This window comes from Gossypium hirsutum, chromosome D10 (assembly GCF_007990345.1).
Source record: "Gossypium hirsutum isolate 1008001.06 chromosome D10, Gossypium_hirsutum_v2.1, whole genome shotgun sequence".
Classification (NCBI taxonomy): domain Eukaryota; kingdom Viridiplantae; phylum Streptophyta; class Magnoliopsida; order Malvales; family Malvaceae; genus Gossypium; species Gossypium hirsutum.
The window spans coordinates 33,960,070-34,032,158 of record NC_053446.1 but is presented as its reverse complement, the minus strand read 5'-3'; the positions used below and the strand labels follow the sequence as shown (position 1 = coordinate 34,032,158).

At 33.7% G+C, this 72,089-nt stretch overlaps 3 protein-coding genes and 1 non-coding gene across 9 annotated transcripts; 2 read left to right on the top strand and 2 right to left on the bottom strand.

Annotated features, from left to right (window-relative positions):
- Positions 1-33,095: 33,095 nt before the first annotated feature.
- On the top strand, positions 33,096-33,202 carry LOC121222907 (small nucleolar RNA R71). The gene has a single exon (XR_005920277.1). It is a non-coding gene; the product is annotated as a small nucleolar RNA R71 (small nucleolar RNA).
- A 9,291-nt stretch (positions 33,203-42,493) lies between these two features.
- Positions 42,494-45,262, top strand: LOC107914888 (RAN GTPase-activating protein 2). 2 transcript variants are annotated; one of them, XM_016843939.2, is made up of 2 exons: positions 42,494-42,648; positions 43,408-45,262. In XM_016843939.2, exon 2 carries the CDS (start codon positions 43,414-43,416, stop codon positions 45,046-45,048), a length of 1,635 nt encoding a protein of 544 aa, XP_016699428.2. In that variant the 5' UTR covers positions 42,494-42,648; positions 43,408-43,413; the 3' UTR covers positions 45,049-45,262. The 2 variants fall into 2 exon arrangements, with proteins under 2 accessions (XP_016699428.2, XP_016699429.2); XM_016843940.2 differs by having other exon boundaries at positions 42,516-42,648; positions 43,390-45,262.
- A 372-nt stretch (positions 45,263-45,634) lies between these two features.
- On the bottom strand, positions 45,635-56,888 carry LOC107914887 (probable ATP-dependent DNA helicase CHR12). Its single transcript, XM_016843937.2, has 12 exons — positions 56,352-56,888; positions 55,110-55,266; positions 54,816-54,880; positions 54,221-54,409; positions 53,507-53,656; positions 52,152-52,547; positions 50,285-50,544; positions 49,938-50,156; positions 48,555-48,762; positions 48,330-48,483; positions 47,200-47,802; positions 45,635-46,468 (listed from the first exon to the last, which is right to left on the bottom strand). Exons 1-12 carry the CDS (start codon positions 56,592-56,594, stop codon positions 45,768-45,770), a joined length of 3,345 nt encoding a protein of 1,114 aa, XP_016699426.2. The 5' UTR covers positions 56,595-56,888; the 3' UTR covers positions 45,635-45,767.
- Positions 56,889-59,276: 2,388 nt separating this feature from the next.
- LOC107914886 (histone acetyltransferase of the MYST family 1) lies at positions 59,277-62,184 on the bottom strand. 5 transcript variants are annotated; one of them, XR_005919378.1, is made up of 4 exons: positions 61,746-62,184; positions 61,409-61,437; positions 60,969-61,063; positions 59,277-59,763 (listed from the first exon to the last, which is right to left on the bottom strand). XR_005919378.1 is itself a non-coding variant. In XM_016843936.2 (2 exons), the coding sequence occupies exons 1-2, from the start codon at positions 60,532-60,534 to the stop codon at positions 59,560-59,562; spliced, it is 357 nt and encodes a 118-aa protein (XP_016699425.1). In that variant the 5' UTR covers positions 60,535-60,949; the 3' UTR covers positions 59,277-59,559. The 5 variants fall into 5 exon arrangements, 1 of the variants encoding a protein (XP_016699425.1); XR_005919379.1 differs by lacking the exon at positions 61,409-61,437 and having other exon boundaries at positions 61,746-61,808; positions 61,903-62,179; XR_001689040.2 differs by lacking the exon at positions 61,409-61,437 and having other exon boundaries at positions 61,746-62,178.
- Positions 62,185-72,089: the final 9,905 nt, after the last annotated feature.

Here is a 72,089-nt window from a genome sequence, read left to right as displayed (position 1 = left end):
ATAAATCTCGAAAAAACCACGTAGTTACCAGTACTGAAACAGTAGGTATCAATATTTTTATCATGAGTACCGATCCTCGTATATGGGTATCGATACCAAATTTGGATTCTGTCAGATTTTTGAAAACATCCCAACTTTGAGGTATCGATGTTCGTATCCCGAGTATCGATAAATTTACCCAAAATACCAAAAATTCACAAGTTAAAATGTTATTCATGCTCAAAATAGTGTTCTACTCAACACACAATTATAGTCTAATTTAACCAAACTTATTAACATCCTTTAAACATTTATCATGCCACATCCATACATTTAAATAAGAATATCTAATATGCATTACCAACCTTAATCTCAAATGTCAATTTAGTCACAAACGAAGTCCCAAACAACATCCATTTTCCATCAATCCAATACCAAGTTAGAATTAATAAAATAATGTAATAATCAAAACTAAAAATCCAACCTACATTGCCTTTATTCAGTGAGTTCAAAAGAATCCCAAAAACCACCTACTAAAAAATATTGCCTTGCTTGGATCACTTCTTTCGCCGCTTCACTCACACACACACAAAAAGAAAACTACTTATATGCAGTATGTTAATGTGGAGTGTGAGCTTAAATAAGCTGAGTGAATGTTCGGAACTACCGCTAACCATACACGTCACATGTTAAGGAAGAGCATACTACGACTCACTCATAACCATATTTTTATCAAGTCAAAATAACATATTCACGCTTCATTAAATCATAAAACTAGCATATACTCTCACATGCAATTACACTCAACTCATATATATAATTCATTTAACGATAATTCATCAAGATAAAACAACGTATTCATGCTTTAATGACTCATAATTGGCAACTTAGAAACATGAAACATAAAAGTAGACTCTATCACCACATATTGGATACACTGATCTCTGTCGCACCAATTACTCAAAAAGTCTAACATATCCCATAAGTGTAGCATAAAGCTAAAAACTCTCCAACACAGCAACATATCCTGGTGAATGGAGCTTAGCTTGACATTTCCTTATCCCTCCAATCTGTCTCGGGGCCTCAATGCCCAAATCACAAAACACAAGGGTGAGTACTCAAAATCCCATGGCATGCTAACTATATTCAACTGTTTCAAGAGATCAAAAGGCCAAAATATTTGTCAATACACATACTTAATTACTTTTTTAACGCACATAATCTCTATTCATAATCATAAATTCACATCACAAATTTGTACGCAATGCATGCTTATCAGATTTACATTTATTTGCACTTTTAGTTCCAAAACTATGCTCATTGAGCCATCACATATTCGGCCACATATGTGTGCATTAAAATCAATTTATCACATACAAGTATTCACACACATTACCTATTATAACAACATCTCAATCCATAATTTTACATTCATTAAATTGTAATTTCATAACAAATCAACAATATAAGAAAGGCTTACACTCGGAACTTAAGATAGGATTTTAGGATATTCCTAAGCTCCCGATTAATGCTTTGAATTGCGCATACTAGCAACGACTTTGGAAACTCACTGTTCACACTTCTGCTTACTAGCCGAAAGCTCAAACTCATCAAAAATAGCCTTGAACACAACCAAACAACAAAGAAAACACAATTCAAGCCTCTCCTTTCTCACTACCAAAAACTAGTTAGTTTTGCCGAAATTGAAGTTTTGACACCCTACCCTCATTTCTAAACCTTCATTTCAATTTTAGACATCTTAAATAACATTTAATTTCACATATAAACCATTAATTTCACCTAAATTTGTGATCCTAAAATTTCTGAAAAATTAGAGCTTCCAAGAATATGAAAAGGGGGAAAACTCTTGATTCTTAAAATTTTGGTTATGAACAATCAAATTGAAGTGAAACACAAGTTTACTCAATATTTTGAGAGCTACCATTTTTTAATCCAAACATACTTTAAAAACATCAAATCCAAAGATACTCGCTTAAAACTCGATTTGAGTTAATAACACTAGTTATTTAACCATAACAAGTCATATTATTACCTTGATTTGATGAAAACGATGATCTAAACATCTAATTCGGGATTTCAACTCAAGAAGAACAATGGTGAATTTGGGGAAGAAAACATGTTTTTCGTTTGAAATTGGTTTTTTTGTATTTAGGGACTTAATAAATTTGAAGAAATGAATAGATTTTGTTAAAACTCCCTAATTTTAGGTTTTGGAAAACTTTGAATGTTTTGGGGTTTGAAAGACGAAGAAGAAGACGTGAATGGCTCTATGTAGAAGACCATTTTTCAAAAATTAGGCAATTTTCCCTTTTGGTCACTCCTAATCCTTCCCTTTTTCCAATTAGGTCCTAAATAAATTAAATCCATTTTTTTTTCAAATTAGACCTCAAAAATAAATTTCGTTTTAAGCTAGTTAATAAAATAAAAGCTCAAATATGCCACTTTAATTTTTTAATTACTCAACTTACGAACCTAATTTTCGATACTTGATTCAACCTTCGATTTAATGACCCGATTCTACTAACCAAAAACTATTAGGTCGAGTTTTGGGATGTGACAAAGAATGATAATACAATAGTCTTAGTGGCATTCTTACCTAATATGTATGACATGCTTCTAATATATGTATGACAAGCTATGACAAGTTTACAGTATTCACATTCATTTATTCATAAGAATCAATCAATCATAAAACAAACAATTTTGATTCACCACATTTTTTCTTCTAGGGGAAAAACTGGATAAGTGAATGTTAACTGTGCACTAGGTAGAGTCCTAAGAAAGAGAGGTGAGTCAAATTTGACCACTTAAAAACCAAGTCTTTCCTAGCCAGAGCCAATCCTAGACATGCACCTTCTCATTACCAAACTTCTCAGAGTAATCGAATAATTTAAAGAAATGAACAGAACAATACAACACATTTATTTTCTCATTATCACACTTCTTGTTTTTTAATTAATAAATTATAGATCATCTCATATATATATCACAATTATAACATGACATAATATAAATATTATAAAAAATTATAAAACATATATATAAGGAGATAGGTAATCAAAATAAAATTGTCAGCCAATGTTTTCATGGTTCTATTTCTTGAAAATAAATGAAAAAAAATTACATAGTTTTTCACCACAAGTCATTCCTTGCGCCTTTAACCACCATCTCTCCATATTCTCCTCTTCATGGACTCCTTTTGGAAAAATTACATTTAAGTTCTATGTCCGCTTCCAGCTCACAAGAATTCAATGAATTAAAAAAAACAGTCCTATGTGGAGATGATAGTACATTGTCTATTTCCTAAGAACCTCAACCTAGACAAAAAAAAACAATTATATAACAAAAATATAATATTGCATACATTCTCATATATAACTCAAAACATGCATAAGATCTAAAGAATGACACTTTCTATGTAATCAAATCAGTTAAGAAGAAGAGAAATTTATTTTGATTATTTGTTTATACTTATAGATAGAGCACAACTAGGCTCTAATATCAATTGTTGGAAAATTGGGTTTCGAAAATGCAACAGAAAAAAATTTTAGGGAAAACCCAGAGTTTTAAATTTGTTTTCCAAAAAAAGAACTTGGTTGTGAAATCTAAAGTAATAAACACTTAATCAAAATTGTACCTTTTTGATTCGGCTAGGATGAACACTTCGATCGAATAGTCTTCTCCACTATCCTCAAGCTTAAGTCTACAGAGTGTGAGCTCGCTTCGAATCAGAAAATTTTTCACAAAAATTACTAGTGGGGTAATTTCGCAATTTCTCTAAACTTTTGCGCCAAGTTGTAAATAAGAAAAATATCCCTAGAAATTTTTTGAAATAATTTCTTCAGTGGATTTTCTCTTTACAACTTTCTTTTAAATTCAAGTGTATGCAAATAATGAATTAAATTTAATATTAAGATAATTAATTTAATATTAAATTAATAAAATACTATTAACATAATTATTAAATTTAATTTAATATTAAATATATTAAAAATATTATTTTTGGAATAGCTAATTTGAAATCAAATTCTCTGGTAGAGTCCCAAGAGAAGTGTAAATTTTCCATTGCTCAACCACTGAAGAATTGCCACCGCTAACCATTTTTCAGCCACTGGAATGCCGTCGTCACAGCTGCTGTCACCCCAAGCTAGTTCGATTTCTACCAGTTTGATTCAGGATAGTAACATCCCGACCGTTCTGGTCCAGCCACGGTTGGACCATCCGCTCGGATTCACATACTGGCTCAGTTCAACCAACTTTTGGGACTTGGTCTCGATTTTTGGCCCCTGGACCCAATTTAGAATCTTAGGTCCAATTTTCAAGTTCAATTACCTATTGGGCCAATTACCTGACTTGAAAGTTAATTTCCAAAAATATCATATTAATTTAATTAATTTGATTAATTTAATTTTACTTGATTAAAATTAATTTTCCCAAAAATCTCTTAGATTTTCAAAATTAATTTTTAAGAAAATTCTTTAATCAAATTCTCTAGTTGAACAATTCTTATGACTGCCCAGTTTAATTTCGCATCGAATAAAATCAACTTAATTAATTTTTTTCTAAAGCCGTAGAATTTTCTTCTAATTCAAAAGTAGCCAGATCGAGCTTTTGCTGAGCTAACAGAGGGACCAATTGAACATATACAATTAGACTCTAGTAATTGCAATTATGTCTAGAAGCATCGTTCAGATAATTCGCAATTACTTAATCATGGAGTTAGTCCACAAGAAATACCATGATTGAAACCTCATTATTGTATACTCTTTACGGAAGTAATTCATCCAACTACTTTTTCCAATGACCTCGTCATGTGTGTTTTACCCTCATTTGATATCCTTGATTCATTTGAGTTAAATCTGTTCACTTAATACAATCCTATTTTATCTCATTGTCACCATTGTGTCTTCTTAATAATTAATATGATCACTGTGAACAAATGACTATGGTAAATTGCTCGTTCGAGAGCAAGCAACCCATGGCCACGTTCCATACAATGCCAATGAGAGCATATCGTTAACTCTTTAATTGAGTTATGAGTTCCACTGTAGCTAGTAAAATTATGTCATACACAGGTCATGTACCCAACATACCAATTATTGGCTCGATTATATTTAGAGCATAAGCCTCCACTTATATCAAAGCACATCATTACATACGCATGGTTAGTGACTAACTTAGGATTTAGGTAAATCACACCATGAATGTCACAAGTGAATTAATTCGCAAACAAATTCAAAATTAATTCATCTTGGGTCCAGCCCAATGTATCATTCTGCCAATGAATACATCTTTGTCTTTACCTGTGAAGTTAACTACTTTGATAGCCAAGACTAGTCGTCTCCGCAATTGGAATTGTAGATGACATAATAATCTTTCTCAGTATTTGAATCAAATGCTCACTTTGATTCTTTTGCAAGATTACAGACTCATTTATATTATCTACTGAAATAAGTTGCCTTTCTCGCAATGTAAACGTTCTTATAATGTCACTTATCACCAGTTTGAACTGAAACAATCGATGAGCTAATATTTGCTTGTCCAATTTCACTATGTATGCAAAATATGAAAGACAGAAATACAAGACATAACATGAAATGTGAAATTTATTTATTCATTGTTCAAATACATAGAAAACAATTACATGTTTACTACAATATAGGCACATTTCCCAGCAGGGCACCCGTAGAGGCTTTGGCTTAGGGTTTTTGTTTTCATTTTATGTTTTTTTAGTCTTTGTCCAAAAGAATTTTGTAATTGACTAATGGAAATGAAATTTTAAAGTTTTATTACTAGTCAATTCAAGTTGGTTAAATATGTAATTTAAACCAGAAAAGAAATTTTGTTAAGTCATTCGGGTTAGTGTGGTATCCCATACCTGAACTTGGCGAACGAGTCGGGTAGAGTGTGTTATAGACTTGATAGATAACATATTAGTCTCTCAATCAGTTTGCTCATTTTCGATTAGACTAAGGACATGTTTAGGTTCATCTACTAATATAAGTTGTCTTTCCGTATTACGAACTGACCACATAATACCGCTTAGTATTGGTTTAAACATTAGACAACTAATGAGCAATATTTGCTTCATTTTTTCTTTGGATGCAAAAATCATATGATGACAATTATACAAAGTATATTAATGTAATTAATGATTTTTTATTAATAAATCTGTTTGAAAAAATCACAAGTTTACAAATGAATATACTACACTCAGGGCAACAGATCCAATAGTCTCCTACTTGCCCTTGTGAAGTAGATGAGACATATTACGTATTCCCATGCTCTCCACGTGTTTCTCATGTAACACTTGGTTTCCCATAAACCTAAAAATAATGAATAATTTTGGGGTTTAATTGAAAGAGATCGAAAGTTGATGGCCCTTACGGGAAAATCAGAAGAAAATAGTAATCAATTTAAGACTTGGTTGAAATCTGATGCTGGTTCGTTGGTTTCAGACCAGCTGGTTCTTTAGTGGGAGACACAATGATTGTCAATAGGTGGATTTTACACGGTTGGAGACCATGCGAGAAGGCTATAAATAACTAAGTGGTGACTTCCATGAGAGGATTCATCTTAATTCTGTTCAATTTTCTTCCTTTCATTCATCTTCTCTATCACTCCAAAGATAGGATGATTACGAGAAGCTCTGCATGGAATAGAAATTAGGAGGTTTGAGCTATAAAAGTAGAAAACCCATTAAGTTGGTAAAGTTCTTAATCCTTCTATATACATAAGGTTAAGAAAATGAAGATAATGACTTCCCAAAATCATTTTAAGGGTTCTGCATGATTCTGGAAAATTAAGTTTAAAAAAATGGGAATGTTGAGTTTAACTCATGATTTTGGGTTGTCATGCTTAGTTTCCAAGAGGATTAGGGCTCTGGCGTTTGGAAAAGGCTAAGTTGAGAAGGGAAAGAAACATCAGGTGAGTTTTTACACGTCATCCCTGGAATGCTAAGTATGTTAAGATCGTATAAATATATGAGTATCTGCCATTTTAGTTTAGTAAGAATGAATTAACTATGATTCCATGGTATTTCATCTATGAAATGCTTGCATTGCATGACTATAATAGTAGAACATTAAAAAGGAATCATTGATGGGTTAGATGAAGATAGGATTGGGAAAAGAGTGATTCTGTTAGATACCGCCATACGGGATTGCTGAAAGCAAACCGTGATGTACAAAGCTTCAGGCCTTACAAAGGGACACTATTGTGTTCGAGCGTCAATCTTAGGAAAGGAATAATGGAAGAATGGGTGGAGGAATAAGAGAGATTTGAATTTCATTAAGATTATGCCACCCGAGATTGCTTGGAGTAAACCGTGATGTATAAAGATACGGACCTTGCATGGGGGACACTTAGATGTTCGAGCATCAAAGTGGATATAAGATAAGACAATATTGACACCTATTAGGTTCCATAGAGCAACACCGTGATGATAGCCCACAGGCTTTATGGGTTGACACTATGATAGTAGTAAGGCCCTTCGTGACGACACCTCAAAGAGGTATAGGGTGTAAGACCATGACTCAACTATGGTAACTAGTATAGTCTACCAGTAAAGTAAAGATGGGGTGGTCTGTCAGGACAATAAACACGGGGATTAAGGGGTGTAAAACCATAACTTGATTATGAAAACCAATGAAGTCCGCTAGGATGTTAAACATGAAACTTGACAAGTAAGACCATAGATTAGCTCTGGCAGTTTGTGGAGTCCGTCGGTACAATAAACATGAGTGGTTAACCAGAATGGAAATTATAGGAAAATCTTATGAATAAGGAAAAAATAGATTAAAAAGAAAGTGGAAGTATGAGGTGAAATAGTTAGTAAGCGGGTTGAAGGAATTCGTTAATGAATGGGGAACAAAATAAAAGTGGTGGAAAGACCGCTATAGTAGTAGTTGTGAAAGCCAATAGGTCATATGGGTGGTAACCCAACAAGAAGTAGTCACAAGATTTGACACATTAGTGGTGCTCGGTGTACAGGAAAACGAAAGATAATTTAACCAAGAATCATAAATAATGATCTGTCATTAATAACCTCTAGAGGGTGCTCAGAGAAACCCTGTAAGCTAGAGAGGTAACACAAAGTACGCGGGTTGGTCAACAAGAAAAAGATGGGTTAGTTATAACCCATTGACAAAGAAAGATGCACCGGGTGACAGGTATGTATGTCAAAACTATACCTCTTCAAGGGTGAAACTATTTAGAAAGTACTAGCCAAATGGCTCGTTTCGTAGGGAACCAACATAAGGGAGAAATCGTGAACACAAATAATCACTTCGACGATAGCCTGCTAGGCACTGAAGGTCAAAGAGGCCCACAATAGACGAATATGTCACACTTTCGACATGGTATCTCGAATAAGGTGGACTACAATGAAGTAGTCTAATTGCTATTTGTCCCAAGTGGGACTTAATCTGCAAGGGTGATGGGAAATCTCACTAGTTATCCCAAAGGATGGGATGCTAGTAAGTCCTTCGGGACTAGGGTAAGAGAAGGAATCTGTTACAGACTAAACATATTTGGAATGACTTCCAAGGGGAAGAGACCTAGGGGAAATTAGAAGGGTAGACCGCATGACTACCTTATAAGGACATGGTGGAAAGACGATTTTTACACTAGGAATAAATAGAAAAAAGAATTCAAGTAAAGGAGGGATAGAGTCTGCGAAAATGGTGAAACGTTCGAAGAATCTGACAAGACTGATCGTGGGTTTATAAGATTGCCCAAGGGTAATTCATTTAATGATCTATCCACAAATGAATATGATTAGGAATAAATCGAAGCTATTACGATGGGTTTAAGAGAATTTACTCACACAAGTAAGGAGTCATTTGTATTTAGTTCATTCTATTTAAACTTCTATAAGATGGGGTCTATTTTCATGTAAAGAAGAAACTCATTAAGTTCATCCAAACATACAGAGGTTTGATTTATAGTTTTAGGAATTGTGAATTAAGGAACTCGAAGAGGAACCAAGCCAGACCGTATTGGATCAAGGAGTGCCATAGTATGGTGTCATGCACATCAGAATGGGAATACCTTTAGAAACTCGCCATGGTGGCAACTATATTGTATCTATGTAGTTCCCTTAGAGTTCAAAGTTGGGGCTATGAATTTTATTTAGAAATTTTTTCTCTGATGTAAGTTTATTTTATAAATAGGCAATACAATTTGATTTTAAAATAATGTGTTCTAATCTTGTACATGAGCATGATTCAGTTTTGATGTCCTATACCTGGATTTGGCGAACGGGTCAAGTAAGGGTGTTGCATCTCAAAATTTCTAGCTGGTAGTGTCTTGGTAAACGAGTCCGCAAGGCTGTCCTCTGATGCAAATTTGACCACATCCACGATTCTGTCTGCAACTATCTCTCTTATGATATGATACTTCTGATCAATATGTTTTATCCTCTTGTGGCTTCTCGTCTCATTGGTATTATCTATACAGTGCATAGTTTTTCCCATAGTAGGAACGAGTAGCTTTTCCCATATTCAGAACGAGTTCAAGATCCAAAAGGAACTTTTGAAGTCATTACTTCTTCGGTAGAATCAGAAGCAACCACATATTCCAGCTTCATAGTGGAGTCAGCACTACAATTATGCTTTACACTTTTCTATACAGTGGACCCGTCACTTAGGAAAAAAACATAGCCTGATGTCAATTTCCTCGAATCCTAACATATCTGAAAGTCAGAATCAGTATGTTCGATAGGAGTAAGATCTCCTCTGGAATACACAAGCATATAATCTCTCATTTTCTGTAAATACTTGAGTATATGCTTAATTGCTTGTCAGTGTATTGGTCCTGGATTCGTCTGATATTGACATAGTATACATGAGACTTCCAACTACTGAAGCATAAGGAACCTTTCTCATATTCTCTCTTTCTTCCATTTTTTTAAAAAAATTCTCCAAAGAGGGATGAAATCCCAAAATGAAGGGTTTATTTCCCTTCTTCGAATCGATCATTGCATAACACTCCAATATATTGTCTATGTATGAAGCCTGAGATAGTGCTATAATTTTTTTCTTTCGATTCCTTAGGATTCGAATGCCTAGAAGAAAATTAGCTTCTCCCAAGTTCTTCATGCTAACCTGTTGTGTTAATCATAGTTTAACCGATGACGAAGTCCCTACACCATTCCTAATGACTAAAATTTCATTGACATATAGAACAAGAAAGACCATCTTTCCATCCCCTAAAGGTTTATAAACACAATTTTCATCTATGTTTTTCTCAAATCTAGAAGTATTGTTCAATCAAATATTTGATTCTATGAGTGGGATGGTTGCTTAAGTCCATATATGGATCTCAATAGTTTGCAAACTTTATTCTCATTTCCTTTAGCTATATATCTGGTTGGTTGCATCATGTAGACTTCATGATAGCCGTCGATATATTGATCTGCCATTATTGATAGCAATATGCGGATTGAATTGAGCATGACAACCGGAGAGAAGGTTTTTTCGTAATCGATTCCTTTTTTTTAGTATAACCTTTTGCTACAAGTCTGGCCTTATAAGTTTCCACTGTTCCATCCACATTTCTTTTCCTCTAGTAAATCCACTTACACCCTATGGATTTTATCCCTTTTAGTAAATATACAAGTTCCCACACTGAGTTGGAATCTATAGAATCCATCTCAGCCTTTATAGCCACTTCCTAGAGCTTGGAATCAGACTCTACATTGCTTCGTCATATGTGAGTGCATCATTATCTTCCTGTTCTGTAGACTCAGTCTTAAAAACACTTCCGTCAGATTAGAAGAACTCAAACCTATAAGAGACCCTCCTAATGTGACGAAGCACCCTATGCTACTAATCGTTTGCAAGTCTAGTATTAGGAGTTTGTTTTGGAACCATTTCTATAGGCTTTTGTATATTTCCCAAAATTTCCTCGAGTAGCTCTTTACACCAAGGTTTGAAGTTGTTCATGTAACTTTTATCAAGGAAAGTAGAATGAGTTGAAACTATTATAGTTTGCTCTTTCGAATTATAAAATAAACCACATTTTGTTCCCTTTGGATATCCTACAAACATGTACAATTCTGTCATTGAGTCCAACTTCATTGTACCTTTATTGAATACATGGTCAGGCGTCCCTAAATCCTTAAATGATTAAGATTCAACTTTTTTTCATGCTACAATTCATATGGAGTTTTTGACGCTGCCTTAGTTGGCACATTATTCAGAAGATAACAAGTTGTTTGAATCGCATATCCTCAAAAAGATATTGGCAGCTTTGAATAACTTAACGTTGAACGTACCATGTCTTAAAACGTTCAATTCCTTGTTTATAAGGTACCATAAGAACTCACCAGATAAATATTCCCCACCTCGATTGAACTGAAGTGTCTTTATTGGTAAACCTAGTTGTTTCTTCACTTTCACACGAAATTGTTTGAATTTATCAAAGGTTTCACTCTTGCGGTGCATAAGGTATCGATACCCATATCTGGAATAATCATCAATATAGGTTAGATAATACTCGTAACCACATCTTGTGCTGATGCTTATGGGGCCACATACATCAGTCTACACAAGTTCTAGAGGTTTTAGGGCCTTCGTTCCTTTTGCATGAATAGATTGCTTAGTTATTTTACCTTCCAAGTAAGATTCACATTATGGAAGATTGATTTCTTTAAGCAAACTTAAGATGTCATCTTTCACAAGTATAGTGATCCTTTCTTGGTTAATATGTCCAAGTCTCAAATGTCTAAAGTAGGCCTCATTAGAGTGAGAAGTTTTAAGTCTTTTATTCGTTATTTCAGTCTCAAGCAATGTATACATCTTTGGTTTGATAAAATAGAGATTAGCCAACACCCATCCATTACAGATAAGATTATTATTTCTAAATGTTGAATTCTATTATTAAAAGTCATGGTCAAGCTGTTTTTATATAAACATGCAACTGAAATTAAGTTTACATAGAAAACATATTTTAAACTAATCTTCCTAAAATTATCAAAATAAAGATGTACATTTCACACTGCTTCGGCTGCCACAGTTGCCTCGTTTTTGACCTGCAGCTATAAACTCTTATCTCTAAGGTCTTTCGACTCTTCAAACCCCTATAGAGAAACACATATATGATTAGTGGTTCTCGAATCAATGACCTAATGGTCTATTGAGTCCTCCACTAAACAAGCTTCTATCATAAATAGTTTCATACCTTTTCATTTGGTGGCTAAATATTCCTTGCACTCTTTATAGTTCACACTGAAATGCCCTTTCTTATTGTAGAAGAAGTATTTAGACTTAGATAAGTCTTTTGGCTTTTTGGTTCTCTTCCTTTCTAGTTTTGGTGGCTCAAAGACCTTAGCCTTTCCTCTCTTAGCATGCTTTCCCTTCTTTTTTGAGGAAGAAGTGAAAGCTATATTTGCTTCTACTCTTTGGATCATCTAACCACCATTCAACATCACTTCATAGAATTATAACTCCTTCCTTAGTTATGTAAGCATCAGGTTTTTTTTCCAATGTTATATGAGGCCCGAAAGCTAGCAAAGTCCTTGGACAAGCTCTTGAACGTCATCTCAAGTTAAGTGTTCTGGTCCAAATTGGCCTTATTCTCTGTGGCCTTAAAAAATTATCCCATAAAAGTTATCATATGGTCTTTGGCTAAAGTACCAGGCTTTTGCTGGAATTCATCAAGCTAGTTATAACAGACAGTTGAGGCAATGTAGCTTGGCCTCCGAACATTTCTTCTACCTTATCCTAGCACAACCTAAATTTTGAAATCCATACATTTGTATGACGACTTTGTGGGATCGATAGGTCATTTGGTGAGCTTGTTTATTTTGAGAGATTTTGGACTTGTTATAATCTCAGCACCTCGTTATGAACCACTTCGTAGTTGTTTGGTCGCCATGTGAGCTCCCACCTTACTTTTGGCGAGCTCATCGCTCCTGCTTAAAGAGCTCGATAATGTGCGATCTCGTTAGTTGCAAACTCGTCAGTTCACCTTAACATCTCACAGTGTGTGACACGTTTTTAAATAAGTCACTGTGCTTGGCATGCACTGACCCTCGATCATAGCATTTGGTTAATGGATTTGTGTGTGCATGTATTGTGATTGGGTTCCAGCCAAGGATATTAGTTACTTAGATTAATTTAATCCAAATTATTTTTAGGGAAGAGGGAATTAAGGAGGGGACAGTGAGTAAGGAAGTGAATTCAATTTTCTTTTCTTTGTTTCCTATTGTTCAATTCGTTTGGAAGAGGAAACATTAACTTCGTTTTGCATGTGAGGGAAACTGTGGTTTTGGGCTTGTGTGAGATTGTTCTTTTGTAGTGGTAACCTTCTTAAGCTCTCCCTTAGTCATAGTTGTTAGTAATTTTTGGTAGGAATTGTTATGTAGAAATTAACTGAAAGTCCTGGAGAAGGGAGAAATTTCCTTCTCAAATGTGTTTAATGCTTGTAGTAGCAACTGTTAATTTAACATCGTTCCTAGGAGTTGTTTGATGATTGTGGCTATTTCCAATTTTTAACTGTGGAACTGATTATGTTTAGCTAAAGAAGCAGGTAAAGGTCATAGTGGAAAAAGGGAAGGAACGTGCTGAGTAACTAAAAGTGTCTTGGAAGAATTTTGGTGAGTTCCTTTAACTGTTGAGCTTAAATATTGACAATATAACTTAAAGATGTCGCCTGAATAGGTAAGGTTTGGTTATGTCACTTGTTACTCCTTGTTTGTTGTTTAAGTCTATGGGAAACTTATTTTCTAACAATTTATTAGTATTGACTAATAAAAATGTGACCAACCTACGTGAGTTGATTCTCAGATGAGCATTCTAGTGTTAGGAAATTGCAATGATTGTATTAAATGTATGTGTGAAAGATCAAAATGGTTACTCCTTTCTTGGTGCACAAGCTCAATATCTGGAATGGAGGAAAGAAGGGAAATAGAGGTGACTGAGGAAGTGTGATTGTAATGGGAGAAACAAATAAAGAATAATGATATGAAATGATATGTGTTTTGCCTTCGATAAGGCATGTAAATGCAAACCGAGATTGGCGGAAGACCTCGGCCTTGCGGGGGAACACAAATGTGTACAAATTAACAATGAGCAATTGTAGAGGTAGGTTGGTATAAATGATATATGGGTTTTTTAAAGCAATGAAAGCTTCAGAAGCTAGCACAAGAAAGGGTCCATGAATTGTCTATACAAAGTATGTGCGTGCTGCTTATTTAAGTTCTATGTATGAATTGTCTATACAAAGTATGTGCGCGTTGATTATATAATTTCTCTGTGTGAACTGTCTATACAAAGTATTTGTGTGTTAATTATATAAGTTATATGTGTGAATTAGTATTGTAGCGTATGTACAGACTGAATTTGTGAAACAATTATGCGTATTGGTCTTACAATATAGTTGTATGGAAATTGTATCTGCAATTTATGCGCAAGCCATGTCAACATGTAAGCTAAAATAATATGCGGACTGTGATAATGTGCGAGCAATGCTAATACGCGAGAAACGCCAATGCGTGAGCTTTTGTCATGTGCAACTTGTGCCAATCCACGAGCTTCAGCAATATGCGAGTTGTAATGATATGTGAGCTATATAATACGTGAGATGTGCCAATGTACGAGTTGCCCCAATGTGTAGTTGCATATGCCAAATGAATTATTATGCACACCTTAGAAGTGGCAAGTTGTGCCGAGGATGTATGCCATATTGGTCTGACTACTTTAGTTCACCCCTTAGGATTTACTTCCTAATTTATTAACTCTTATTATACTTGAGTATTAATGTGTTTATGTATTAACCTATGATGCAAAGGTATTAAATTCTAGAACTCACTAAGTTCAACATGAACTTACCTAGTTTCATTTTTTCTATTTTCAGGTATTTTAGGTTTTTGCAAACTCTTAGAAGGGACTCAGCCAAATCGCTGATTCATTTGTGAGTTTTCCTTTGTTTATCTTGTAACATGTTCATATTGGGGCAGCTAACAGATTGGGCGAGCTTGTCTTTTTGCTTGTATGATCTAGTTGAAACTTGTTATTATATTCGAACTAAGTTTTGTATAACCGAATCTATTGTAGCACTTCGCGTAACATCAAATTTAGATTCTTCAAATGATATTGCATACTCTTAATATTGCTTTGGGGTTTTGATACAAATCCATAGTTCATTATATGTACTTATATGCCTTTTTGTTGTTACTATTCATTGGTAATAATGGTTTGGTGAATCTTATTATTCCTCATGAATGTCAATCTCAGTCCTTCTGGTAACACCACAATTCGCCAGTCAACCTGTTGGACTTAGGGGTGTTACATATCCAGAATCACTATGGCAATTTGACAGCTCTCCAGTTGCTTATACGGGGTGCTAGTCATGCTTGCCAGTATATAGCAATGAGCTATCTCATCAGATTTGTAACAAACCATTTCTAGTGGTATCGAACATGGTGAATTTAAAACCTCGTTCTCTGATTATCAACTCTGTAGATATTAATATTTACTAATAATTGGTTCAATATAGTGTTATAAGAAATTTTAGTTTAGAAAATTTGATTGATTAGAGAATTGATCATAGTACATGGATGAAATCGTAAATGTGGTAAAAGTTGACTATTACGGATTTCTTTTTAATGATAATACATTAATCTATTAAAGCTTGAAATGAAAATTTGGCCATTCTTCTCTATAGATAGTGGCCGATCAAGCGTTGGCATTATTGAAAATAATGTTAATGTTATATAATACTAAGATTATATATACCATAACATAGGGAAGAAAATTCATTTTCTTTCTTTCATCCTCTCCATCATCGTCTTTCTTCTTTTTTGAGCTAAAAAAGTTTGGCCAAGTTTGTGCTCTTGTATGGTAAGCTAATTCGAGCCCATTTTGCATGGATTTTGTGTTTTTGAGATTTTTGTACTTCAATCTAGCTAATGGTGATGTTCGTTTCTAAAACTGTTAAAGATTTCATGAGATTGCCATTGTTGAATTCTTGAAATTGTCTTCAATCTAGCTAATGGTGGTGCTCTTTCATAGTAAGATAAGATTTTTATGTAAGAAAGCTTAAATAGCATGAAACCAAAAGCATTTAACAGGAAAATCTAAAGTAAGAAATATAAATGGAACAAGCTTTAACAGATTGAAAGTAAAATAAACTAAAATACATTAAGCTAAAGCTTAAAAGATCTTGAAAGCAAGGTACAGGGGATAGAAATGCAAATAAACCATAGCTACAATAATAACTACCTTAACTAACACTAAAAACAACAAGAATAAGAAGTAAATGTAGAAAAATAAACTCTAATCTAAGGTAGAAGAAGAGAAAAATAAAACCCTAGAAAAGTGTAGAGAAAAACTAAAGAAAACCTAGAGAAAATTAAACCTAAAACTAAAATAATGTCTCTCTCTCCTCCTTAACAGTTTTTGGCTATTTTGACGTGTATTCTGATGACTTTTTGTTACCAAAAATGACCCTACATGGGCCTTGTGTGATTGGTGGACCGAGTAGACAAAGACTATCCTTTTGTCCGAGTTTGTCCCCCTAACAAAGGTGGTATCGCAATACCTTAAAAAGGATATTGCGATACCTCGGACAGTGTTAAACCTTGGGGTCTTTTTTGGGAGGTGGATACCACGATACCCTTTCTTTTGGTGTCGTTCTTGCTTGTTTTTGACCTTTAACACGTCCCTACACCACTCAAACGCACGTTAGGCCTCCCAATGGCGCTATCAGCCAATTTGGGTCACAAAATAGACAATTGAAACATTTTCACTTATTAATTGAAAATATGAAAACAAAAAAAACTATGCTAAGGACACTATTTTGCTCGAGAAAAAGTTCTTTAAGTGTGTCAGAAAAGCCTCATTTGCCACATCGATTTATGGCAAATCAACTCCCGCACACTTAAGTCTTTGCTTGTCCTCAAGTAAAGACACAGAACATGCAAAGAGATGACTTTTGGTTTGAAGTAAGCAATTAAGTTACATAGTAGTACAATACCAAACTTGTACAAGAATTGCTTCACGTGCAACTTAAGAATGATATCTAGCTAATTTACTTATTCCTAATGTAAATATTATTAATTTGAGTAATTAAAGTGTCAATGGATGTGGAGGTAATGTAAATAAACATATGTACAAATGTTATCGGTTAAAATAAACTATACTGTTTGCTCATAGATATTTAAAAATAATTGTTCATGTTCTTCTAACAAATGCAAGCTATATACAAACTAATGCGTCAGTGACTTATTCGAGTCCCAAAGGTCTTTTAGGCTTGTAACGTTCTGAGGCTGAGGTTGGTACAGATTCAAAGAAAGGTCATCTCAAAACGGTTCAAGCACTATAAATAGTATAGCGCACGACATTGTTCCAAATTCCCCCTAAATGTGCTCGTTTCGTCCCACCGCCTTATTTCTCCTTCCTTCACCTTCCTTATTTCTCCAACAATGTGGAAGAGGGTGGTTGATATTAGCTCTTTTTTTTTGCACTATGATTTAGAGACTATTTTATGCTCTTTTATTTTTCTTGTTTTAAGCATCTTTTTCATTTTTTCTTTTCTCTCATAATGCTTTTTATCCTCACTTTTCTTTATTTCATATTTTTTTCTTTTCTTTTCTGCACAATTTCTAGCAAGAATCAATTACTAGCTAATTCAATCCCTCTTCACTAATCACTCGAGTACACTCTTGTAAGAAGCCTCCTTAATGTTCCCACCTAACCCTCGATATTCATGGCCTAATTTTCATTTGATAGTGAATTACAAGTTCAGGGACTGTGAAGGGTTGAGTTTTGAACTCAATTTCGGCTCAAGGTTTCAAACAAAGAAGCTCATTAAGAAGGGCAATGTAAGGTTGAAATTCAAAAAGTAGGGATAATGCAGCATTTCAAGGTTGGTCCTTTAAGCTCAAGGCTATACAAAAAATGCCTAAAGACCTTCTCGGATTAATCACTTGGCAACAGTCCTATTAAGCATACATCTACTTAAACGAACAATTTGCAATTCAACTTATTTATCTACAAGGATCTGTATATTTTATTCGTCATATGGTACATTTTATACATTTTCGTTTTGAATATTGCCTCTAGTATTATACCTATTAACTAAGTGAACTAATTAATCTACAATTATGAGTAAGAAATTATCGAGTAGCATTCAAAATTTACAAGTTTGGCAATTCTATATACTCATTTGATATGTACAACTACTAATTATTACCTGCCTATAGTCCAGGCACCATGCAAGAACAAAAAATAAAAACGAAAATACAAAATATTTTTGGACTTTTAGATTTTTGGAAGATTTGAAAACAAAAACGAATTTTTTTTATTTTTGATTTTTTTTGAAAAATGCATAAAAACTGAAATAAACACACAACTAAACATAAATGCAAGATAAATAAACACACATAAAGCTTATGTGAACCCCCCCACACTTAGACTACACATTGTCCCCAATGTGTTTAAAAGAAAGGTTATAAGGTTATCAGACTTCCCTAGAACAGAGCATCAAACTAGCTCAGGTGTTCACCTCCTCTTTGAAGCTCTATATGTCGTGTAACCTTTCAAGGTACTTGCTGTACATAAGACAAACTAACAAAAAAAATGAAAACAAATATGCCACACACAAAATAAAAATATAAAAAAACAAAAAACAAAATCAAAAGTGTGTAATAGTTTACATGCTGCAAAAAAGTAAATAAAATACAAAGACATGTAACTAATTGGAATCATCCTCGGAACATTCACTCTGTCCTATGATTACTTTCCCTTTTCCGCTTAAAGTGGGCCTTGAAGATGGCATCTAAGTCAGTTTCTAGGCTTTCGAAAGACAAGTCCCCCTCTTTGTTGCTTTGTGGATGCAAAGGCACTCTTGAAGTTTCCCTGATAAGATCTACAGTCGTCATCCTCCATGGCCTCATCATCTACTTTTTCCTCATCCTCCTCTTGTTGTTCTATCATGCCTTCATTTCCTTCAGACGAATCACTCGACCGCTTGAGCCATTCTATACATTGTACCCCTTGACTCCTCACAAAAATTACCATGAACAGCTTCATGGGCTCTAAGAGTCATATGTTGGTTCATTATCGGTTTTCTTTTTGGCACTCCTTTTCATCATAGATGGAGGCACCTCCGTTTTCTATTTCCGTCACTGTTTCCATTCCTGTATTTTTTTTCTATGAAGCTCTTGGAATTGATGCATCATGGTGTCTCCAATAATGCTAGTGGATGGACGATGAAATTGTTTCGTAGTCTCCCTCACCACTCTAGCTCGAAAGCTGGAATGACGGAAATGTGCAAGTGTACACAATCGCAACAAGTAATAAAGTGACAAGTAAATGTCGAGTTATCATACCCACAGAGACTGTGAAAAGAATTATTTATGAATGCAATTTTAAAAACACTTTGGTGAAAAAAAACATTTTGATTTGAAGAGGTGACTAAAAACTAAGATTTTAACTAAGTAAAATAAATAAAATAAAATAAAGTTCCAATGCACGATTTCAAAAGATGATTTTAATCAAGATGACATAATTGTGTTAGATTAATTACATTTCTTAACTTAGAATTATTAAAGTCATGTTCATATTGTTACGAATAAATTCACGAAAACTCGGTAATTTGCTAACTCATGAACATACTTACCTACCAAAATCCATTTATCTCTTGATTATATCTCTATTTCAATTCAACCGATTAAACAAATTTTAATAAGCAAATGTGTTAATGCACATACATACTTATGAAATTAAAATAATCTCTTGTACATATCTCTATGCCAATTCAAACAATTAATTCAATCACATAAGCACAGAAAAGATTACGTGAGGTAACAATGTATTTCTACCTTGAAACAATTTAATCACAATAATCTTGCAAGTTATGCAAGGCTAATGTATCGTTAGATAATTTAACCCTCAGATACCTTAGATGATTAAACATGCACTGATTAAGTATCGTGTCAATTAATTACAATTTCAATCCATTTAAATAATTAAGTCATTAGTTACCTTACAATTGTAATGCAAGAATAACTTAGTCATGATTTTACTTAATTAAACATCTTACCAAGGCCTATAACAACACAAACACAATTTTAATAAATTAAGTAGACAAAATGCAATCAACCTCACATGAATTAAATTTAAGCTATATTAATTAAATTAAACATATCAACATCAAAATTATCCATGGACATGTTCATAATAACAACAATAAAATTAAAAAGGATAAGGAACAAGAATCAAATTCGGAGTTTCTCCGAGGCTTGACTAGTTTGCTCCGCTCCTCCTTCTCTGCTTGTTCTTGTTGAACCGAGGCTTCCATGAACACTTGAATGCTGCTCCAAATGGTGGTTGAATGACTCTTTTTCAAGAGGTGAAATCGGAAAAGGAATAGGGGAAGAAAATGAAGAACAATGGAAGGGAATGAAAAGAGAAAGGTGAGAGAGAAGTGAAGAAATGAATGGGTTTGAGACGTGTTTGAAGTGATTAGAATAGGGGTATTTATAGGTTGAGATGGCTGCTAAAATTAGCAAAAATCAGCAGTCATAGAGTTCCCCCATGGCCGGCCACACATGTGGCAACTTTGAAGGTTTCAAACTTGCTATTTTAATGTAGGGGCAAATCTAGAAAGACATAAATAATGGAGGGGTTTGAATGCAATTTGAAGGAGTCTTCAAGGGCTAGTTTGCAAGCCAAATAATCAGCCAAACAAGCTGATTGGGTCAATATGCGGGACGGTTTTGGGCTGCCTAGTGCTCAGTTGGATTGATTTTCTTGGTTCAGCTCAATTGGGCCACTTTTCATAATTAATTAATAATTTACTTAACCAAAATTAAATTGGATTAAAATTAAAATTAATTATATTATGAATTAATACACATAATTTGGACCATCTTAGGCTGAAAAATTAATTCGCCTTGATGCTTCAAAATTGCTTCTCGATTTTGCGCTTTTAGTAATGTCTGCCGAGCTGTTTTTTGACCTTTATGCAAATCAGTCGAAAATAATCAAAATGAATCAAAATTTGATATAAAATTAATTAAAATTCAACATGTTCATAATTTGAGTGAAATTTAATTATTTTATAATTATTATTTATTTTTCGACAAGAATTTTACGGAAACTGCATGAAATTGAGTTAAAAGGGGCATGAAAAAGTGTATATATTTTTGTGTTTTTAGTGGCACAAATCAGTAATCAAGTGAAGAAAATATATTCCAACCTTAATGCCTAATACACATTTTTGGATATCTTTTTTGACCCACTTCCCAAAGCTAACTCGTTTACGCTGCAAATTACAATATAACAAGGCAGCTAGAAAAACATTAATTGTACTAGTGTTGAGTATTTTGAGATGGGATGTAACGACCTGAAAGTCAGTTGTATCAGGAAATGAATTTCTAGAGCTCAATTTCTATAAACAAAGCTCATAAATATTTTTATTAAATATTTACGGAGTTAAGTTAGAAGTAAATTAAATTTTGGTTAGATAATTTAATTGAACTAGAACTTATTTTAAGTACAAGGATTTAATTTAATGAGTGTTAAAAGTTGAATTTTAATTAAAGCATAAGTGAATATCAAACAAGGGGATTATTACCCAAATAAGCCATTGATCAAGTTAGTGGACGGCAATATGATAGGTTGGATTAAAAATGTTATAAATTTTATTATAATAAAACATAAGTTAAGTTATTAATGTTTTATAATAAAGAAATATAGGAGAAAATTAAAAATTAAAAATTAAAAAAACATTTCTCTTTTATTTTCTTGCATGTCGAAATTGACAAGGGAAGAAGAGAGACTTTCATCCATTTAGTTCCATTTTGGAAGCTCAATTTGATTGGTAATTTTTCGTCATTTTTACTTAAATTATATGTTTTTGGAGCCTTAAGATCATGAATTAGCTCACCTCTGTTGGGATTTTTAGAATTTGTTAATATTGTGGAAGATGTCATCTTATAGAAATTTAAGTTTTGGAGTTGTTTTGATAGATTTTAGGATTGGAAGTTAAGTGAGACTACCTTGTAATAGGAAGTTAAGTGAGACTACCTTGTAAAGTGAATTTATGAAATTTTGCATTAAGAGCTAATTTATAAAAAAAATTAGCTAATTAAGGGACGAAATGGATAAATTATGATAAGTAAAGGGACTATTTTGAGACTATTTATTTTGCTGGAAATGTTGGTTGGGTTATTAAATTGTATGGTATGAGAAATTATTACTTAAAGTGATTTAGTTAGTATTAGCTTTAAAGGAGTTAAGTGTTATAAATTAAAATTTCATGGCGTTAAATTATAAATTTCAAGAATTTAGGGAGTGCCATTGAATCATATGCATATTCGATTAGCTATGGAAATTAGATGAGGATGAGACTAAGTTAATTTTGATGTTAATGACTAAGTTGTGTAATTGCCAATTGTTGAGGGTTAATTGTATACATATAATTTTATGATAGAATGTTTAAATTGAATTATTGTAATTTTGAGGTAGTTAATTGAATTAGATTATCGTATTTAGATCAAGAAACGAGTAAAGCGGTCGTTAACTGAGGGAAGGATATATTTATCGACTAAGCAACCTCGATCACCAGAAACTATCGTAAATTATTTAAGTTTGTATCGCTTTGACTCGAACTATTTAGTTTTCATTACTTACAAACTTTGTAATATATATATGATAATTCTATATGAAATAGACTATGGAAGTATGATGGGAGACTGAATTAGAATAATTGAATGATTGAGTAAATAGTTTTAGATGGTTGGTTATGGATAAATGATTTATGTGTACAATTATGGGTTGTATATTGAATTGAATAAGTTAATGATGAGCAATATTGGTAAACTTGAGAAGTTTAGTTATGATATGATGGAATAAAAATTATCTGATCTTGTGTTGGAAGTGTAGGACTTTTATACGTGAACCATTGTCGATTCATTCGACTAGCGTTGGGCGCAAACCTTTGTCGATTTATTTGACTAGTGCTGGGCACACCATTATATTTGTTGGTGTATCCGACTAGCATTGGGCGTGACTTTCGCCAGTTTATTTGACTAGTGTTGGGCACACCATTATATTTTTCGGTTTATCTGACTAGCGTTGGGCGCAACTTTCTTCAGTTTATCTGACTAGTGATGGGCACAACATTGTATTTTTCGATTTATCTGACTAGCGCTGGGCGCAACCTTCGTCAGTTTATCTAACTGGTGTTGGGCACGTCATTATATCTATTGGTTTATCCAACTAGTGCGGGGCACAAAACTTGGTTACGGTTTAACCATTAGGCATTGGATGCCATTCATTAAATGAATTATATCGACAAGGTATAATAAATCCAGTGGAAAAGATTGGTATGTGAAAGATATAATGGAAAACGTATTAAATGAATTATTGAGTAGTATGCTAAATTCCATGGAGATAAACTTATACATTATGGAATGTAAATTTAGGTCACTAAGTGTAAGGGTGATTCTTTGAAGGAATGAGTTTGCTTAATGTTTGAACCCTTCTTTGAATTTAGGTTAGCTACTTACTTTTGTTCAATGACCTAGCATCCACGACAAATCCTGAACTCAATGTTGGTGAAGTATTTCTTTTTGTGTCATGGCATGTACCTAGGATAAAGATATTTTGAGTAATAGTCTTCTGGTCTATGGTTAAATCTAGTATAAGTTACTTATATTGAAAGTCATATAAACTTTAGAATTATGTTATGCCTTGAAACAAACGTTTGTATATAGTTATGAATGAAATAAACATGTTGATAAGCTTGACTCTTTTGGATGTGTATAATTGTTGATCTGAATTGGTAAATGCTTTGTGAAATGGTAACTTGGTGAGATTGGTTATATTTGGTCATTTTAGTGAATGTTGATTCAAGATGAGAAAATGGTTAATGTCATATGCTTTTTAACATGGTTATGGAATAATTAGTCTTTGTTTGAGGTGCCTTTCAATGGCATATTGGTTAGGTAAAGGATGGATGAAATGTTGGCTTGTATTTGATGATTTAGATATGGTGTCAATAAGGGCACATTGGTTAGGCACATGAATTGTAGGTAATTGGTATGTTTTGACTTGTTTGAGAGTATTTTTGGTCATGGTTTTAATATGGTTTTAGGCTTGCATTGGTGGCCAAGTTAGGTGTAAAGTTACCTTGTTTTTAAAGCAAAATTTGGTGCACATGACCTGGGACATGGGCTATCACACGACTGTGTGTCACACACGACCTACCCGCACGGTCCTGTGTCTTAGTGTTTTTAGGTACAAGGTACATATAGTCTAGCACATGACCTGCGACACGGCCGTGTGACCCAACATCGAATGCACACATGGGCAGGCACACGGCCTGCGACATGGCCATGTAACCTTAATTCGATTATACACACAGGAAGACAAACGAGCTATGACACGGCCCTGTGTCTAGACTTCGAATGTCCACACGGTCTTGAATGTGACACATGGCCTAGCCACACAACCGTGTGTCCCCAGAATTCAAAATTTTCAACTTTTTCCTAACTTTTCAATTTTGTTTTGAATTGACCTTAGAATGTTCCCAAACTATTTTTAGGGCCCCGTAAGCTTGATTTAAGGACCATAAGTGTATGTTTGTTATAATTGCAATGTGAATGATTGCTTGTATTTATGGTTGAATACTAACAAGATAATAATGTTAAATGTTTAAATTGTTATGTAATACTTTGTGACCCTATTTTGATGACGGAGACGGATTAAAGGTGTTACATGGGAATACAAATGAATTGCATCCATATCTTGTCAGTGGGAAACATTATAGCCAACTTAAAAGATAGGGGGTAATTATTATACCTCTCTCGTTTCCATTCCCCCTTCACTCAATTAAATTTGACAAAATAGCGTACATATTAACATTTTCAAATTTATTATTATCAATAGTGGATAATTTGTTGTTTTCATAATAGGGGATGCCATAATATTCACTAATAACTTTAGGGGATATATCGACCTTTTTATGTCAAACGTACACCATATTTTTTTCAGAAAATTTCAAGTTAGAGTAAAACTCCAAAGCTATTGGAATTATGACAAGTGTAGTTGGCATTATAGCAAGGTTCATCCAATGACAGAAACAGACTAATTCCCATACTTCCTCACAATTCGAAGCCGAAGGACTGGAGCCCCTTTCAAGGAAAAAAGTTCATCCTTGAATATTTGAGAAAAAGGCTTCAGCCTCTTTTGGTTTAAATTTATCAAGGACATATGATAGCACTAAAAAGAACATAGGTTTTCCCCCTTTCTCATTGATTAAATTGTACCCATTTAGTTATCCTTAGCATACATTTTAGCATTTTCAGTTTAGTAAATTGCATTTTATAACTCAGTGAACCCTAGCCGATTTTATCGTTAATTTTTTTTATCTTTTTGCATTAATGTCGCTGCATGAGTGAATTCCAGATTGCGTCCAAAATTGTCGTTGCACCTGACAGCTGTCTAGATAAGAACTAAAATTGCGTAAGCTGTCCAGTTTGGTATAACCAACCTGTACGTACAAGGAAAAAATAATTTTGAGGGAAGGACACATTTACTGTTGGAGGAGGACATAAAAGGTGGACGTGAGAAGAAAAAAAAAAGGAGCTTTTTTTCTCCATCATCATCTTTATCATCTTACCTCAAAGCTTGCAGCCAATGTGAAAACTAGATGCAGACTAGTTTCTCACGAGAAGACCTAAGTGCGGGACAAGAGGGAATAGAAAGATTCAGTCGAGTTGTCTAGGAATAAAATTGTCTACTCGATTCTTTCTTATTTCTTTCTAAATGTTGGTGATTACACTCTGTTTTCTGTTTGTATAGAAGTATACATGAATTCTTGGTGAAAGGTTAGCTTATTCAATATTGCTTTTATGGTTTAACCTTGGGGTTTGAATTCTTTTAACACAGAAGTGTTATTGCAGTCACTAACACTGGAAAGTGCAGTGACAGTTTGAGCCAACAAGCATTACAATGGAAGTTGAGTGAGGATTAGACGAATTTAGTCCACTTGTTCTTAATAGTGCCATGTTGCCATCATCGGAAGGTGGGGTTAATATGCATGTTTAAGTCTCAGATTAAATAGAAAAGTGATGCTGGGTAAGATATACATTAAATTCTATTGCCTCGACAATCACCTATCTTTTTATACCTTGTGAGCATTTTGTATTCTGCTGAAGATTCATGATAGGGATCCTAGTTTATCATTATCATATTTTGTTTTATTTTTTTCAAGTTATTGGATCGACAACTATTCTCACAATTTATCTCGTTTCTATCTAGTTGTTACACCGGCATTAATAGACAAAAGACTACCATCACTGTGGGATCGATATCTGACAGACTCACATATATCTATTATACTTGCATCGACAATGTACGCTTGCACATTATTGTTGTGACATCTAATCAACATACTTCGGTGACGGAGGTGGTTTGGGTTAGGGCTTAGCTTGTTTCTGAGTTCTAGGGGGCATGTTTATCAATTTCTAAATAAGCTAAATATAATGTAGATGCTAACCAAGTACTTACAACCAAAAAACACTAAAACTAGAACAAAATGATAAAAGTAAGAACAAACACAACAATATCAAATGCAAAACAAATGAGAAATAGGAAACTTAAACTGTGTTATTGGTTTGTCGATGGAGTCGATGAAATCTCTCGTTTCCTAAGCAAAAAGAGTGTAATACCTACAAATTAAGAAACATAAAGAAAAAAGGAGAAAGATTTCAAACAAATTTGAAAGGAAGATTGAGAGAAAATAGAGATGGAGGGTTTTTAGGGATTTAAATTGAAAGATTTGGGGGAAAATAAGATGAATTGGGGGTTTGGGGTGTTTTGAGGCTCAAAAAGCCTCTAAAACACACGGATCACGATACCTAAAATCAGGTATCGCCTAACTCGACTTGGATATCGTGATTCCCTATAGTGGATATCGCGATATCCTCTATTTTTGGACTCATCACATTGTATTATGTTTGAGATATTGCAATACCGAAAGCTAGGTATCGCGATATCACTCTGTAAACCACAAAAATTTTACTTTTCAAATTCCAAGGGTATCTCAATATCAAAGACCCAATATCGCGAAACCAAAAATTTTGTTCCCTTCTCAAAACTGTCCAAAAAATCACGATATCCCCCTTGGTTATCACGATTTCATAGAACTAACCCTAGAAACACCATAAAATCATTCATTTTCATCTCAATCTTCAAAAATTTGACCTACCAATTTCAAAATTAAGCCAACACAAATTAAAATCCTAATCTAAATGCACAAAATATATAGAGTGCATGCTCAATGATTCAAACATTTACAAATTTTGGTTCATTCACCATAAGTGGTGAGTTAAAAATTCAACTTCGAGCTGTCAGTTACACCACCAAAATGATGTTTCATCAGTGTCCTCGACAGTTGAACACGTTTCTTGTTTAGCACGCAACCAAGGCCTCTCAAGAATCACAACGCTTTTCTTATCCTCATTTGCTTCACAATTCTCTTGCGTGGCGCACAAACACCTGAAAAATTATACCATTCCATGAAAGTTGGAAACCTGTTAGCATTATAAGTTCTCATCTCAATTACTTGGGACTTATACTCTTATGATGTCAACACCTCATTAGACCTAGACTTGGGCTTGACACATTTCAAAAATTTTGTTTCTCTCTCTATGTCTATAGTTAATTCACCTCATCCTACATCTATGGTAGCTCTAGACGTGGCTAAAAAAGGTCTTCCTAAGAGTATAGGAATTTCAAGATCCTCATCGAAGTCAAGCACGATAAAGTCAATGGGAAAAATGAATTGCTTAACCCTCACTAACACATCTTCAAGGACTCCCTTGGGATGTACCAAAGATCGGCCGGCTAATTGTAAGGTGACTGTCATTTCCTTAAGCTCTCCCAAACCTAACCTCCTATAAATTGATAATGGCATGAGGTTAATACTGGCACCTAGATCACATAGGGCCTTCTTGAAACTCACTCCACCGATTTCAATGGGGATAGTAAAGCTATCGGGATCTTTTAGTTTGAAAGGAACTCTTCTAGACACAACTGTGCTACATTCCTTATTAAGTGCAATTTTCTCTCCCCTCCCTATTTTTCTCCTTTGAGACATAACATTCTTAAGGAATTTGGCATATTTGGGCATTTTCTAAAGAAGTTCTAACAATAGGAGGTTCACATTTAAGGCTTTAAACATTTTGAGGGAGTCTAGAAACTCTTAGTTATCTCACTTATTTTTCTCTTCTAGACGGCTTGAAAAGGGTATAGGCTTCAGACTTAGTAGTGGCGGTGGAACGATTCTATCCTCAGGTTTAACATGTGTGGGTTCACTCTCAGGTCCTTCTTTCTCTACTACCTTATCTCCATCACTAAGAATGCGGGTGCTCTGGTCCTTCTCACACACTTCTTTCTCCCCACAATTCGGTTGGATAGGTTCTTCAACCGCAGCTCTTGATCTACGGTAACCTCCTTAGCATGCTATTTTCCTTCCCTCTTTAAATTAGGTTTGGTATTATTGGGTATGCTAGAGGTTAAATTTTTTTACAACACTTGGTCTAATTGACCACATATTTGGCGCACATCTGCTTGCACTAAATGCAAACCTTCATCTACTTTCCTCACCCTAATCGACAATGGAAGGTCACTACTATATGCTGGTTTTTTCTCTTGATCTTAGGGTACCCTAAAAGGTAACAAAGGTTTATATGGTTCGTTGGGTTTCAGAGGATTAAGGTTTTGGTTCCCTTTATTTAAAGGTCCCACTTTATTCCCTCCCCACCTAAGGTTAAGATGGTCACGCTATACAAGGTTATAAGTGTTAGAGTAAGGGTTAGATCCTCTATTCCATACACAATTAGCCTCTATATGGTTTCTCTCATTACTGTGCCCTGCATTAAAAATGGTTAGATTGCGTTGGTTTTGGACTTGCACATTAATCGCACTAATCTCCAATTAATTGAGCCTTTCGAGAACTTGTTGATATTTATCCTTGCTACTCACAACATTCGCTGTCGCTTGTTTGTGTGACAGCCCAAAATTGACCCTAGTCGGGAAGTGGTTTCGGGACCACAAAATCGAGTTATAAAAATAATTAATTGCTATGTTCTATGTTTATTATGTGTGTGTACATGCATATGTGGAAGTTTCATTCCCTAATTTTGCCAATTGCATGAGGAATTATTAAATAGGGATCAACATGAGACATGGTGAAATATGATAGGCTAATTTTAAAGGGCTTATTAGTGCATGTCAACACAAGGGTGGACTTGCATGTCAAATTGCCCAATTCCCTTATAGTGGCCGGCCAAGATGGATTGATGATGGGCAATATATTTGTTGAATTTGATATTATAATAAGAAATTGGGTTATTGGAGTTATAATGAATAAAAGAAAGAATAAAAGAAAAAGAAAGGTAATGAAAACAAAGCTTGTATCCTTGGTTCTTCTTGGCCGATTGTAAAGAGGAAGATAGGAGGGAAACATTCGGTCACTTGAAGCTTGAGAAGGTTAGTAAAAATTTTGTTAGTTTTTGAAATTTTAAGTTTAGTTTAAGTCAATTAGCTAGTTCCATATTAGCCCATTTGAAAACTTGAAATTTTAGATGTTGGCTTGAGCTTTCGGTTGTGGTTGTCAAGGGAAGAAATGAGATTTTGTTTGTCTTCAACAATTGATTGGTATATAAGTGTTAAATGTGAGAAAATTTTGTTTGGGTAATTGTAATAAATAATTAGAGGCTTAATTATCAAAAGGTTTCGGTTTTGATATTATTTTTATAAGCGTAATTAGTTCAATTTGATAATAAGGTATGAGGTGATAAGTAAAATTTTCATGGTGGTTTAGGTTTAATGACATTCGGCTATGGTATTTGACAATGGTAAATTTTGTTGTTTCATGATATAGATAGATGAGTGTTTGAGCTATACAAATAATCATATGTGAGCAATGGGTGCTAAAGGGAAAGGAATCGACTACCTTATTATGTACCAAGGCCGAATGTGTACTTGAATTAGGAAGTTATTGAGTAATGTTTGTACCTTAAGTGATAGAATAGAGTGAATGCTTGGGATGTGATATGTGTGAATTATATGTTAAATTAAGGTTTGCTAAGCTAGCTATTAAGGTGAAATGCAAATGTTAGTATTTGATTTGGTAATAATCTGCTTGGGGACAGCAGCAGTAAGGTGATTTTGGAAAATCGCCATAATTTATAGGAGTTGAATTAGAAGCTGAGTAAATTATGTCATTAAAGCTTGAAGAGTCTATTTTCTTACAAAAGAAACTATAAGAACTAAAGAGTTACCGATCTTGAGATATTTGAAGTATTGTGGGGCTGAGTCAAAATGACTACTAGATTCCCTGTTCTGTTTTTAAGAAATCATTATAAATTGTACAAAAATGATTATAAGATAAAATTTATATGCTTAAACTCCTTAATGAGTCTAGTTTCAAATGAAATCAAATACAACACATTTGGAATTCTGTAAAATGAGAAATTTGATTCGAAGTGAAGAGTGGTCAGATTAGTCAAACAGTGAAACAGGGGAAACTTTAAGAAAAATCTGGTATTGATTGGCCAAGCCTAAAATTCTGAAAATTTTATGGATGGAAGATATACGAGTCTATATTCAGGGAAAATTAACGGCAAGTGATTTGGAGTTTTGTAGCTTCAGTTATAAATAATTTAGTGACTGCTGCTCAGGGAAAACAGCTCGTAGTGAATATGTGATTTTGTTGTAAACATTAATGAAAATTTGCTAATGAATTATTTATTGATTTTTATAAAGCTTACTATAATCTATGTGTGTGAAAGTCGAATCAATTTATATATTATTCTGAAAGTAATACTTGAATAGTCGATTAATGACTATTTTAAAATTTGTTGAACTTAAGCTCAAGAGCAAAGGGGAACTAAATCCGATAAAGGGAAGGAAAAAGTAATTGAATAGCCATTGAAGTCGTTCGACAACATCCGAGGTAAGTCTTCGAGTAATGACCCTACTTGAATTATATTGAAATGATTAGTCATCCTATGATGGATAGTCAAATGTGCATAGAGACTATGTTATAAAGCCAATTGAAATCATGCTCTTTGTGTGTGGCTATTGAGCCGAAATTGGAAAGGTTTAATAAATGCTTTGTGTTTGAGCCTTAGTAACGAAAGTGAAATATGGATGTGTCATGATTGTTGATATATATGTGCATGAGCATTTGGATTTTATCTGGGCTAAGACCCGAAGGCATTTGTGCGAGTTGATATATCCGGGCTAAGACCCGCAGGCATTTGTGCGAGTTGATATATCCGGGCTAAGACCCGCAGGCATTTGTGCGAGTTGATATATCCGGGCTAAGACCCGCAGGCATTTGTGCGAGTTGATATATCCGGGCTAAGACTCGTAGGCATTTGTGCGAGTTGATATATATCCAGGCTAAGACCCGAAGGCAATTGTGCAAGTTGATATATCCGGGCTAAGACCCGAAGGCATTCGTGCGAGTTGCTATGCCCGGGTTAAGACCCGAAGGCAATTGTGCTTGTGGTAATATCCGGCTAAATTCCGAAGAAACTTGGGTATGAATGTGAGCGTTTTGTGCTGTAATAAATTCAACTAATACGCTCAACAAACCCAAACGATAAGGTATGTTTGCATGTGATTCGGAAAAGTCGATTCGTTTTAAGTAGTATTCGTTCAATCGACTAACGAACTTTTGGGCTTTTATATGGGTTGATACCTTGTGTGTGGATATATGTTGACGAATTGTGAAGTAAGCATGATTATGAGAATGTGTATTAATAAAGTGATTCATTTAGCTATGTGAATGTAATACTTTAGTCAAAGCCGATTTCATTACTTGAAACTTACTAAGCTTTAAAATGCTTACCCCGTTGCTTTGGCTCTCTGTTTTATAGATTTTGTTCGTTAGCTATCGGATTCGGGATCATCGAAGTCGAAGTCATCCACACTATCAAAGCTCTTTTGGTACTCTTTTAGTTGAACTCTGGATATGGCATGTATAGGACTACCCCTTGTTGTTTTAAGCACTTTTTTGTGATGTATGTGTGTACAGCCATGCGAAAATGGCTTGTAGAAGTGGAGTATGGCATTAGACCATTTGTGTTTATGTATGTATATATGGTTTCATGATGTGACTATGGTTTGGAATGGAAGTGTTGGGCAAATGATCAGCCATTGGAATGGCTAAATATGATCATATGTGGACCTATGTATGACAAAACCCTAGTTGGTCCATGGTAACCACGAAATAGGTAAAGTTTACCTTGAAAACAGATGCTGACAGAAGCAGTGGTGTGGATTTGAAAAATCACAAAAATTTTTAGGAATGGAATTAAATAGTGAATAAATTATGTAATCGAACCTTGATGAATCTATTTTCATATGAAAGTAACGAAACAATCATATGAACAGTATATTAAGAGATATTAAAGTTCTCGTGAAACAGGGCCAGAACGGTTTCTGGATCTCCTGTTTCGACTTTGAAAATTTACCATAAATTAACCAGAGATAATTAGGAGTCATACCATATATGTATAGATTCCTCTCTGAGTCTAGTTTCTATAGAAATAAACAGCATCAGTATTGGAGCCCTGTACAAGGAGATATCCAAGTCGTAATGCGCAAAGGTCAGGGTAGTCGATCCCTGTAACATGGGAGACTTTGACTAATAAACTGTACTAATTGGCCCGACCAAAAATTCTAGAAAAAAATATGTAGATGGGCATATGAGTCTAGTTTCAGGGAAAAATCACGAAACTGATTTTCGAGTTGTGAAACTCAAGATATGATTTTTAAAGAGACTATTACGCAGATTGGCAGTGTCTGGAAAATTTTTAAAAGTCTGTTAACACCTCGTGTTCGACTCCGGTGACGGTCTCGGGTTCGGGGTGTTACAGTTTGGCTTGATATGTGAACCACTCAATCGGCCACATGTAAGAGCTCATCACTATGTCCTTGATGAGTTGACAGGCCTCAGCGTAAGTCTTTGACATGAATGCTCCCGAGGATGCTCCATCAAGACTAGAGCATAAATTTTCGTCAAGTCCATTGTAGAAGACTTGAAGTTACAGCCAATCTTGTAAACCATGGTATGGACACTTGCACAACATCAAATTAAAGCACTCTCATGCCTCATATAATGACTCTCTTTCTAACTACCAAAAATTTGTAATATCTATACGAAGTTTCATGGTCTTGCTCGAGGGAAAATACTTTGCCAAAAATTTGCTCGCTAGCTCATCCCAAGTGTTGATGGAATCCACCAGTTACGAATCTAACCACATAAAAGCATTGCTAGTAAGAGAGAAAGGGAATAATCAAAGACGAATAGCATCATCGGTTATCCCATTATATCTAAAAGTATCACAAATGGTTAGAAATTGGTTAAGATGTTGATTTGGATCCTCATTCATTGACCCTCGAAATTGAAGGTTGATTATATGATTCGGATCATGGTCGGTTTGATTTCAAAGCTGTTAGCATTAATCATGGGCAATTAATGCTACCTTGAACAACATCTAAATTGAGCATCACATAGTCGCACAAAGTTTGTGGCTCCATTGGTAGGTGTTGTGGTTGTCGAATTTATACTTGTAAATTTTTTATAGGCTGCTCTCTCAGTGGAGGTGGTGCGTCTCTGGGATGTTATGCCCTCCTCGTGTGTATGATGATACATTTCAGTTTTGACTCAAATGGTAAGATACTGTTAACGGTTCAAATCATACAACGCCTCCTATAAGCACAAGAGAGTGAAGAAAATTAACTAAAAATTACAACAAAATAAAAACAAACAAAAAATAAGGTTATATCTATAAATCCTACTCTAGCTATTTATTTTTACCTAAGAATGTACACTAAAATTTACTTAATCTTACACTATCTTCCCCAACAATGGTGCCAACAACTTGATCGACTGCGCGCACGTGCATTGAAACAATGAATTTATATAACAATTTTGAAAGCCCCATTTTACTGCAAGTATACAATGTCAGTTGTAATATTTATAATTCCGATAGAACACAAAGTATTCCAAGGGCAATCGAGAAATAACTAGCATACACAATAAAGTCTAAGCAGCTACTCATACGATTCTATAGTATGATAATTCATAACAAGATAATTTTGTAAGAAAATTAAAAATTATATCCAGCAAATAACTTATGGTGCTTGATTGACCTCGATGTGGTTCTATAACAGCCCATTTTTTAGTAGTTTCAAAAATAGTAGTTTTGAGACCACAAATCCGACATGTCAGTTTGTAAATATTTATTATTAAAATATTTATGAGGACATTAGTATCATATTAAATTTTGATTAAGGAATTTTATTGTTTAGATAGTTAATTAGGTAAAAAGGACTAAATCGCAAAAGTTGCAAAAGTAGAGGTCCATTAATTAAGATTTCTAGATGTAAATTGAAAGGTAAGTGAGGTACTCAGATGGAAATTATACCATCATGGTGGTAAGTGGATGATTTTAGGGTCTTACAAACTAAAATTCATGTTAATTAATTAGGGGTAAAATGGTAATTAGTAAATAAACATAAGTTAAACTAAAAACAAAATAAAAGTTATATCATCTTCTTCCCAATCTTTCATAGCTGAAACCCTAGGGAGAAAGAAAGAAAAAACATTGTTCAAGTTTTAATCCTTCAATAGGTAAGTGAAATTTCGTCCGTTTTTAGTAATTTTTTATGTTTTTAGCTCGTATTAGCTTAATTTAGCTAACTCGAGGATTAATTTTTAAAATTTTCAAATGTTATGGGTTGTTCCATTGATTAATTGAGTTGTTTTCTTGAAGCTTTTGAAACATTTTTAAGCTTAGATGTTAGATTAGACTATTTTATAAAGTAGTTTTGATGATTTTAATGTTTAAGGACTAAATTGCTAAAACGACGAATTTGCTTGTACTTAATAAAAAATATTTACAAATAGGGGCTGTAGGAAAACCATGAAAGGTTTTGGTTGGAATGGGTTTAAGAGAAAATGGGTAATTTGCATATTTGGGTCTTAAGGATTAAATTGAATAAAAGTGAAAAGTTAAGGGCAATTTTGTAAATGTCAAGAAGGACTAAATTGTATAGACTTATTAAATTTGGCTGTTGATTTAGTTAATTGAATGAAACTATTATTTTAGATCACGAACGTATTGGTAACCGAGGAAAAGACAAGGTAGCATAGTAGTCCATGTATTTTGGTTATTTCTACAAATCAGCCAGGTAAGTTCGTATTTCTAATCTTTATAATTAGTGTTTCTTTCCATACATTTTATAAATTTAAAATATGGAATTTTTAAGCATACTTTATCAATTGAGAGTTGGTGATACGAACGATTAAGGTGATTCGGCCTTGGGTTGAGATGTGAGGTGATTAAATGAGTAAATATTCTGTTCTGATGATATGAATCATTCTGATGGCTGAGAATCCTGCATAAGTTGTGGATTTTTGACAACTTGTGTGAGAAACATCAAGAACTAGTGAAATGACTGAATGCTCTGTTCTAATGAATAAACTGTAGCGATGGCTGAGGTCTTGCATATGTTGCAGATCCTCGCCAGCTTGTGTGAGCAGCATTGCGAAACGGTCAATGTTCTGGAACTAGCTCGGATGAGTGATACCCTACATTTCTGAAATGATGAGCTAATGATATCTGAGAAAATTGATATAATGAAACGTGTAGCTCTTACTTGTGGTAGATTGTGAATGACAAGGAATTACCTTATTTATTATTCAATTGTGTTGTCAAGTTAAATTGTGGTAAGCTCTATCGTTATTTTACGAACTTACTAAGCTACAAGTAAGCTTACCTCTGTTTGTCCATTGTTTTGTAGATTTTGTTTTGCGGTGGGGAGATCGGATCAAGCTCAAAGAAACACACTATCTCAATGACTATTTTGGTAGATTTTGGATATCTTGGTTATATGGCATGTAATAGAGCTATTGAGTATTTTTTTTATTGTATACGTGTAATGGTTGTGTGCCTTGATTTTTATAGATTTGGGGTTTAAGTTAAGTACATTTTGAGTGGCATGAGTTGTATTGTGTTGTGGCATATGAAAGAGTGTGAATGAGTATGGAAATTGGTGTGGTTTGTTCATGAATGAGTAAGGTACTTTGGTTGGGAAAGCAAGACTATGAATATGCTTTATGGCTTGTATGTTCAAATTAAGAAATCAACTATTAGGTGTTTGAGTTGTGGTGCCATTGATGGCACATTGGTTTGATACATAGGCTATTTTTTTTGGTATGTTCTATGCATGTGTTTTGATAAGTTTAGGTATATAAACATTTAGGTATGAAAAAGTAGAAGATTTTAGGTCAATTAAGGTTACACATGGCCTGAACAGACGTATGGCCCAAGTTAGTGAGTTACACGGTTTGACACACGGGTTGAGACATGGGTGTGTGGCCCAAGTCAGTGAGTTACATGGTCTAACACACGGGTTGAGACACGGGCGTGTGGCCCAAATATGTGAGTTACACGGTCTGGCAGACGATTGGGTACATGGGCGTGTGGAATGGCCACACGGGCGTGTGGGAGAGCCATCTCCCACACGCCCGTGTGACTCCTGCAAGTAAAATTTTTCAGTTTTGTCGTTAATATTTTGATTTGTATTGGTTTGGTCCCTATTTGTTCGTAAGCCTATTTTAGGACCTCGAAGGCCCGATTTAAAGCTTGTTCAAGTATGTTTTAATTTGAAACGTGTCATATTTATTAGTAGGAAATTGAATTGATGAATGAATGATCTATATTATGTAAATATTTTGATATGTATGGAAACTCTTTGTAACCCTATTTTTAGTGACGGAGACTGAATATGGGTGTTACAAGTTCACAATCCTCAGATAAGGGGCATAAATTGTGTAAATTACCAAGTGGCTCTATTTTATCTTCCGATCTCACTGATTAATCCGAGACTAATGAACAGGTGTGCGACAAGATTACCTTCCAATCTCACTTTGTCTTATTATTCCCTTAAGGGCATCACTACCTAAGTTCTTAGTTCTATTTGATTTATTCCAATTTATTACGATTTAGTCATTTTTATTATGATTTAGTCCTTTTTCCAAAAGTTTTAGTTTACCCACATCTCTATCAACCAACCTCCTTTGAGGTTTAGCTACTCATGCTCAAAGTAAAAGAAATAAACATAAAAATGTAAAACAAGGCAACTATGAAAGATAAAAGGAACAACCCTAGAAAAATATAAAAGTTAAGATTTTATGCAAGAAAACTTAATAGCATGAAACCAAAAGCATTTAACAGGAAAATCTAAAGGAAGGAACATAAAAGGAACAACCTTTAATAGATTGAAAGTAAAATAAACTAAATACATTAAACTAAAGCTTAAAAGGTCTTGAAAGTAAGGTATAGGGACTAGAAATACAAAGAAACCTTAGCTACAGTAATAACTAACTTAACTAACACTAAGTACAACAAGAACAAGTAAATGTAGAAAAATAAACTCTAATCTAAGGTAAAAGAAGAGAAAAATAAAAACCCTAGAAAAATGCAGAGAAAACCTAAAGAAAACTAAACCTAAAACTAAGCTAATGTGTGTGTGTTTTCTCCTTAGCAATTTTTGGTTGTTTTGAAGTGTATTCTGATAAATTTTTGTTGCCAAAAATGCCCTTACACGAGCCTTGTGTGATTGGTGGACCGGGTAGACAAAGACCACCCTTTTTGTCCAAATTTATCCCCCTAACGAAGGTGGTATCGCGATACCCCGAAGAGGATATTCCAAAACCTCAGGTAGTATTGAACCTTGGGGTCTTCTTTGGGAAGTGGATATAGCGATACCCAAAGAGGATATCGCAATACCACCAAAACATACACACTTGGGTTGGCACACTCAACATCCGGTAATCCTTGAGGTGTATTCAAGAAATTGTAAAATCGTATATCGCATCAGTGGGGCTGGTAGGGTATCGTGAAATCGGAGGTACCGAGCCAAAGATATCTTCAAAGGAAGGTGGTTGTTGTTGTTCATGACTAGAACCACCTGTCTCTAGATGATATGAATACGTTTGTGAGGCCAAATGTTAAGCCTAGTGTTAGCTCAGAAGGATCAACTCGAGATCGACGTTAGGGAGGTTAAATCGGCCTTTGAGAAGTTGTGGTGGAAGCAACAAAAATTGTGCAACAAAGAAGATAATGATTTATAATGGTTTGGCCCCAATTGCCTACTCCACTACCTTAACTTTCCACAAGGATTTTCCCAAATTCACTAATTTGGTAACCTTTGAGGACAAGGTTTAACCTTACAATCTCTTTTAAGACTTATACCCAAAAATCTTAAGACACAACTCCCTTAAGGTTTTTACCCAAACCTTAAGAATAAACCCTCTCTCAAAAGATATACAAATAAGCAAACAAAGAAAATAATCCTCACAAAATCAGGATGTTTGTCAATTAAGCACAAATACAAAAAAGAACACTTGAGCTAAATGAATACAATGAAAGCTCACAAGTGTCTACAAGAAATGGTATGGAATAATTAAGATCTACTTTGTTTGATTTATCTTTAAGCTTTACACATTGCTCTTTTTGTTGCTAGACCTTTGGAAGATGGTATTTATACCTTCTAATTGCTTACAACTGTTGTGGTTGTTGTAAAAGCGAATGTAGTCATTGGGGATCAAATACCAGGTCATTAACTGCACCTGTATCAATGAGTATCGATACCTACTAAAAGTGATAGAGGGTTATGCGCGGACCAAGATCGAGTTGTCAAGTCACGTGATGCTCCTATGAAAATGCTAGACGCTTGGATCTAAAACGAAACAGAAAATTTGGATTAGAATCAATTAGATCTGAAACGAAAACACCCAAATCAATAAAAGATCAGCCAAGAATTAAAAACACTTAGGAATAGCTAATCTTGGAAGCCAAGAACACGGAATTAAATTCAAGATAGGTTCCAAACAGCCGAATCTGAAAAGAAGAACACAAAACAGTAAGTTAATTTCAAAAAAAAAAACTCAGCAGATCACGAAATCAATTAGATCTAGGGTTTGGACGGTAATAAATAGGGGTTTTGTGAAATCAAAATGTTTCTTGTTGTCCAAGGTTGGTGCCGAACAGATTCTTGAAGGTTGAACGGGGCTGGAGACGCAACAAGAGAGTTTAAACAAGTTAGATAATGAAATCGACATAAGCAGAAAATTAAAAAGATTGAACAACAAGAAAAATAAAGATAAAGTCCTAAGAAGCCTTGAAATCGAGAAAGATTTCACAACTCCCTTCAAACGACTCTAATCTCCCCTTCAATGAAGAACAATGGCAAGAAGAAGGCTGAAGATGGCTCCCACAATCAAAAAGATTGTTAAAACTCCTTCTAAAGAAAACTCAAGAGAAAATTCTTGGAGAACTCAAAGAGAATTTTCACTCACCAAAACAAATTTGATTTCAATGTATTCTTCAAGTGTTTTTACAAAGTGGCCGGCCAAGCCTATTAATAGGTCTTCTAACTATTTTCCTAATCTTATTAGAAAATTAAAAAAAACCTAATTATTAAATTTAGATGGAAAAATTCGGGCAAGGCATTTAATGGGCTGCTTGGGCTGAATTTTTTTACATAGGCATTAATCATAAAGTCTAAAAATTAAACTAGGTATTTAAAGAATTAAAATTTTACAATTTGGGCCACTTTGACAATTTGGCCTGATTTTCAACTAAGTCTCATTTAACTTTCTTAATTGGGCTTAGAACATCTTATTGGGCCTTACCTTCAAGAACTTGGGCTTGTAGTCCGTTTCCTTCCGAAATTGGTTCGTTGATGCTCGTAACGGAGATCCAATGTGCCTTAGCTGCAAGATTCGATTTCTTGGACCAAGATTTCCAAGATTTGAAATCTTGATTTTCTTGATTCTTGAAATCGCTCCAAACAGCAAAATTGGACCAAGATTCGGTTTCTTGATTTTCTTTTTCCTTCGTGTACGCATCTAAGGCCTTGCTAATAAATTCTTGAATGGTTCCATTTAGTTTTGAACGCATTTGTCTGGCCTTTGACCTCATTATTGGGCCTTTGTGGTAATTTGAGCCCATCACGTCCTTGAGCTTGAATTGGGCCTTTGTGACTCGTTCCAAAAAGGGTATCAATATTTTTTGTAATTAATGCAGATTTTAGTGACCGTTGGAGCTGAAATATCGATACCTTATGAAATATATCGATACCTTAAGAAAAGTATCGATACCGGATCAATACCTACTAAGGTTTGTAAGAAACAAAATGTCAATTTGGTATCATTATCAGAGGAGTATCGATATCTTGTAAAATATCGATACTTAAACAAAAAGTTTTGATACTTTTTATCTTAGAGCAATTCTAACTTGTTTGAAAGTGGTTAAAACATATTTGAAAATATTTGACTCAATTAAAACCATTTCAACTTGATTTTATCAAATTGCTCAACTTTACTTTTATCCAAAAACACTTTAATTTGTTATATCAAAACATATTATCCAATAAGGCTTAGTTTAACAATCTCCCCCTTTTTTGATATAACAAAACATTTTGTAAACTTGTTTTGAATAGATTGCTCCCCCTTAATAAAAGTCATTTTCAATTTAAGCTCCCTTATATAAAAATCATTTTCAATTTAAGGCATAAATATTTGGAGTATAAATATTTGAATTAAGCACAAATTTGACATTCATTTTGATTTGAAAATTTTGGTCAATAATCTTGGCATATAAGCAATCAATCAACCATTAAAATTTGTCTTTCTCTTTTCCCCCTTTTTGTTATATAAAAAAAATAAACAATAAAGATCTTAAGAGGAAAAGAAAGTGACTAGTTCAAAGATAGATATTAAACATAAAGAGCTAATGAACTACCATACCAATCAACATTAAGGTGCAATCACATAGAATTTTCCTTTGATCTTCTTGAAGCAATACACATTACCTACAAATATAGAATTAAGATTTTTCATAACCAATATCATTTGGGTCCATAATCATTAGTCTTCAAAATTCTAGTCCCTTTAGGTATCCATTTTGAAAGAGCTTCCTTGTCTTGAGTATCACTAAGCCCTTTAGAGACCCATACACTCTTAACAAGTTTTCCCTTGTAAAATTTTGAGGGACCTCTATGTTTATAGTAATTAAAGCTATTTTTAACAAATTTTTGTTTTTAATTTTCTCATTTTTTAAAAACTTTGTTAGAGTGAGCTTTTACACTCTTAATCAACTCAAGTTGCTTTTGATGATCCTCATGAACTTTTGAAAGTAATTTATGCAAGTCAAAACATTTCTTTTCAAAGTCATTAATAATTTCTTACATTTTGTTTACTTTCTCTTTAAGTTCATGATTGGTTTTGAAAAGTAAGTCATTTTCATTTCTCAATTTTGAAACATTTTTCCTATGTTTTGACAACATGACTTGAAATTTCAAACCCAATTCATTATAGGCATCTTGCAACTCATCAAAAAAATAATCATTTAAAGTAGATGAGTTAGAAGTTACATTAGGATCATTAACGGTCATAAGGCATAAGTTGGCTTCATCACCGGATGAATCTTCGTCACTCCAAGCAGCAACATAGCCCTTTTATTTGCTAGACCAAGGAAGTCGAGACCAAAAAGTTTTTTTTTAAAAAACACTAGTGCTGGTAGATGGAAGGCGGACACCAAATTTTTTTCTTACCCAAGGCTCGACCTTGAGAAACACGGGACCAAAAAAGAATTTTTTTACCTACCACAAGTGTCGACCAACACAATGCCGACACCAAAAAATACCAAAAAAAGATTTTAATTTGTTTCTCCTGGTGCTGGCCACCTAGATGTCGACACCTAATAAAAAATAAATTTTTTGAATCGAAAAATACCTATATTTTTTTAAAAGTACACCAAAAAAATATTTTTTAACCCCGACCCAATCAACAAGTAATGATTACATGGTGATTGACTTTGGTGCCGACACCGCCTGATACTATAGATTTCAAGTAATTTTTGTTATAATTTTTAAATTTGAGTTATTTTCATAATTAATAATATTTTTTAGATTATTTTTGTAAAAAACCGAAATTATAAGAGAGCAACACTAATAAAATAAATATATTTAAAAAAACAAATTGTGAATTATATATATTTAAAAAAGGCAAGTGATCTTTCAAATGTATAAAGATAATTTTTTTTTATAAAACATATTGTATAAATATTAGATTAGCCATCAATGTCATGTTAGCACAAACTAACAATATTAATGTGAAAATACTTAGAATGTAAGTTTAGATACCAGCTAAATACTATAAATTAATTGAACAAGTTCAGTAACACACTAATATTAACCCTTAAGCATTTAATGATTTCAACCAAACCCTAATGTTTTTTATAAATATAGCTTCTACAAATGATTCTAATTAAAAAATATTTATTAAAATAAATAATGTGATTAAGCGAATATATCGCTTATTCTTACAAAAGTAGGTATTTTTTTACAAAGTGGATAATTTAAAAAAATATATATATATGGCGATGTGACTACCCTAAATAGTTAAGGTATTAGGGGCCAAACCAAACCATCCAGAAAAAGACCTAAAACGGTATCAATGTTAGCTTGAGTCTGGCTTCACTTCACACTCTCACTGACTAACTCCCTTCTCTCAAACCCAAAACAATCAGACAGACAGGTAAGGCCATTTTCAAAACTATTTCTTTTGCACTCTTATGTTGGCTGCTAATTTCTTCGTTTTGATATTTTCTAGGGTTCAATTCCTGTAATCTTCCCTCTTCTAACTTTTCCCTTCTTATATATCCTTTGCTGGCTTCCAATCCAATCTCTCTTCTGTGTTGTATTGTTTCTTCTGTCAGATCTGCTATATTAAAACCGAATGTTTAAACTGTTATGCTGATTCTGTTACTTAATATCTTTTTTTCTTTTTCTTTTTTTAAATCCTATTTTATGCTTAATGTTAAAGATAAAACCTTTTCTTTTACTACCTTAGATCTTGATTTTTAATGTGAGCAGTAATAGTTTCTTTTCCTTCTATTTGTTGCATTATTTATTAGGACTCAATTCTCTGCTAAGCTACTGTACAAAAAAATTTACCTTTTTTTTTTTGAATATCTTGTTTGCTTTAATTCCATATTATATGATATTATTTAAAAATAATGTGGATTTTTTTTTTGTATTGCAAATGAATGTCTTATTTCCTTATTGTGCATTTTTATGTGAAAAGATACACGATGCCCATTTATGTATTCCTTTCTTCAGATTTTCAGGAAGTTCCTGATGAATATTGCTGTTATCTTTTTTGGGAATCAGTTGAACTGTGTGAAATTTAGGAATCCAGACATGTTGCCCATTTTGTAGTGGGTTTTTTTTTTTTTGCATTACTGTATTATTGTATCTTTATTAACCGTGAACTAAGGTTTTTGAGTAATTGCAGCCTGTAATGGACACAACTTCAAATTCAAAACACAGGCCATTTTCGATTAAACTATGGCCCCCTAGTGAAAGCACTCGACTGGTACTTGTGCAACGCTTGACGAACAATCTCTCCAGTAATTCTATTTTTACCCAGAAGTATGGTGCTCTTAACAAAGAAGATGCCGAGGAGAATGCTAAGAAAATTGAGGATATAGCTTTCAACGTGGCAAATGAACAGTATGATAGGGAGCCTGATGGTGATGGAGGTGCTGCAGTGCAGCTTTATGCCAAGGAATGTAGCAAGCTTTTGTTGGAGGTTCTTAAAAGAGGGCCTGAGGAAAAGGAGAAGGAATTGGCATCTCAGAACAATGCTTCCGCTGAAACCTTCTTTGACATATCTAAAGGCCAACGGGCTTTTATCAAGGCAGAGGAGGCTGAGAATCTTCTAAGGCCTTTGAAAGAACCGGGAAATTCTTACACCAAGATATGCTTTAGTAATAGAAGCTTTGGTTTAGAGGCAGCCCGTGTGGCTGAGCCTATTTTGGTTTCCCTTAAGAATCAGTTGAAAGAAGTTGATTTGTCAGACTTTATTGCAGGAAGACCAGAGACAGAAGCCCTTGAAGTTATGAATATATTCTCTTCTGCCTTGGAGGGTAGTGTTTTGAAGTCTCTTAATCTTTCAAACAATGCCTTAGGTGAGAAAGGTGTTAGGGCTTTTGGTTCTCTTTTGAAATCACAAAGTTGCCTAGAGGAGCTCTATTTGATGAATGATGGTATTTCAGAGGAAGCCGCAAAGGCTGTCTGTGAATTGATTCCCTCTACAGAGAAGTTGAAGGTGCTTCACTTCCATAATAATATGACCGGAGATGAGGGTGCACTTGCGATTTCTGATGTTGTGAAGCGCTCTCCTTTATTGGAGGATTTTCGATGCTCCTCGACAAGGGTTGGTTCAGGAGGAGGAGTTGCCTTAGCGAAAGCACTCGAGTCTTGCACCAATTTAAAGAAGCTTGACCTGCGAGACAACATGTTTGGTGTAGAAGCAGGAGTTGCCCTGAGTAAAGCACTTTCAAAGCATTTGGATCTGGTTGAGGTTTACTTGAGTTATCTCAACTTGGAAGATGAGGGTACAGTAGCAATAGCCAATGCTCTAAAGGAATCGGCTCCTTCTCTTGAAGTTTTAGAAATGGCTGGAAATGACATAACAACTGCTGCTGCTCCTACCATAGCTGCTTGTATTGCAGCAAAGCAGCACCTAACCAAGCTGAACTTGGCTGAGAATGAACTCAAGGATGAAGGTACTATCCAAATAAGTAAGGCTTTGGAGGAAGGGCATACCCTTTTAAAGGAAGTTGACATGAGCACCAATTTCATAAGAAGGGCTGGGGCTCGGCATTTGGCTCAGGTAGTTGCTCAGAAACCTGGCTTTAGGCTGTTAAACATCAATGGGAATATCATCTCTGATGATGGTGTTGACGAGGTGAAGGAAGTATTCAAAAAATATCCTGACGTGCTTGGTTCCTTTGATGAGAATGATCCTGAAGGAGATGATGATGATGATGATGATGATGATGATGATGGAGAAAACTCTGGTGAGGGTGAAGCTAATGAGGATGAACTGGAATCTAAAATGAAGAATCTTGAAGTTGGCCAAGAAGAATAGATAGTTTACAAAATTTCCTCAGTTATGCTGCTTTAGGTTTTAATAATTGTAGAATTCATTGCTGAGCTTATTTTCCCAGCAAATACCCAACTCGTGTTTTAGTAGGTTAGCCTCTTCTGCAGGATCGTTGTTCTCCTTTTATTTTCGTTAGGGTATGTATGTTCCTAGAAAGTTGGATCTTCCTTTAAAACTTTTATAAAGTCTTGTTGTGATAGCCATTAGCCAAGCTTTCTCTGGACATAGCTAGTGATGCTTGAGATCCGTTCTGTTCTAAGCTGCTGCTGATTTTTTGTCTCTTTCTTTCATTGTTTCCACTGTTTTCAGTCCATATATATTTCCCTCCAATCTCACTGGAAGGATCTTGATTACCGCCCCTCAAATTTCACCAGTGATTTTGGGGGCCAATAACCATCGCCTGGCTATTAGCAACTTTATTTCAACCCCCCCCCCCCGGGCCTCCCTAACGTTAGATGAACTTTGTTTTATTACGTTCCCCCCCCCTTTTGTAGTGAAATTTTCTTTAAGAATATTGCATTGCTGATTATGTAACATTAACCACGAATTAGATTCTAAGGTAAGATGGTAATTGAAATTTAGTGGGGAAATTAAACCATTATAAAAACTTCATGGTAGGTAGATTACAACACACTAGTGAAGGTTATCTCTGGGGTAAAATTGGGTCTGGAGGAATAGGAATAAGAAATTTACATGATCAAAATTCAAACCCATCCATTTCCTCTTCCATTGGAATTCTGCCCTCTAGAATCAGATGATGAACTTGGGAAAACATAGCTTGATCTCTTCTTTTTCTTAATAGTATTCCATGTAATTATTTGCTCATTCCATGAACTTCCTCCACCATGATGCTCAGATTTTTCGACACCTAGATCCCGATATTCTGGTTTCTTTGGAGCTGATGAACCATAGGTGGTATCTTCACTAGTTCCTTCACTTATTGCTGCCATATTCTCGTTCCTAAATTCTACTCCTATGTTATTAATAGGCAACTCGGAGTCCTCATCAGCTGGAAGATGGTCTTTTCTCTTCCTTTTGCTTGGTAACTTTGCCATGTCTTCTGCATTTTCCACAGCCCTCATGAACTGTAAGTCACTCAATGTATCTGGATAATAGTTCCCGCCTTTTCTTTTTCGCTTCCCTAATTCAACATAGCTTTCTGAAGCTTTGCCCTTCCTATCATCATTAAGTACAAATACCCACTCAGGTACCTCATGGTCTTCCATGAGACGAGACCGATAATTCTCCTTTACTCTTCTTTCCTCATCCATTTGCTCAAACATCCGGAACTCATCATCTGACCGAGCTGCAAGTCGATTGATTTCCCTCTCACTTGGAACATCTGTTCCAAGTGAGCTTGTTCCTCTCCGCATGATTTCTTCCAGCATTTCTTTTCTGTCCTGAGCTGCATAAGTGAAGATGATCGTATTAGAATGGTATTGACTTTACTCAAGTAGGAGTACAATTAAAACATGAACTAAAAGATAACAGTTATTGCCATGTGATAAGACGAAAAAATACAAATTGTTTCGACTCCAAGCTCCAACCAGTTCAAATGGACTTTTAAGCATCATATCCCACGGAGAGAAAAATAAACATTTAGCGCTAACTGTTCTCTTATAACATGGCAAAATTTTATATATCTCCAAGAACTCATTTTAGTTTCTGGAAAAAGGAATAAAAAATTAAGACACGGTTGAAAGAAAACAATTTTTTAGATATATATATAGAGAGAGAGAGAGATTTCCTTCTTTAGCATTCAAAGTAAAATCAGATAGTAAAAAAATGTATGAAAAGATGAAACGGAACAAGGACGTGTTAAGTGTCAAAGGAAAGGTTAGGGTAGGGCAGGGCTTTGCCTCTACATTCTCCGCATTTTACTGTCTGACCAATTATATAATCTTTAAGTAACTAACTCCTACCTGTATGCCTACACACGCAGACACAGATGCACAAAAAAAACAATACACACCATGCAAACTCATTAAATCCAACAATACCCTGTGGATTCTGCAACTGCTGATTATCAAATATAGTGCAACATAACCGAGGAAATATTACTTGTCCTAACTCATGCCATGCTGATATTTATGTTGCATGCATTAAATGGGTAAAATTAATTCAAGCAAAACAGACCTGTGGAAGTTGTATTAAACAATCCAGCCTGGATGACCTTAGCATCAATACCCATCTTCTGCTTTGCACGCTCTAAAATAACCTCTTCAATTGATCCAACACTAACCAGCACAAAAACCCTGACTTCCTTCTTCTGTCCTATACGATGGGCTCTATCCTCTGCCTGCTGATCCATTTGGGGGTTCCAGTCACTATCAAAAATAATTACAGTGTCTGCTGTCTGCAAGTTCAGCCCAAGACCTCCAGCACGAGTGCTTAATAGAAACATAAAATAAGGAGAGTCTGGAGCATTGAACTTCTTAAGCAAAGTGCCTCTTTCCTCTGTTTTTGTTGAGCCATCAAGTCTAAGATACATGAAATTGTTGAGCCTTAGATATATTTCAAGAATGTCCATGAGATGAGTCATTTGGGAGAAAAGCAGGACACGATGGCCAGTTCTGTGTAGTTTTGGGAGTAACCTATCAAGGAGCTCAAATTTCCCTGATGCTCTGACAATCTCCTCTCTCTGCCACATATTGTGGGTAGGCACAAAGAGATACGGGTGGTTACAACATTTCCTCAATTGCATTGTCAGGTTCTGGAGGCTCTTTGATTTCCCAGACCCTGCAAAAATTTAGACTTCTTATTAACCAATTGGCAACTGTTTCTGCTTTCCTATTCCAGTAAGATATTACTATCACTGAGCTGGAAACCATGTAATCCAGTTCAAACAAACTCAAATGTGAAAGAGTCCAATATTAAAACTTGACTAGTCTAAACTTGAGTAAAAGGATATGCATAAGGTCATAGAAGATAGATACAACTAGGCTCACAGCATAAGCATTAAGAAGCATACTACCATAACTCAGCTCCCTTTGAGAAGGTTCTGGTAGATATATGGTAACTCACAGTACATTTTTACCAGCCCCTTCCCATCTTAGAAGTAAATGTCAGTAACCAGAAACTAGTCACTTAGCAGTTTTGAAACAATGTACATCTCCTTAATGATATTTAAGGAGAAGCTATACTTGCCACCAAAAGCACAAGCACACAATTAAAACAACCCTTCAAAGAATGCAAGTTTTTCAACAAATAGATCAGTACAACATCAAAACAGCTGATTGATCACATGAAAAATAGAATCTACAAACCATTGTCTAGCCCAACCCTGCCCTTTTCTGTTACTTGCTGATAGTATGCTTTCTGCCATGCTGACAGATCACATTTGAGTATAACCTGGGATTTTCCAGGAAGGTATTTCTCCACCTCATCCTTTTTTCTCCTTAAGATGAATGGCCTTATAACCTGAAAATCAAGGAAATTTAATCAATAAAAAGTCTTAAGGATAGATAAGACAGTTACTAATGAAGACCTACATGATGTAGACGACGAATAATCAAGAGTTGTTCTTCATCAGTAAGAGAAACATCACCACGATCTGCAAAGGGTGCATTAAACCACTCCTCAAAATTCTGAACTGAATTGAAAATGTTTGGGAGTAGAAAGTTAAGCAGGGACCATAATTCTTGTAAACTGTTCTGAATAGGGGTCCCAGTTAACAGAAGTCTGCGCTGGATCTGATAGCTGTACACAAGTGAAAATTCAATTAGAACAGCCTTTCTAATTTTCTTGCAAAGACCTAATCTAAAATATAACATGACATCCTCAATACTCTAGCAATTTAGAGAAAACACTCATAATGATAGTAATCTGAAAAATAATATATCTTTTGTAATGCACTAAATACAGTGAAATACATTTAACCCTACATTATGTTTCAGAAGGATAAAATTCTATATAAACACTTTGAATTTTTTTTAAATTGCAACCATAAACTGTTTGTCTTCAAAAGACACTACCTTTAAAAGGCCTTCCGAATTCAATAGCACAAGAAGAGAAGGGAGGGGAGAATTTTGAAGAATTATATGTTAACATTCAAGCCAAATTAATATCATCTGTCATGTGGTATCTGGCATTAAGTAATTTTCCAGGCAACCCAAAGCAACAAACTACACCCAACTAAACAAATCTATGTGTCTGTATACATATATCGCTAAAGCCAACTCTAACTCTCCCCACCCGTCCCCAACTCTGGTGACCCCATAGAAAAAATAAAAGATATCCACTACGCATATTAAATCAGTGGCATAATCGGCGACCTTTCAAAGAAGGAAAAGGATTAGTTGGTATTGTAAATTGAAAAGAGAAAAAAGATGAAACAGAAGGAAAATACAAGACATAAGCAATTCATTTATTCAGTTTCTTAATTTTCTGTCTTCTGTTATGTTTCTACATAGAGCGCACTACTCATTGCAAGTCACATTTGATCCAAAACCTGAAAGCTAGCAAGGTCTCTCCCTAATCAATGGTGTTGTGTATACAAACTAAACTAAACCTAACCTTTAAGATGCAAAGTAAAATGTAGATGAAACAGAAGGAAAAAACAAGACATACGCAATTCATTTTTTCAATTTCTTAATTTTCTGTCTTCTGTTATGTTTCTACATAGAGCACACTAGTCATTGCAAGTCACATTTGATCCAAAACCTGAAAGCTAGCAAGGTCTCTCCCTAATCAATGGTGTTGTGTATACAAACTAAACTAAACCTGACCTTTAAGATGCAAAGTAAAATGTAGATGAGACATCTATAGGATAAAGAATACCAACAGGCAATGGTACAAAAAGTGGGTCTATAACCTTCCAAAACAATATGATTACAATCTAGTAGAAAGAGCAAACATAAAGTTTATAATAATACCCTGAAATAAGGGTTCGTGCAAGGGCACACTCATGATTCTTCAACCTATGCCCTTCATCGACAATCATGTAGTACCAGTGTATCTTCTTCAAGAAAGCTTTATCTCTCATGATAAGATCATAGTGTGTGATCAAAACATTAAATTTTCCATCTCTTGATATTTCTTCCCTCATCGCCTTCCTCTCATCCAAACGTCCATCATAAAGGACTGCATGAATGCTGAAACAAGAAGAAAATGCCTAAGAAATTTCAAATTATAGGTTACATGAAGAAAAGCAAATGCATCCTTTTGGATGTGTGGATGTACACATGCTTGAGAGAGATGCTTTTGAAAACCACTTTGGTACCTAGGAGCCCATGTCAAGAATTCATGGATCCAATTTGGTAATACAGCTTTTGGAGCCACTATCAAGTGGGGCCCAGTCACCCCTTTGTTCTCCATGAGATATGCAATTAATGAGATAGTCTGTATTGTTTTTCCCAACCCCATCTCATCAGCTAAAATCCCATTAAGGTTGTTATTGAACAAAGAAAGCATCCATTGAAGCCCTTCTAACTGGTATGGTCTTAACTCTCCACCTTGAAGCATGGATGGTTGCTCTGCTACCTGTTAACAGAACATAAATTTAGTAGTTTCTTCCCAGAAAATGAAGAACATCACAAACATTGAGAACATGGATAGTTTGCAATATATATAGAAAAAGCTTCATAAGATATCATATGGTAGCAATTGGGTGGTAAAACCAGGAACTAACACTGACTATTGGTAAAGGACTGACAATTCACAGGCATCCACCTCAACCTGTATGTTTTATTGTTGAGTATAAAGTTTACTCCCATTAGCAAATTAGCCACAACTAATATGACCACAAAAACCTAAGAACCTATAGGTTCAAAAAGATGGAATCCATGAGTAGGATATTGCGAATGAACATATCGGAATATCAACACAATCATTTTCCAACAGTTAAAAGAAAGCAAACTAAAACATTTAAGCCGTTTTTATCATCATAAATGTGCAGCAAGTAGATATACATATTGCTCCAACCTTTCACAGTGCAATTGAATTCTGAGATAACATAAGCTAATGCTCCTTTGGCCAAATATAAACTTAATGGTCTGGGATGAAACTTTATTTTCTGAAATCCAGGATGAAACATTAAAAATGAAAATATAGGGTGCATTTGTTTAGTGGAAATGTTTTCAGCATTTTTCGATGTTTGTTTCATGGAAAATTACTTGATCAATGAAAAATGATTTACCGATCAATAAAAAATAAGACAATTCTTTTGTAAATTATCTTATCCTTTTAAAAAGAAGACAATTTCCAAAAGAAGAACTTAAAAGTAAGGTGAATTATGAATCAAAATTTACCTTGAATCGAGCTAAATATATTATATTAATAATAATTTTTCATTTTTATCAAAAAATAATTTTTAAGTTTAAAACATTTGAAATATTAAAACATTAATGTAAAATTACTTAATATAACAATTTTCAATGTATTTAAACATAAACTTCAATAATTAATAATAAATTTATTAATGTAATTAATACTATATACTATTTTAATAAAATATTTAATATTACAATATTATTTAATAATAAATTATATTCTTAATATTTTATTGAATAATGTTTAATAGTACTATTTTAACAATAAATATATAGATTATAACATAAAACATTTAACAATAAAATGTTTTTGTTGATATATACAAAAAATAGAAAGATAAATAATACAAAGTACTTTCCACATTGTATGATTAGAGTAATATTAATATTAAAATAAGATTTAAAATAAGATTATCTTGGGTTTTCTATATTAATATAATACTTTAATATTATTGTTAAACTAAATATTAATATTAAAAATTAATTCTTTAATGATAAACAACTTTTAAATAATTAGTATTTATCTCAATATTTTTATTGAAAAAATGTAAAAAAAATATTTTAACAATAGTTACGCTGATATAAATAATATTTACTAATTATTATAATAATTTAAAAAAATAGTATTAACTTTTTAGTAATAAATATTTTTTTATGTATTTAATATCAAATATAATATTTTAGTATCCAAAAATTAAAAATTCTCTATTTTTCTGAAAAATCTTCTCATTTTCCAGAAAAAGTTTACTGGAAAACAATTATGTAAAACAAAAAGACCCATAGTTCACAAGGATGCAGATAATAGATTTATAATCTTACCTTTTCCTGAATTGAGTGAATAGCCAAGTTATACTGCCGCTGACCTTCAAGTAGATCACTGGATTCATCATTCTGATCAGAATCAGTGGCACCTATATCTTCTTCAGGAAGTGAATCTCCAGGAGTTCCATCCTTCGAAGCATCCAGCTCCGGTGAATCTGAATCTAAATCCTTCAAATCTTCAATACCATCTGAATGTTTAGCATCTTTCTGCCGCTGAACAGCAGCTCCTAAATTAACAAGGAGCTTATTTGTTTCCGACAGAAGCATAGTTAATCGTTCATTCTTGCTCTCCTTTACTAATCTCATATATGCTTCTTGATCATCAGCCTTCAGGGCCTGGAACCTCAATTTCTCTGCTCTTGTAGCACGTTGCCTTTGCCTTCCATGCCATGCCTATTAAAATACCAAACTTATGCTATAAGTCTCTCATGATTCATACCAAATGGTATGATAACTATAGCTACTAGTAATTGATGCTGAATCCAATAATGGAAATATATAAAGCATTTTCAGAATTATAGAAGATGATTAATTGGGCAACATCTTTCTTGGAAGCTTTCCTTTTGTGTCAAGTAAGAGCTTACACTTCTTCCAAAATATGCTCAATATCTAAATATTATAACCATGGTAGTGTTTCAAGTAACAGGACAGTGAACACATGATGCTTCAATACGCTTCTGACAAGAATAAATCTCTGAATAATATTAACTAAGGATGTTTCAATAATCAAGAAGCATCTACCCACTATAAATGCTTGGTTGAAGGTACAAGTACTGGAATTCCCCGTACTAATGGAAAAGGAATTTAGATTTTCATTTGTTTTATCTGAAAATGATGTTGGATTGAAGACATGGAGCAGACCTTTGATAAAAGAGAGATAGGGAGTAAGCGAGTCTGCATGTAATAGCTATGCAATGCTAATAGTTACTAGAAAAACAATAGAAGCATCTTTTTGTTACAGTACTAGCAATATCATCATTTGACTAATTACCATACGGCTTAATTTGAATGCACTTAAGTGTTCCTATAAAGTGTTTAATGCATATTTTAGATAGATATCAGAAGGCTAGAAGGCACTCTATGTGATGCTTCAGTTCACAATTCTTTGTTGAAAGTTTAAATCAGAGTCACAGTTTTATCTATGACCTAGCATCTAAATGACACTTCCCTATGCATCCTGTAAATGCCTTTCATTAGCTTGATCACTATTGACTCAAAACAACCATGTTCCACAAAATTCCACATATATACTTTCCCATCAAGTAAGTAAAGCATGACTCCGCATCCCTCTATCCCTACCAGATGAACAGTAAAGCACTATAAAAGCATATCACATAAAAGGAACGTAATACCTGGACACCATCATTCCTTTGTTTTCGACGCTTTAGAGTAGCTTGAATCTGCAATTGGAAGTCGCGGAATGCATTAACTATTTCTGAGAAAAATTTCTTCTTTCTATTCTCCAAATGGTTCCTTTCCTCCTCTCTCAATCGTGATAATCTCTGCAAAAAATAGAAAAACCACTTAATCAACGGCACATGATAAATTTCAATCTCCTTTTGACACATGAATATATACATATACATACACATATTCCTTTTAGATAGAGCACAAAATGATTTTTCATTCTACAAGTGATATCCATCATCTCCTTTTATCCTAATACAAAGGTTGGAATCATTCATTGAAGGGGCTTCATATGATTCCACCATTACCAAAAATCAACTAACTGAACACTCTTAGCAATTTTATAATTTCTCATAAATCCTCTAGAAAATCTCTGTACATGTTTATTGCTACATCCTTTACATAGCCTCTCACACACCCAACTAAACAAAGCGCTTAGGGAAGCTAAACTAGAGTTTTCGTAACAATCTGTGAACATGAGACCACTAAGAGGATTTGAAAGGTAAAAACTAAATGGAAACCACAAATTTCTGAGCTTAACCTCATTCAACAAGATTGAACTTCAGTTATTACAGAGTTATCCAAAATCAACACATATTTTAATACCCACTTTCTCAAGCAAAGCTAAAATAAAATGACTATTATATAAAGCAAAAGACCTCATAATCCCGTTTCTTTCTCGTTTGGTCATCAGCTTCTGTATTGAATGGAACAAAAATGCCATATGGAGGAAAAGGTAATCGCGTCATGCCCCAGTCAAACAATTGCTTGTCAGGATATGCACAGTTGATGTGAAGCCAGTACTCAGAACTTATATAAGAACGTATCTTGCTTTGCAACTCTGCCAGCTGCCAGGAAAAGGATCCCATGTCATTCACAATACCAAGAGAAAGTAAAATCTAAAAAAATGTTCATTATCATCAACCTAAGATCTTCAGGAGCATCTAGGGAAAGGGCTAAAAGAAAAACAAGAACGATGGTGCTACAATCTTGCCCATTATATAGGCTGCATTTGGTCATCTTCTCAGAACTTTGAAAGTCCTTAACAGATGGCCACATTAGAAAGAAAAATTGTAACCAATTAATTCCATATCCAAAGTCTATGGGGGGAGAAATAACTTCATGATAATGCAATCAACAGCTGCCCAAACAGTAGAACAGATTATTGAATTTTAGATATTAATATGGAGTTCACTTAGCACTTGAGAAATATGGGTTTATGTGTGTATCAACTACTTCAGCACATTAGTTTACCTTTAGTCCATAGAGTTCAAGTAAACACTTTGCCTGTAGGTCCTCCCCTTTGCTTGAGGGCAAATCTGATTCAAAATACAAATGCATAAGTAATCCTTCTAAAGTGACTGTCAAAATACAACTAGAAATGGAATGTTGCTACTCTAACTCATAGATGTCACTAACAGCAATAGAAAGTTAGATGCAACCTGATCCAAACACTAGATATTTTCAATTACTAAGATTTTAACATATCATGACCATGTCAAAAAAATACAAAACATTTAGTAAAGATCCTTTGTGGAAAATGATAACCTTCAAGTTCATTCAATCGATGATGAATGAGGCTCTTGTGACGGTTTTCCTTTGATTCTGCCAAGCCAAAACCTGACATGCATTTTGATCGTTGTTTTGATAGTGCACCATCAAGGTCACATAATAAATCATCTTTCTTAGAAATAGAAGGATCATCCTGGCATATATGATATCAACAATTTAAGAAACCAGAACTAAGTCAATATAGTAATGATATACTTGCATACAGAAAAGACAGCCAAACTACTGAGAAATAAACTTCATTGTAAAAAGGCCAAGCCTAAAAATCTACAGATTAGGCATAGAAATTGAATTCGGTCAATTTGAACAACAGAAAGAAGGGGGGTGTCTACAAAACTGAAATCAAATTAAAACATGGGCCAAAAATACTGAAACAGAATACTCCAACTCCTTTACCACACAACTTCAAAATTTTCAACAGCAAAATAGAAAAACAATAAGAGAATATAATTACTCCCTATAACAGATCAAAATCCAGAAGTTACAAGGGAATCCAATCCAAAAATAGTACACAAAAAGTATTGACTTAAAAAAACCGAAACAAAAATTCGCCATCTCAACAATAAAAGAGAGTACATCAAATTCAAGAACAGTTCCTCCGACAGCATCAAAACTAGTAAGTGTATCTATAAAAGAAACAAAAACAACACAAAAATACAAAATTTGCAGAGAATGTTTATTAGATTATTAGACGAATTAAGTTAATAAATTGGTGATTTAGTTTTTTCTTTAATAGAAATACTAAAGTTTAAGAACAGAAAATATACTAGTACTGCAATTTTGTAATTTAATTACAAAACAGTATTTCAACTTTAAAATAATAGATATTAGTTAATGGAATGATACTTCAAAAATATATATTCGAGCAACTAAATTTCACTAAAAAATTAATACCTTGACAAGATTCAAAGTAAACTCACTTAAAATTTAATTTCAAAAAACTGCTAGCGGATCTGGAGTTTTGTACTGAAATTTCAAATTATAGACTAATTCATTGACCCACTAAAGAAATTCATGAGTCCGCCCATCACAAACCAAACAAAATAAACAAAAGAGCATCTAAGAAAACAGCATAAATGAAGAGAAATAGACACGAAAGAAAAACAATTCAGACGATTCCACACAAAACAAACTTTAAAAAAAAAAACAACCCTCAAATTGGAAACAATTGCTACAGAGAGAATAGCGAAAAATCAAAACGGAATTTCTAAAATTACTCACCAAACTCGTCTGGGCATGTCCAGGCACATCAGATCCAGCCTCAACCTGGGTCCCATCATCAATGACCTCAAGGAACCCCTCTTGTTCATCAAAGCAAATAGATGAAACGACGCCGAATAAATCAGGAGGGAGGGGAAGATTTCTGGAGACAAAGTTAAGAGCACAGATCAAAGACTTAACCTTCTGTAGATTGTCTAAACAAGGTTCCTCCTCCTGCTGTTGCTGCTCTAGCTTAGCCACCATGGCGGGAATCAAATTTTTATTCCGCAACGGTAAACCTTTTTTTTCTTTTTATAGGGATGGGGTCGTTTTGAAAAGGAAAAATTAAAAGAAAAAAGAAATTATTTGTAGGTTTTGTTTGCGAGGGGTTGAGGCCTGAGGGTGCTTAGCAAAGGGGAGAAACAAAAACACACATAATCTCTCGTTAGTTTTTTTTTTTTAATATCACTTTAGTTTATTTATTATTTATTTACATATTTTCTGGCTGGTGAGAGGGAACCCTTCCCTTTTTCTGTTGGTTTTGACTTGGACTGCTTTCTTTCTTTTCTCGCATCTTTATGTATAAATATAAAGAGAATTCGGGTGCCAGCCCTAGTTATGTTTGGCGCATTCGAACATTGTTTTCATTTTATGTACTCATATAATTATCCTTTTGTAAATAATTAATTAACCCACCAACCTATTGAAACAGGAAAATGGGTTAAAAATAATTTTTAGTTTGATTATTTGAAGACAAATTTTTATTTAAAAATAGCATATAAAAAATTGAAATGTATGATTTGAAACTAGTTAGTAATAATACATAAAGTAGTACAATATTAGAACCTCAATGAAGGTCTGATGTTTAAGGGTGTTCACTGTCTCAAATTTGGCCTGGGTTCGAGTTACGTTAATTGTATTGGTTGTTTGGGCTTTGCCCTATTATTGTAAACCTACAATTTTAAAAAATTACCACTTCAAGATTAATTAGGGGAGTGACCTGGTTTCTACTGTGGACATAGGTGTTGCCACTTCCCAAAGCGGCACCACTTTAAATTTTGACCCGATCATTCAGTGAATGATTACCTTTAAGAAATTTTTTTTTTGGTGACGTCACTTTTGCAGGCAGCACCCATATATGTTTTCTGAAATATCGGTATTTTCACGGGTATTCCCAGAATAGAATGAAAAAGATAAAAAATATATTTACTCTAGTGACAGCTCCAAATATGGTGGCACCAATGTCAATAATTTTTATTTTTATTTTTTGGGTGTCGCCTCTTCATGTGGAGGTACCAAATTTGGGGAAAAAAATTTTCTTTGGTCATAGCTCCAAATGTGGTCACTCATTGTTTTTTTTTTTTCCTTTTCCGTGCTGCCTCTTCATGTGGAGGTACCAAAATCAATAAAAATTTTCTTGATACGAGTCTTAAGGCCCAACAATAAGATCAAAGGTCAAGCAAATCAAACCAAGATTCGATCAAAGCCAGTATGTGAGGATGAATCTTTTCGAGAAAACGATGAATGATACATGCACGAAATGGGTGAAATGTATTAAATTCAATTCAACCAAGCTCTCAATTTTCAAGCTGAAAAGATTAGTCAACTTGCGACAAATTTTTTGATGGCATCCAGACATTTCTGGATTAAAATGTCTTCATAGCGTTCGAAGATCTATCTTTTAGTTGCGAAACACACTTTAAATCACTCGATTTCATGTATCGACCCGATAGTTAGGGTTGTCAGAAAGTGTATTTTTGGGACTCCGTTTCTACAAATCGAACTTGTAAATATTTTTATTAAATATTTACAGAGTCATATTAGAGGCGAATTAAATTTTTAATAAGCAATTTTCTTGAACTAGGAGTTATTAAAGTACAAGAACTAAATTGTAAAAGAGTCAAAAGTTAAATTAAAATGAATTAAAGGGATTAAAGTGGTAAGGTGTGTATTATATATATGTTAACTAAATATATATGTTAAATAATAAATAACATGAACTTAATGTATATATATTATATAATAATAAATAAAAGGAAAACAAAATGAAAGAAATATAAGGGTCTGTTTGTTTGCCAGTAAAATGTTTTTCGGAAAATAATTTTTAGAAAATGATTTAATTTTCTGGAAAATGATTTACTAAAAATATTTTCTGGTGTTTGGATAAATCTGTGTAAAATATTTTCTGTTGTTTGGCAGATTTCCTAAAAATATTTTCTGAAAAAGTTGTTTTTACATATATTAATAAATTTATATACATATTAATAAATTTTTATATTTTAAATTGTTTTTACATATATGCAATGATTTATTTATAAATAAATAAATCAAATTAAATATATAATAATACTCAATTATTAAGCTACAATATTAACCATCATAAATTGAAAACAACCAAAGTCAAATAAATTATTTGTAATTGTGTTATAAAAAAAATGATTGAATAATTATAAATTAGTTTGCAAACCATAATTAATACTAGAAATTAATAATATTATCTAAATGCATAATTAGTAGTACACCACATAATAACAACAACATTGTCCTAATACTATATGATTTTTATATATGATTTAAAAATACAAATATATACACCCATATCAAACGTATAATTTTATACATGATTTATAAAAGATATACTACCTTCCTTAGCATTAATTGTCAAATCTAATAGACAAACATAAAAGGGGACAAGACGGTGAAAGGTAGATTAAATGACAATCATCTAAAGATAACCAACCAACTAACGGTAGAGAAAACTCTCAAAGATTGTCACCATTTATCTCCTCCACTATGTTTCTAACAACACTACCAAACTAAGGGTAGAGAAAAGTAGGACATGAAATATGATTATAAAACCCATTAGAAGCAATAAGGTTGCGAGCAACAACTTCCATTCAAACACAGGTGGAAATCAAATCAAATGTCAAACATAAGAGAGAGAGAGAGAGAGAAGTCGTTATATTGTAACTCACGGTGTAATAAAATATATACAGGTTAGTTTGTCCCGATATGTCTCAGATGACACAGGTGATGGTGTGATGGCAATAAGTACATCTAGAATGTAAATAGCTCTTGAGTTGATCTAAGTTTGACTTTCTAATCTCATAACCTAAGACCTCAGCTTTATACATAAAATACAAGAAGCTACAAATTCCTAACTAAACAGCTACTAAGTAGACAAACTCGTTAGTGTAATTCGAACCTGTTCTTTATATGAGTAGCATCATTAACTTTGTTCTTTATATGGTGTCCAGATTAATTTGCTAACATCAACTTCAAGACCACCACGGCCAGCTGCTTTTAGATGGTGATCCAAGACCTTGGGGTTTGCATAGATAACATGTTGACCTTTCTTGTACTGAATCAGTTCTAGACTCTGTAGGGTGGTCAATATATCCTCTGCTTTTATAGCTGTCATGTCGCTGAGCTCCTGCAGAAAATTAGATTCATGTAGAAAAGTAGTATTTAAGAATTCAATGACACCACAATGCAATGAATATGCATGAATCAATATTCTAGGAGAAATCGCATTAATAGATACAACTATTCAGAGACATCAATATAACAAACAAGAATAAATAGTTTATCAGAAACAGCATCAAACCTATCGAATCAAGCATGCTCGTTAACATCATTTTCAATTTTTTTCTCTTATTTCTATGTGGAAGATAATATACTGACTTTTAGTTTCTAGGTTAGTGCCTCATCTGTTGCCATCAATCTAAAGTGAAAGCAAGCAACCCTAATCACCAGCTACTCAAGCTTGACTGAATCATACTCTGGTTCAATTTTTTGATGTCAAAATGAACCAAATGAACATTTTATTCTCAACCCCAAAAGTTTCCAATACTATTTAATTGATATCTAATTAAGCAAGTCTTGCCATTCCAAATTAATCTAAATTGACGGCACTGAGTCTCATTGCATTTTACAGTGTAGGCATTGACCACCCCCAAGCAAGAACATAAATTTCCATTAAGATAAAGAAGAGGGGAATTGCATAGAACATAGCCCACTACATTTTCAACACAGCTTCAGGTAGTGATACGTTGATGGAAATATTTCCCTTATGCTTTTTCAAGATGTCTAAAAGAACCCTTGTCCAGTACCCCCTGTAGCTCAACAGCCCTAGATCGGATAGTGGTCTTTCAGGTGTGCCAACTTTACCTTCTTTCTTTGAAAGTTCATATGTTGGGTCCATAACAGAGACAAAATAAGCAATAAAGTTGAATTATAAATTACCGATGGGATCAAATGCAAAGTACAATACAACAAAATCAAGTATAACATCATTTATATTCAAGGCAACACAACTAGCATGAAGCAATAAAATTTAAGAAATTAGAAGATAGGGATTAAGTTTACTCCATGATGTTATAAATTCGCAGCAACTCATGATTATAGTAAACTAACTTGAGAGCAATTCCAGACAACCAACTTGGTGTTATATTGAGAGTCTAACTAGTAGGATAATGGTACATTCTCATTTAATGCTAAATGAATAATCATCATCATTTGGTGCTATCTGTCCCCGTCTCTCTTTCATTCAAACATATTAATAGCTCACTTATTTTGATCCATTAATGAAATAAGCCTTGAAAAAAAATCAAATATCAAGAGGGGCAGGGAGCTTACAAAAGGCGATCAAAAAACTTTCCATAACCTTTCCTTTGATACGGAGGAAGGGTAAGGATACATGCCAAATTATATGATTCCTCAGAATGCTTTTCCTGCATGATCAGACACAAAATACTAAGATATTTGTTTGTGTTAGGAAGTACAGTTTAAAACACAAGTAAGAATGAAATGACAAAAAATGATCAGTAACTACAGAAAATTTTAGCAGACATGCTATGAAATGAATAAGCAATTGAAAGCCCCAAATACACACATATAAACAATAAATTCTACTACTTGAAAGCTCATAATTTGAGGCTACAAAGGCAAGAATTGTTGTATCCACTCCATGCCACATTACTAAATTCCAATTACAAAATATCTGAATGACCACAAACATATAGACACTAGTTGTAAACATCCACTACATCAAGTAACAAAAACGCACTAAAAGTTACCTTAGAAAAGTATCCAACCATATGGCAACCTCGATCATCACATTCACAAAAAACATAAAACAGAAATAGATCAAGATCATAATAAAGGGTCTTGTGGTCAAGGAATAACTTCGCCAAATAACAAAGATGCTGCCCATAAACTTTATTCTGGAATAAATCACAGCCTTTCCCTAATAAGTACAAAAATAAATAGCCCTTTCCCCATATCAATTTTTTCAAGAACAGTTTTCAATATCTTAAGCAGTTTTTCAAGAACCAAAATGATGGCATACCTTAGGCAGTTTTTCAAGAACAATAAGAAATGAAAATGATAAAAAAGATAAAAAAGATGTCATACCTTAAGCCAAGACCCTACGAAGAGGGAGATTTGAGCGAAACGAAACAACGGCGTGTAATTTTCCTTATAAGAGAAGATATGAGACGGACACAGCTAAGGAAAAATGGAAGAGATTATAAAAGATGAAGAAAGGAAGAAGTAGAAGGAGGAAAGTTACTTGGATGAAGAAGGAGAAGGGATGAAGAACAGAAGGAAGAAGGAGAAAGTAACCTGGTGAGAGTTGGAAAATGTCTTATAGAAATAAAATCGGTAAGACATTTTCCATAAACTCATACTCATTTTACCCGTGTTTTGGAGAATGTTTTCCTATGTAATTTATTTTCCAGCAAACAAACACCGGAAAATAAGGAAAATGTTTTTCGAAAAACATTTTCACCCAAACAAACGGACCATAAAGGAAAGTGGCATGAAAGAGAATGTTTCAATTCTCTTTTGCATGCATTTCGAAACAATAGGGAGTAGAAAGAGCTTGAACAACAACTAGGGGTTTTCAAGCATTCAAATTTTAATTAGTTAGTCAATTTAGTCCTTTTTTAATTTTTATGTTTTTCAAATTTTGGTACGTAGAACTAGCCGACCCATGTTACAATTTTTAGTATTGTTCAAGATTAATGATGTTACCATTGTTGATTAGTTAAAGCTTTAGGATTTTATTGATAGATTTTTAAGTTAGAAGTGGAAAAAGAATAAATTGTGGAGTTAGTTGTTAATTTTGAGCAATAGGGACTAAATTGTAAAAAAATAAAAATTAAGGGATATAATTAAAAATAGGGAGCTAAATTTAGCTTAGAGTGAAATTAGTATAAAAATTTGAGGTTAAATATGGAGATTAAAATTAATCTTGGTTTAGGGACTAAATTGAAGATTAAGCAAAATATGATATAAAATTTAAAATTTAATAAAAATTGAGTTGTGTATTAGTAATCTATTTTAATTATTTTACGCCGTAGCAAACGTTGTTCCGGAATCCTCGAGTAAGAAGAGGAAAGACAATGTCGACGTCGAGTAGCTCGAAATATACTGTTTGTGTTTCTATAATTCGAACTAAATTGTGAATTATTGCATATTGAGTTGTTAGCGTATGGTAAGTAATTGAGATGAGAACTATTGTACATTTGGGCTGAATTGAATTAAATGATGATTAAAATGACTTGATTATGAATATCGAGAAATGTGGTATTTTTATGACTGATGAATTGAATATATGTATTGAGAAAATGTGGTTACTATCAAATTGAATATATGCTTATATGTGATAATATACATTCATGAAATTGAGACATTGGTTTTATTGAAAATTTAAATAAAACCCTATTAACTATTTCGAGCTAATTCGGATATAGATGGCATTGGGTGTCAATTTGCTTCGGTTTAACCGATGAGACACTGTGTGTCAACATATTATAGCGCTGAGCACAATTACTTGCCTTGGATTTATTCGATGAGGCACTGGGTGCCAAACTTGTAACACCCCTAACCCATATCCATCGTCGAAACAAGTTTACTGAGCATTACAGGGGTTTACGAATCAATCAGACAGAAATTTCAAACATTTCATTACATATCAATACTCATAATAAGACCAATCAAAATCATATATATTGTCCCTTAAACGAGTCCTCAAAACCCGAAATACATATTAGAAACAAGTCGGGACTAAATCAGAAAGTCAGAGAATTTTTTAGAATTGTTCAAAATTTTCAACACTGCAGGGGTCACATGGCCGTGTGACTCACACGATCAGGAGACATGCCCGTGTCTTAGGCCGTGTTCACATTCGAAATAGGGACACACAACGATGTCCAACCCATGTCCGTACCCGTGTAACTCTCTGACTTGGGTCACGCGGCCAAGTCACACGCCCGTGTGCCAGGTCGTGTGAGCATACTAACTTGCATTCTTAAAAGATACAAGGGACACACGGCCGTGTCACCTGACCGTGTGTCACACACAGCTGAGACACACGTCCATGTCTCTATCCGTGTGGATGAAAATAGACCATTTTCTAAGCCATATTCCTCACCCAAAATGACACCCACCTAGTCTCAATAATTTACACATCAACAAGCAATAACAAAGCATTCAACATAAGCTAAAATCAAGTCTTAAACATGTATTATGACTACATACAACCAATATACTCTTAGATACCTCAAATGATAACTTAAAAATCTGTCCACCAAATATCTAAACTTACCTAATTAATTTATCTAACCAAGTTACCAAAGTTCACTTTAACTCAATTATATACATACATATACCACTTATACTAACATCACAATCATACCTTAATTTCATACCAATATGTATGTAGGTTATATAAACAAAAAATTATTCATAATATTTACATAAGCTAAATTTTGACCAAAATCGAACAAAAGCCTATACATGCCATATAAACCATATCTAACATTTCAATAACTACCAAGATAAGCCGAATAGTGTGACTTGAGTGCTGATTCGATCGTCCAACTTTTTGAAAATCTAAAAAGACATTAAACAACACATATAAGCTTAATGAAGCTTAATAAGTTTGACGGGTTAAACATAAATCTTACTGAACCTACTATAACAAATCAAATAAATGAAATTATTCATGTCAACTCCCTGTCATTCACAACTTCAATTGATAAATACCTCCGTATTCAAATCAATACAAAAATACATAACATGTCTTTCAAATTCATTAAATAAATCACTTTACCAAAATTTTTCATTCGAAGAATGACTTACGGATAAGAGTACATTGTCAACAGAAGCTCATAAGAGCTGGTCTTCCCGAATACGCCAACAAAAGCTCGAAAGCTGAACAGAAGCTCATAAGAGCTTAACAGAAGCTCGTAAGAGCTGAACAAAAGCTCATAAGAACTTAACAGAAGCTCGTAAAAGCTAAAAAAAAGTAAAACATGAGAGTTTGCAACAAATTTTGAACCCTGGTTTAGTTGGGAAAAAATGTTCGTAAGAGCTGAACAAAAGCTCATAAGAACTTAACAGAAGCTCGTAAAAGCTGAAAAAAAGTAAAACACGAGAGTTTGTAACAAATTTTGAACCCCGATTTACTTGGGAAAAAATGCTGTTGTCTCCTTCCAATACCATCTACACCAAAATACGAATGTACTCAAATCCCGCGTTCCATACAAATCGAATATCCAAGTTAATATTATAATTCCAACAATAACTCATTTCAAACAATAAAATAAATTCATAATATCATTCATAAATTTTATACAAATATAAAATTTTAACCGTACGAACTTACTTGGATTGAATTGTAGTAATTGTAGAAGTTCAACGACTATTCTGTTATTTTTCCTTTTTCATGAATATCTACGAGATCTTGATCTAGAATATAAAATTACTCACTTATTAACATATATTTCATTTCCAATTCACTTTACAATTAATACCCTTTTACTTTTTGAATTTATACAATTACCCCAACTTTTATAATTTTGCAATTTAATCATTTAATTAGTTAATATATCAAATTAACTAATTTTCCTTAATCAATAATTTATTCAAATATTCTAAGACATTATACAACCCCTAATAACCCAAAAATTCACTATCAAACCCTAATATTTTAACCTTTTCACAATTTAATCCTAAAATCAATATTTAACAAAATCACTTTATAAAACCATCATACAACACAATCAAAGCTCTAAATCCTTGTTATTCATAAAAAAACATCTAATATTCATCAATGGTAATAAAATAAAAAACTAAGGTAAGATTTAGTTTGACCTAATTGTAACAATCGCAAAAACATAAAAAAAATTACAAGAAACGGGTAAGAATTGAACTCACATGAAGCAAAAATTGAAGAACCAACCTAAGCTCTCTCCTCTGTCTATTTTTGAACCGAAAATTTGAAGAAGAAATGTCTAGAAACCTTAAAATCCAATTTGTTTGTTTTTTTATTTCAATTTATTTACCATTTTGCCATTAAATAGCTTTATTTTTTTATTATGCTGCCTCACCCTATTTGTTTAGGTTTATTTACTACTTAGGTCCTTCTTTATTTATTAATCAAGCCATTTAATCACATAATTATTATAATTAGCAAATTTTGCACCTTTTTCAATTTAGTCCTTTTTAATTAATTAATTATCAAAATGCTAAAATTTTTCAATGAAACTTTAACACTACCTTAATGACACTCTGTAAATATTTATAAAATATTTATAGCTCGGTTTATAGAAAAGAGGTGTCGATACCTTATTTTCCAAAATCACTTGACCTAGGGTTTTCCCACTCAAACCTAATAGATCATTATAAAAACGTAATTACCAATTCAAAAACCTTTTTAAAACCCTATTTGACTCGTACATATTAAGTAATAATATTTACGAGCTTATTTTCCAGATTTGGTAGCCTCGAATAAATGATAAAAATAGATGTGTTTGATATTTGAAATGGCAAAGGATGAGAAATGGAAATGAGATGTGAAATGAAATATGAAATGGTGGATTTTGTTGTGAATATTGATGAATTATGAGTAATGAACTCATGGAATGGAAATGGAAATGAATAATACCTTTGTATGATATGGTTTATTAGATGCCTTATGAAATGCTATTGTTAGATATTAAAATGTGTAATATTTGTTGGATGTGAACAAGAATGAATAAATTAGCATGATGAACTTGATATTCTATATATCATTTCTTAACTGCATCTTACATTTTAATTATTTATATCAAGTTTTAATTGTTTGGATTATAGAAATACCACTAAGTTATACTCAGCGTACGGTTTGTTTTCCATGTGCAGGTTAGGTACTTTTTAGCTTACTGTCGACTCAACATCCAACAACAATCCTGGACTCAAATGTGGTGATGTTTTATTTTGTAATGGCATGTACCTAGGAGGTCTTTAGTTGATGTTGTTTTGTTAATGTGATGTTATTTTGAGTTCCATGTGCAATGGTATTTATGCGTTCATATGGTTGTGGTTAAATCTATGTTTTGGTATGATAGTCAAGCTAATGTTTTGCAAGTGTTTTAGTTTTACGTTTGGTAGCCTAAATAGCTAAAACATTAGTTCAATTATGGAAAATTAGTATGAGTGAGAGTTTGGATGATGGATGCTTTATTAATGTGTTTACAAATATAAAATGTGGTACTAATGAGGGTACATTGGTTAGACACTTAAGATGGATGTTTAGGCACGTTCTAAGCATGTTTAATTGTGTTTTGAATAGGTTAATTAGCTAGTAATTGAGTTGCTTAGTGTCCAATTAAGCATGATTTGGTAAACTTGAGTTTTAAGGTGCATTTAGGCACACACGGATTAAGACACGGTTTGGCACACGGCTTGCAACACGACCGTGTGACCCAAGTCAGTGAGTTACACGGGCTGGGACACAGCTGTGTGTCCTAACTTCGAAAGCCACCTGACCTAGGGTATATCAAACGACCGTGTGACCCCTGATTCTAAAATTTTTGAAGATTTCTCCAAACCCTTCTAAATTATTTCAAATTAGTCCCTGTTTATTTTCTGATTATTTTTAGGCTTCTGTAAACTCGTATTAAGAACTGTAAGAGTATTTTTACTCTGATTTAGAAATGAAAAAGCAAACCTAAATTAGGTGAAGTAGGTAATTCTACTAATATCAACGAAGGTAATAGTCGAAGTATAGTTCAATACTTTGATGCTAATAATTGGAATAGTCTTGTTATGTATCCAACTTCTAGCTTTTAAGAGAGGATGAATGGTGATAAGAGTGTAAATGGTGGAAGACCAAGTTTAGCATTGCAGAGCATATCTTATCACTCAGTTGTTCAAGATAATTATATGGAAATATTAAATTAGCATGTACTGCTCCCTGAATAATATGATGTTAATGGTCAATTTGCACCTTTGCTTATATTGCAATTAAATGTTCTGATTGGTTAGTAATGCCCGTGACCCTAATCCGATGACGGAGGTGGGTTAAGGGTGTTACATTTCAAGTTCAGGAACTCAAGTTATGACTGTTTTAGTAAAGGCTGGACGAGTAGAATTTCTGGACGGGATTATTACGGAAATTACGAGTTTCAAGCTTTTAATTCGAGTTTAAATCATATTGAGTTTAGATTTTAGGATTAATTTTTATTATATGCGAGCCCAATATTATATGTATCTACTCTTGTTATTTTTTATTCCAATTTTTTTTAATTATTAAGTATTTTAAGTTATTTTGGAGTTTTATGTTAACAAGAAAGTTTAGTTTAAAACTACTTCTTGTTTAGGTTAATTAGAGTTCTAGTATATTTAAAAGTTTTATTTAGATTTATTTAGCTAGCCTATATAAAGGCATTTGCATTGTACACAAAAAAACTCGATTGCTTATTATTCAACAACTTCTCTTTTGAGTTAATAAATTCTCTGAGTTTTTCTTTTCAAGAATTTTTATTGAGTTCTCTTTAAGAAAAGTTTTTACAATATTTTCAAATTGTGAGGATCATCTTCAAACTTAATCTTACCAATCTTTTTTTCTTGGAGGAGAAATTAGAGCCGTTTGAAGGGGATTGTGGATTCTTCTTATTTCCAAGGCTCCTTAGGACTTTTACACGTCATGTTCCATATTTTCATCTATCTTCTTTATTTTCTTCTTTATTGTTCTAACCTCTGATTTATTGTTCTATTTTATTTACCTTAGTTATTTATTTTAATTATTTTATTTTATTTTTTATTTTAATTGGATTCGTTTGCGTTTCAAGTTGTTTCAAAATCCAAGTTTCTTTTTGAACGTCTAGAGCCCTAAGTCAAATCCATGACTTGGAAAAATTTACAATCCTGTTTTCGCACCTCATCCTTATCATTTCCACTAGTGCCAACTCCAAATGTGGCGACACCAACAAATTTTTTGATGTCACCTCTTCATATGGAGGTACCAAAATCAGTGTTTTTTAGGTACCACCTGTTTGTCTAGCGGTATCACCATCTATATATAACCCTAATGCCAATTTAACAGGCGAAGGTTTTAATTTTTTTTAGGTTTTTGTTGTTATGTTGAAGGAAGGGGGATATTTATTATTATGGTGGTGTTTTACGGAAAAATTATTTAGTTTTAAGGTCTGTTTGAGTTCACGCCGATATGGTAGTGTTTGAAGTGGCACACATTTCATTTGTTATGTGGGGAGTGCACCATCACCCTTATAGATAAACAGCTTATAAAACATAATGTCATTTTTGCTCTAGCCCTTATCGAAATGCCAATTTAACACTAAGGGAGATGGGGCTTCTAGGTGGCAGTGATTACAGGGTCAAAAGTTCCTGTTGACAGTGGTTACATGGTCACGAGGTAAAATTGGTTATGTTGTCAGAGGAACTCAATTTTTTTCCTAGCACCAGAAGAAGATGCTTTATAAACCCTTTCTTGAAGACCTACTTTAGTGTTTGGGGCAAGAGGACTCTTACGATGGAAGTGCCAATGGAATGTTATCCACCAAGAGCAACCAAAGTTGAATATTGTGGGGTTTCTGATTGACCTAATTCAAGCAGAAGTTGATGGAACCAGGAACAATACTGATTTAACTAGATTATCAACTCTGTAATGTGATAATTTTAATTGTTTTATTATTATTGTAATAGTTGAAATGTTATTGGGTTAAGCAATATTTGATCCATTAGTTACGTATATAGAAATACGATCAGTGGAAGGAAAATTTATTTAGATGATGAGAAAAATAAATGTGTTTTTCTACATAATCAAATACTTAAATAAAAAAATGTTTGCTTTGGCAATTCTTTGTAGCTTTAAAAAATGTGATGTTTCATATAATTGGATACTTAAAAAACATGTTGGAGAGAAAGGGAAAAAAATTATGGGAGCTGATGAAAAAGTAAACCTAGAATGAGGAGCAAAGAATATGATAAATACATAATCAAACGAGAAATATATAATCGGAATGGAAAATAGTAAAGGAAAAAAAGTATACAGTAAATGATAGGAGCTTAATAAAACAAATTGGGGTGAAATAAAAAAGTAAAAAATGATAAAAGAAATAAGGAAAAAAATAATATTTGAAAATGATAAGAAAAATGTAAACTGAAATGAATAAGAAAAAAATTGAGTTAATGCCTAGAACTGCTCCGATTTCCATTGCTCCATACAAAATGGCTTCGCCAGAATTGAAAGAATTGATATCTCAGTTGCAAGAATTGATCGCTCGTAGATTTATTAGACCAAGTGTATCACTTTGGGTTGTACTAGTTTTATTTGTTAAAAAGAATGTCAGATAAATGAGATTATGTATCGATTATCGACAGTTGAACAAGGTCACCATAAAGAACAAATATTCGTTGTCACACATTGATGATCTATTTGATCAATTGAAGGGTGCCAGCATATTTTCAAAAATTAATATCTGGTGAGGATATTATCAAATGCGAGTCAAAGAATCAGATGCATCGAAAACTACTTTTCGAAACCGATGCAAACATTATTAATTTTTAGTAATGCCTTTTGGTTTGATTAACACTCTTATGGTGTTTATAGATCTCATGAACAGGGTTTTTCAGCCATACTTAGACCAATTTGTGTACTTAGACCAATTTGTGGCTATTTTTATCGATGATATTTTAGTTTATTCGAGAAATAAAGTTGAACACACTCAACATTTGCGGACTGTGTTGCAAACATTACGAGAAAAACAACTATATGCCAAGTTCAACAAATATGAGTTATGGCTCCATGAAGTAGGAATTTTTGGCCATTTAATTTCTATGGATGGTATTCGCATCGTGTTAGAATATGCCCAAAGATCAATCATGAGACGGTTGTAATAACATACTTGATTTATCATGTTTATTAATATAAGGCGTTACCATTATTATTTCAGTTTCTTTTCTGTGTGTATAAATAAACTTCTTTATAATAATGTCTTGAGAATAATATGATTATTCTTAAAAGGTCCTTAGTCAAGTATTATTGTTGGCTAGGACAACAATAACGAATTAAGACTAACATGTAGTTGATTGATAATAAAGAGTTGTCATTGATATGAAATGTCAAAATCGATGAATGAATATGTGTGTTAGAGAACAACATATTGGACTGACCCGTTATGAGTATGTTTCTTGGATTATTATGTAATTGTCACAACATTACTCATAGTGCTTAATATGTATATGATCCTCAGACTTGATATCATCATAATCCCAACATCGTGAGTTGTATATTTTGATACAGTCAACCGTACACCGTAACTGGTTGTTCTATAAAGGCTGATGTTGGATATACCATGATCTGTGTAGAGGGATATGGTTGATCGATATAGGATAAGTCCCTCCTACATAATAGGAGTAATATCTTAGGCCACTTGATTGAGTGAGACTAGAAATGCATGACCATGCTCAAATAAGTGTCATACTTGTTTGTATATCATAGTCTACTTAAGATATCAAGGAACATGGAATGGACTATGCAAGTGTGACTATTCCATGACTTGTGTCCAATCCAGAGATAAATGACTTAAGGATTATTGCATGAAAGGTTAATCATAAAAAGGTTATGTCGAATCATGATTTCTTGTGACTTAGGTAGCAATGATGCATTGCTAGGTGCCACTCATTGTTTGTAACATTGGAATCGTTCTAGTATTACTGCTAACGTTACAAGAACCTACAAAGTCTTTTCCAAAATAGTTTTGGGGATTCCTTCCGTTCATTGTCAACTGGTTATGTAGAGGCCAGAGTCACGATAGATTGCGGCTTGGTTCGATAGTAGATCAGATTACTCGTTGCCGAGACGTCGCTGTCTACTCAGAATAAAGATTCAGTAATTTCGAAACATTTATTTCACCCCGATCCATTCCTCACACATGAATCCATGGTTAGGATCACCGAATGTTTTATTTTTTTGCTAAGTCGTAGGGGTGCCAGCGTTCCAACAGTGGTATCAGAGCCACTTGTGTGATACGAACTCGGGTTTAAATACTTGGGTGATGTAATTGTATGAGATGCATGCTTTAATTTTATTACGTTTCCAACTGTTTAAATCATTTAAGAATAACCAGATAATTGTTCCTTTTGACAATGAATTAAATGTTAATCATGGTGTTATGGCCTATTCGATTTTATGTTATTACTGTTAGTGTTAACAGATTTGTAATGGTACGACAGTGGTGCCTACAGTTTCCAGTAAGAGTCAACTGGTTAGTGAAACAAGGGTTGTTCTGGCATGAAACCTCAAGGATTAAAATCTCGAAAACACGATTCTATTGATAAAAGTTATCAAATCGTGAGGTTTCATTTGAATGGGGTATACGGTTCGTACCACGGGGGCTACGCCCCGCACCCCTAGTCCATACCGCGGGGCTCTGCCCCCGCACCCCTGCTCCTACCGTGGAAGTT

What these genes read in the sequence shown, in the direction of transcription:
- LOC107914886 (XM_016843936.2), bottom strand. Translation starts at nt 60,534, where the DNA reads ATGGACCCAACATATGAACTTTCAAAGAAAGAAGGTAAAGTTGGCACA. An exon ending in AGGGAAATATTTCCATCAAC is followed by an intron (nt 59,764 to 60,381) that starts GTATCACTACCT and finishes AATTTTCTGCAG; the next exon opens with GAGCTCAGCGACATGACAGC.
- LOC107914888 (XM_016843939.2), top strand. Translation starts at nt 43,414, where the DNA reads ATGGACACAACTTCAAATTCAAAACACAGGCCATTTTCGATTAAACTA.
- LOC107914887 (XM_016843937.2), bottom strand. Translation starts at nt 56,594, where the DNA reads ATGGTGGCTAAGCTAGAGCAGCAACAGCAGGAGGAGGAACCTTGTTTA. An exon ending in GCACGAACCCTTATTTCAGG is followed by an intron (nt 48,763 to 49,937) that starts GTATTATTATAA and finishes ACTTGTGTACAG; the next exon opens with CTATCAGATCCAGCGCAGAC. An exon ending in TTATTCGTCGTCTACATCAT is followed by an intron (nt 48,484 to 48,554) that starts GTAGGTCTTCAT and finishes CTTGATTTTCAG; the next exon opens with GTTATAAGGCCATTCATCTT.